The following is a 72,089-nucleotide window of genomic DNA, read 5'->3' as shown; positions in this document are numbered from 1 at the left end:
ATGTCTAAAGCTCGGCCCCCACTTCGTCCTGCATCCAAGGTCAGGCCCACACCTCGGGTGTATCTTTAGGCATTGAAGAGACAGCGAGCAGTCTCCAAGGGCTCGACTAGGGTTGCTCCCCTTGCTCCTCTAACTGTTATAGAGGTTAAGGAAGGTATGAAGGTGGCGGAAGCGGTTTCCCAGGAGCCTCGGGAGGCTCTCGAACCAGGGTCGTCTGCGGCGCAGGACCCTCCGAGAAGAGAGGAGGAGGAACGTCCAAGCGGGGTGGCCGCTAAGGAAGAGAGGGGGAACTTTCGTCAGTCGGTTGAGGGGATACTCCTTTGGGCGAGCAAGCAGATGCCCCAAGGAGAATTCCCTTTTTGAGCCTCCCTCTCTGGAGCAGACGCTTGCTCGGATCACGACGTCGCTCCTTGAGGTAAATCGTGGTCGTCACAGACTTGTTCGAATCTTTATTCTTGAACTGAGTTTCCCCCCTTTTTTTTGCAGTTCGCACCATGCATGCTGAGGGCCCATGCTGACTTATCCAAGGCTAACGGGCGGGCTAAAGAGGCAGAGGCTCGACTGTCGGAGGTCGTGGTTCGGGCTACTACTGCGGAGGGTCAGCTTGAGGCAACGAGGGTCGCCCTTAAGTCGGTCGTAACAGAAAGGGACCGCCTGGCCTCCTGATTGGAAGAGGCTAGAAGGGCGTTTGATCAGGCCTAGAGGGACTGCATCGCGGCCTGTGATGCGGCCAATCGGATTAGAGCAGAAACCAAGGCCGCTCTTGTCGTTGCATAGAAAGAGGCTGTAGACGGATTCCTTTCATCCCCAGCCTTCGAGGAGGAGAGGACTACTCTCTTTCGTCAAGGCTAAGCCAAGTGCATCAAGGTAATGAAGGATTCCTTCCCCGATCTTGATCTTTTTGGCTTCGACGAGGGCGAGTCGGGGTCTGGTGGCGAGGTCGCAGTTGATCCTGAGGCATACACTGATGCGTCTCCCACTTCCGCTCTTGATGTAGCTCCATCAGCTATCCCTGAGTTAGCTCCTGATGGGACGGCCGAGCCCACGCCTTAACATCGCTCAGGTGGAGCAAAATTTTCTTTCTGCTCCCCACATCTGCTTCAGGTACTTCAAGCACACCAAGCACTGAACTCAACAGTGTCTGTAGTGACGAGTGTCGTTTACCCTCGATATCCAAGCCTTTGTTGTCTGTCCTTTTGTCAATGTAATACGATCGCAAACAATGATGTATTAACGATGTAGCACTTTCATTCAATCAATGAATACATGTTCTTTTTGCAATTTGTCGTGCATTTTATATTATTCTGTCATGAATTCTCGTGAACTTATTGATAAGGGCCGAGCAATGGTTGCCCAATGGCTGAATCAGGGGTAGTAGACCTTGAGATGCTCGACGTTCTAAGGATGGGGCAATAATTGGCCCGTCAAATCTTCCAAGGGGTAGGTCCCAGGTCGGACAGTACTTACAATCACATAAGGCCCTTCCCAGTTTGGTCCCAGCGTGCCATCACCGACCTCTTTGGTATTTCGGAATATTTTTCAAAGGACCAAGTCTCCCGCTCGGAATCGCCTGATCTTGACTTGGGCGTTGTAGAACCGAGACAATTGCTGTTGGCGGATGATTGTCCGAAGCCAAGCATGTTCCCTTCGTTCGTCCAAAAGATCCGGGTTGAGCGCTAACAGCTCCTCGTTGTCTTGTTCGTCGAACGAGCTTATTCAGGCGGTTGGCAAGCCGATCTCCACAGGGTGACTGATTCCGAGCCATACACAAGGGAGAAAGGAGTTTCTCTTGTAGCAGTTCAGGCTGTGGTTCGGTAGGCCCAAAGAACCTTAGGGAGTTCTTCGACCCACGCTTCCTTGTCTCGGTCTAGCTTGGTCCGAAGGTGCTGCTTGATGATTTTGTTGACAGCTTCGACTTGCCCATTTGCCTGCGGATGATGTGGGGATGAGTACACGTTTCTGATCTCGAGGTTTTGGCACATCTCCTGATATTGCTTGTTGTCGAATTGCTTCCCATTATCTGAGATAATGGTCCAAGGTATTCCAAATTGGCAGATGATGTTCTTCCAAACAAAATCTGTAATCTTTGGCTTGATTATCTTGGCCAGGGGCTCGGCCTCCGCCCACTTGGTGAAGTAATCTACAACAACGACGGTGAACTTCGTCTGACCCTTCCCTAAGGGAAAAGGTCCAATGATATCGATACCCCATTGAGTGAAGGGCCAGGGGCTAACCATCGGTGTGAGTTCTTCAGGTGGCTGCCGAGAAATAACTGAAAATTTTTGGCACTTGTCGCAGCTTTGGACGAGCTTCTGAGCATCTTGTTAGATGATTGGCCAGTAGTAGCCTTGCCGAACAACTTTGTGAGCTAGAGACCGTCCTCCTGAGTGATTGCCGAAAATGCCTTCGTGAATCTCTCGCAGGACATAGTCGGCTTCACTTGGTCGTAGACATCACAAGAGCGGCGTGAAGAACCCTTTCTTGTATAGGATTTTGTTAAGCATAGTGTAGCGGGTGGCTCGGATCTTCAGTCACCGAGCCTCAGTGCGATCATCGGGCAGCTTGCCGGTCTCGAGATACTGAATGATAAGGTCGACCCAGGTTGGTTCCGAATCAATGGGGAGCACAGTCGTAGGGTCAGTTTCATCGACGCTCGGCTTAGCCACATACTCAATGGGAACGGACCTGGGAATTTCATCTTCATCGGTTGAGGCAAGTTTTGCCAAAAGGTTGGCTTTGGCGTTTTTGACCCTCGGTATCCGGGTGACAGAGCACTGCTGGAATCTGCCAATCAGTTCTTTTGCTTTTTGTAGGTAGGCTTTTAATTTCTCCTTTTTGGCTTGGTAGACGTCGGCTATCTGATTGACGACTGGTTGGGAGTCGCTATATACATTGAGATGAGTAACCCTTAGGCTGGCTACTAGCCAAAGTCCTAAGAGCAGAGCTTCGTATTTCACTATGTTGTTTGAGGCTTGAAATCTGAGTCTCAAGGCATATTGTATAACCGTGTGATCAGGAGTTTTCAGAACTACTACCCCTGCCCCGCTTACCTTAGAGTTGGATGAGCAGTCAACGTATAGTACCCAGAGGGGTAGGGGGAGTGGACGATTCTTTAGGCTTAGGCTGACTGGACGATTCTTCTGACTCGGGCTGCTGCGTGACTTCGACAATGAAGTCTACCACTGCCTGGCCCTTAATTGTCATTCATGGTTTGTAGTGAATGTCGAATTCATTGAGCTCGATTGCCCATTTTGTGAGCCGCCCTGAAGCTTCCGGTTTCTGGAGTATCTGTCGTAGCGGTTGATCGGTCATAACGATTATTGAATGAGCCTGAAAGTAGAGCCGTAGGCGTCGGGATGAGACGACCAATGCTAGGGCCACTTTTTCCTGAGTCGGATATATCGTCTCTGCCGGGACAAGAGCTTTGCTGATGTAATAAATGGGGAATTGTTTCCCCTCAAGCTCACAAATTAAAATAGACTATCTGCCGACCCTTCAACTATTTGAAGAAGGGAAGGCATTTGTTAGTAGCTTGGGACACGAAGCGATTGAGCGTCGCTATCCTCCCGATCAGCCTTTGGATGTCCTTGATCGTCTTGGGGGATTTTATGTTGAGTAAGGCTTTGATCTTCTCGAGATTGGCTTCGATCCCTCTTTGGCTGACCAAGAAGCCAAGAAACTTGCCCGAACCTATGCCAAACGCGCATTTGCTTGGGTTCAGTTTCATTTGGTATTCTCAAAGGATGAGGAACATCTCCTCAAGATCAGCAACATGATCGGCTGCCTTAATGCTTTTGACGAGCATATCGTCGATATACACTTCCGTTGTCCATCCTATCTGGTGGGCGAACATCTTGTTGACCAACCTTTGGTAGGTCGCTCTGGCATTCTTTAATCCAAATGGCATTACTCGGTAACAATAAAGGCCTTTGTCAGTGACAAAGGTGATTTTTGATTTATCAGAAGGGTGCATTACAATTTGATTGTAACCTGAATAAGCATTCATAAAACTGAGCAATTCATGCCCCACAGTGTTATGGACCAACTGATCGATCTTAGGAAGAGGGAAACTGTCATTTGGGCAGGCTTTGTTTAGGTCGGTATAATCAATACAAACTTGTCATTTTCCATTTGTCTTTTTTACTAGTACAACATTGGCTACCCATTCAGGGTATCATATCTTCTCGATAAACCTGGCCTTAAGGAGTTTTCCCACCTCTTCCTCTATTACGGCATACCTCTCGGGACCGAGGGTACGCTGCTTCTGTCGGATTGGTTTATAGGTCGGGTCGATATTGAGGCGATGAGTCATGACAGAAGGATTGATGCCCGGCATGTCTTCATGAGACCATGCGAAGGCGTCCGCGTATTGGCATAGCAATGCTTTATCTTCTCCTTCAACGACGACGTCAAAGATGAGCTAATTCGGACAGTCTTGGAGTGTCTAACTCGTGCAACGGAACCTAGATGAGGTCTTCTACCGGTCGGCCGCATTCAGGGGACTCGTCACACAGATCGAGGGAGTCGATTATTGATACTTCAGGCTGTGGCATAACACCGCCGAGCGTCGTGCTGATCTTCCTTGACAATCCCGACCCCTGTCTCGGTCGAAAATTTCATCGAGAGATGATACGTGGAGATTATGGCTCAGAGGAAGCACAGCAAAGGTCGGCCGAGTATTGCATTGTAGACTGAAAATTTGGTTAACTATAAGGAAGTTAATCATGGCCGTTGCTTGGTTCGGCACTTCTCCAATGGTGAGGGGGAGCTGAATGATTCCTTCAAGGAGGACTTGCCCGCTTGAGAAGCTGATACACATCTACGGACGAGCCTATGTCAACAAGGACCCTGAAGACTCTGCAGTTTGCTATAGTGATGCTAATGACCAGAGCATCCTCTTCGGTGAACGTCACTTTATATTTTTTGCACTTCCTCTCCTTTAAAGGTCGAGCCAGAACCATGATCTCGGACTCAAGCCGAGTAATGCTCTTCGCATGGTTTTTCCGAGCATAATTTGAGTCGCCTTCGCCCTGGTGGCCACCGACAATGGTTTGGATTTCTTCCATGGGTCGGTTGTCACCCGAGCATTCTTCCGTAGTCCTGGCTCTTTGGTCCACATGTTCGCTAAGGTGGCCTTTTCAGATGAGCCTCTCGATTTCTTGCTTCAGGTTATAGCAGTCACTTGTATTATGCCCGTCATCACGATAGAAATGGCAGTATTTTTTTTGCTTCGTCAATTGGGGTTACCACGGAGTTTATCTGGCCAATTGATGAATCCTTCACTCTTAATCTCCATGAGCGCTTGCTCTTGTGGCTTATTGAGCGGGGTGTGAGTTGAGAACTTGTTGTTGGGTCGTTTCCCCGACTTACGCTCGTCTCGAGGCCGATCGTCCTTCCACTTCTTATCAATGGGCAAGTCGGGTTCTTTTTTGGCCAACTATTTCACAGGGGTTTTCGCGTTCTGAGCGGCCTCTCGCAAGATCTGAGTTTCATTGGCATTGATGTATTTCTCCTACCGGGCCATGAACTCGGCCAAGGTGGATGGAGGATTCTTATCTAAGGATAAAAGGAATGGCTTGTCTCTTACCCTTTGCATGATGTATTTAAGGGTTGTCTTGTCCGAATGCTTCCGAACCTAGAGTGCTTCGAGATTGAAGCGCTTGATATAGTCCTTGAGGAGTTCTCCCTCCTTCTGGACTATGTTATTCAGATGTGCTGACGTCTTGAGCCTTTTCTTTCCTCCAATAAAGTTGGCGATGAAAGCGTCGATGAGCTCGGTGAATGCGCTAATGGACCTCGGCTTCAACTGTTTAAACCAAAGCCAAGCAACGTTAGTCAAGGTAAGGTAGAAGGCTCATCACATTATGGCATCTGAGGCATCATGTAGTTCTATATAAGTCCGAAAGGACTCTATGTGCTCCTTTGGGTCGGCCTTGCCAGTGTAGGACACGATCTGAGGAAGGAGAAACCGTTCTGGTATCCGTGCCTACATTATCTCGTCCACAAATGGGTATTCCTTCTCCTCTAGTCCTGCCTGACTACCCAGATGATTTTGCTTCAGGTCAGCAACCTGCCTCTGTAGGTTTTGGATCTCGACCTTCCACAGTTCTTCACTGTTGGTCGTTCCCTCGGGTTGAGGCCTATTACGCCTCATTCGATCTATTTCATGTCGCAGATCGGAAGTTGGTGGTGAAACTACCACAGAAACATGAGAAGGAGCAGGCTCGGCTGGGTCTTGATGTTGACTCGGCTGAGGAGTAGCTTGTGGAATAGATGGCTGAGGGTCAATGAATTTTCGAGCCACATTCGACCGACCATCCCCCAGGATTGGCGCCTGTGTCCGCTGGGGTTGCATTTGCTCTAGCATTTATCTCATGTCGTTAATATTATTTTTGATCTCTTGAACTTCTTTTTCTAGTTGCCCATTCCCTTGGTTCCGCTGAGTGCGCCTGGTTGAGCCAGAGGTCGCCTGGCGGGCTGCAGAGCTTTGGCGATTCTCCTATCGTTCTGGCTGTCCCTGGGCCCCATTTGTCTCCTGGGGACCGGTGACTGGAACCTCGTCGGGTTCGGCCTGAGCATTCTTTCTTGTTCTCACCATGGCAGATTATTCAATGCCTTTAATAGAGCAGGGATAACGACTTTTTATATCATTCCCACAGACGACGCCAAACTGTTGATGTTGTTTTCAGCTCACCCCCTTATTAGCACTCGAAGACCTACGCAAGGAGGAAACAAAGGAGACCCTGGCTTGACCAGGGAATCCTCCAATGCTAAAGTCAGAATCTAGGTCTAAGAGTAATGGTGTTAGGGTGAGAATGTGTGCATACCTTTCGCTTATCGGCATCTTCATTTATAGAGGTGAGGTGCTCCAGAGAGCTTTCCTATCTGAAGTAGATGTCTATCTTATGTGATTTCGTAATCCATGATATCCCTAGATTCTCGGGGATTCTGGTTTATCTCCCGAAGATCATGGGTGGAGATGTGGAGTTTCAATATGTAACTTCCAAAAAGGGAGCAATGAAGCTCGATCAATCCTTATCCTTTGAACACTGTCGTATAAGGGTAGATCATGCAATGAATCTCCATCCGCTTTATTGGCCGACCCAAGTTATGGGTCGGACTAGGGCTTGGACGGAACTAAGGCTTGACCAACTGAATGGGTCGGCTTCAACTTTCCTCTAAAAGGTCCTCGTGAGGACTTGAAGGTGTATTATCCTCTCTTGGAGGTCTTACTTTGTGGCTCAGGACATGTAAGCCACGGTCGGGCTCGGCGCCTTGCGATTCGAGCTATGTCTCTCCATCTAGTGTTTAGGGGCATGGGCTTTATTCAGACTCGGTACCCAACGAGTCTGAGCCATTGCTTCACTGCTCAGTCCGACCTTCAAGCTGACTTAAGGACTTGTTATATTTTTCCCCCAACACCTACCATCAAAATCTTTATAGGGTACACAAAATTTAGATCAGGCTAGTGTTTTTGTTTTCAATTATCTCAGTTAGAATGACCCTGTGAACGGATTGGATGGCATATAAACATCATGGTGGGCCCTAGAACGGTCTCAGCAATAGGCATTTACATCCCTACTATTTCCTGTAGTGTGGCCTACTTGACTTTTGAATCTGTCCTACTTTTTGAATTGTGTCCTTTCATGAGCTGGACAAACTGATAGACCGAGTGGATTTCTCAATGACGTCATGGTAAGCTCTACATTGCTTCCGACCACAAGAACTTCCCGTGAGCATGGGACACAAGTAGAGGTGGGCATCGAGTTGAGTCAGACTGGATTTGGTCCAACTCGAATCGATCCGAAACTTTCAATGCACTGACCGAACTCGATCCGATCTGGGACCGAGTCCGAGTCCTTTGACTCGATCCGATCCATTGCACTACTGACCTGACCCGAACCAAGTCCGACTCGGTCAGGGAAACCGAGTCGAATCGAATTGGGTACGATTTGGATAAAATCTTTTTTTTTACAGTGTGGTCCACTTGATCTTTACATCTGTCTTATTTTTTTGCTAACGCCTTAAGACAAGCCCGCCAAATGGATGGACGGTTTGGATATAACATATACCTCATGATGGGACCCATAGAACTTGCTAATGTCAATACAGCAGCGTAGTACACTTGCCGGTCTGTTCACGTACTTGAGAGGGGTTATGGCCTTACGGGTTACCCTCCCATTAAAACATTCATAATCATTTTTTGGGCCCACTAAGGTGTGGTTCAAAAATCTAGACCATCCATTATGTGTGTCCCACTTGCATGAGGGGTCATACCAAGTTTCAGATGCATCCAATTTTTAGGTGGGTCCCACCGATTTATATGTTTAGGAATGTCTTCACATGATTTTAGATGATATGACCCACCTGAGTTCCGTATACGGCTGATTTTTGAGATATCCCATAATCTAAAGGGGACCCATCAAATGCACGGTGTTGATGTTAGACACGCATTATGGTGGGGCCCACACAGCTCTACCGCATGGAACCATTTCCCTTGTCCTTCTTTTCTTAGGCACCGAGCAGTCCGGCAGAGCTCGGTGCTTGATGCACCTCGAGCCACGGGCTGAGGCATGAGAGGATGGATTGGTTACTCCCCTTGCCACCAGCCCTGTGGACCCCACCATGATGTATTTATTTCATCCATGTCGTCCATCTATTTTTCTAGATCATCTTATGGTATTAAACCAAAAATGAGATATATCCCTATCTCAACTGGATAACATTATAGGAAACAATGTTGAATGAACATTGTGCAGATCGGATCGAATCAGATCGGATTGGATTTAATCGGATCGGATTGGCCACTGATCCGAGCTCAACTCAATGTACGGTCAGATTTGAGTGGGCCTACTCGATCCGACCCGATCCTGGCCTTCGATTTGGATCGGGTTAGGTCGGATTTGTCAGATCAGGTCGGATTCGTCTGATCATGTTGGATTCGTTGGATCGAGTCGAATTCTGCCCAGCTCTAGACACAGGCAAGTGGCTGTCCTAAGAAATATATCAAATCGTTACCAGAAGCGTCAAATAAGCAAGGGTTTTGATCGAGGAAGTGGATTGCATCTTGCCACCAGCCAGGACAGACTAGGTCCGGGCAAGAGATACGAGGGCCTACCATGATATATGGAACCTGGATAGACTAGGTCCGGGCATGAGATCTGTGGGGCCCACCATGATATAGATCTTATCCACATTGTCCATATTTATTTTACTACATCATTTTAGGATATAAACCCAAAACTGAGGTAGTTCCAAGGTTAAGTAGGCTTGAAGACTGCAGAGCATTCATTGCAGGTCCACTTGAATGGAGTATATCAAAGAAAAATATACATTAATCACAAGATCCTAAAATGGACGGCCCTAAGTTACTTAGTCAGGGCTCTAATTGGGTGAGTGCGATTTTTGGCCTATGCTCCTTTCCCAAGAGGGATACATGTATAGTGAATAATCCGCCACTACAACATAAAATGGTACCGTCCAGTTTGAACCAAAAGAAGATCAACAGTAAATTGGCCATAACTTTTTATCCGAGTATTATTATGGAACACATAACCTATTAATCTTTAGTGTAATGGACCATTTGAGGTCAACCGACCCAGTTAGTGAGTCGTGTCAGTTCGTCTTATAATATAAAACAGGCAATTTTAGCTCAAAAACAAGATTCAATAAAAAAAAATTTTTAAATAATTCTGCTTTTTGTGATATTTTTTATTTTTAGAGTTTTAAATTTCCATATCTATTTTTTTATTTTTAGAGATTTTTTATAATCATACTTGCAACACTTCTAACAAAAGTTTATCTAGAATTTTTATTGTTAAAAATTAGGCTTTAGAGGAGTTTTGTTAGAATTAGGATTCTTATTAAGATTAGAATTGTATTATTTTTGGTAATTATGAATTTTTGTTTATTTTTCCTTTGTCAATAATAAATTGAGAAAAATAAATGATTAGATAATAGATATTATTTAATAAAATATTTGAGTTTTATCTCAAGAAATTATATCGTGGATTGAAGAAATGATCTTGTGAATTCAAGGTTCGTATCATGTAAAGGAGACGATGTTCTTCCTCTTCACTTTCTCATGCCATTTCTTGCGTCAGTTAGTATCAGAGTGAGGCTTTTCCTTGTTTTGATGGATAACATCATCGTTTGAAGCTTTTTAGTGGGAGAATTGGCGAGCCATTCAAGGATTGTAGGCATCAATTGACCATTTCATGAGAACTTTAAGATAGACTTATGTTCGTAATAATAAGCAACATGATATTTGCAATAGAGCTTTTCTATCATCATGTTCATGGTGTGACACTAGTGGTGAATCACAATCTACTACTCTGATCGTTAGAAAATTATACATATTAAGGGAGGAAATATATATATATATATATATATATATATATATATATATATATATATATATATATATAGCAGTATGACATCTTTCAAACGAGGTACATTGTGAAACAAAGGGTTTGTGATATTGTAATGACCCTGGAAATTTTGTGCTAATCTTTTCTTAAGTAGTTGTTTTTAGGGTAATTAGCGCTATACTTGATTGCTTGTGAAATCTACATCAATCACTTTAAATTGTATTTGCATGACTCAAAACTTTTAGATTAGTTAGCGCTATGTTACTCTGAAATCTGGGATCCATCGCTAAATCCAGTTGTTCTGGGGAATTTTTGGAAGTTTTGGATCGGACCTTGACGATGATCTTGGGCTGTTGCGATCACCATGTTGGGCTTGACCATCACCTCGAAAATCAAGTCCATGTGATGTTCTGGGTCGATTTGTTTGAGTTCGGAGTGAAGAGTGTGAGAACGGTTGGATATTTATTAAGCTTTTATGAAATCTGAGTCGTGTCGCTTGTGCGACGATTTTAAGCTATCTGACCATTGGATTCTGACCCAATTTCACCCTCTAATCAGGAAAGGTGGCCCAGGCATATCCTTATGCTTGTGGACCTGATCGAGATTCAGTGACCGTTGAATTGAGTGTGGTCCGCCACGGCTGATCTGAAGAGCCGGTCGGTACGAAAACTCAGCTTGACCTAGATCCATGGTCAGTGAGCTTAAGTCCGACCTTTCGTGGCATTTGGCCCACCAGAAGTGCTTCGTTGGATCGTAAGAGGTAGGTTTTGGTTATACCCTAAGTATCCCTTGGCCCTGGGGTTATTTTCATCAAAGTTAGGCCTATTTATAGTCCTTAAACCCTAGCTCTCTTTTCCATACGAATTTTCTCTAACCCTACCTAAGAAAGAGAGAGGAAAAGAGAGAAAGTGAGAGAGAAGTTGGTGAATCATCTTGGATTCTTTCCTGTTCTTCTTCATCCTTGAACCTTCACTTTGAATTATTATTCTGACGATTCTGAGTTCATCTTGGGATAAGTTAACCTAACCCTAATCTGTGTTAGAGCTTAGAATAGTCTTGGTGTTGTTGTATCTCATTTCTATCCTTGTTTTAGGGTAATCTATCGCCGTTGACGAAGACATCTCGTCTGAAATCAGTTCGGTGTTCTTTTCTGGCTTAAGGTGCAGACTATAAGTGTATAGGTTATGGTTTTCAAGGCTTTTAATGCTAGTTAATGATTTATTCTTGTTATGGATGAGATTTTGCATGCCAAATGTCATGTTTATGTTGCGTTCCTGATATGCATGTGTTATATTGAGATTTGTGTATTCTACGTGTATGTATAAAGTACCGTATACGTATAAAATATGCACTTGTGTTTGCCATGATTATTTGTCATGTATGTATGCTAGATGTATGTATGACAACTCCTTGATAAAAGGAATTGTTCAAATGTGTGTATTTCAACATACGTCATATATGTTGTTTTATGTATTCTAAGTGTTTGTAGAAATGTCTGAATGATCTAAGGTGTGATTTTTCAACCTAGTATGGGCGTTGAGAAGCGATTCTCAACTCTCCCACTAGTATGTATGTTTTCCTTTATGCAAGTTACATTCCTTGTTATTTAATTTCAAGCATTTCTTATGCTTACATTTATGTTAAGTTGATATTCTTCAAATGCTTAAGTACCACATGATTTAAGTTGTTGTTCCATTACTGTTCTACATTAAATACGAATATCTATTGTAGTGTAATGTGTGTGGGACTATGCATTAGTCCAGAAAATCGGTAATCGACCTTAAGATCGTGGCTGAGGTTGCTTTCGCAACGTAGGACGTATTAGACTAACCCGAGTCGTATTAGAGTTGTCGGTAGTGGTTTGGCCACACGGAGTGTTTGCGCACTCTATGTCGTTCAACTCAACGTGCGCTCGTGCTAGTTGAGTTCGTCAAGTAACCCGATTGCCCGATGTATGTTCACCATGTATGGATGCTACTGCTTGAATCTAGGGTACCGAACTTACCAATGAAATCCTATTAACCATGGTACCTTGATCTGCTAAGACTCATGAGCCGGACATGATGGTATGGGACACCGTGGCCAAGCTGTCGGCCTACGCTGGGGTGACGAGCCTCCCCGTAGTGACCAGTGAGCAACTAAACTCGTGAGCCGATTATGGTGGTATGGGACACTATATTTGTGCTGTCGGCCTACGTTGATTGGTGACGAGCCCTTTGTAGTGACCTCGAGCATGCCCGGATACCGCATTGAGGTGACGAGCCTTGGTGTAGTAGTGAAGGTATGATAGGCGTGCATTGATTGGTGATGAGCCCTTTGCTACGACCTCAAACCATATGATCGTATGAGATGTCTAGGATTGACGACCCTAGAATGGATCACTGTTTGGATGGTAATATGAGGAAGGTATCTTAGCTTCCCAATCCGGCTGTATGAAAAGAACTAATAACAACTTGGTAATCATATCCATGCACCGCATTTGCATGTGCTTTGTAGATATGGCGCACTTTGAGGTGGTGTCATGCGTAACGTAAGATGAAGACGCTGAGGATGTACGCGTGAGGGCATGCATCATTCTGCATGCATCCTTGCATTAACAAGAGTACTTAGGACTTGTTTAATTGTTCTGCTTTATCATTACTACTTGATTGAACTGATAATATGTTAACCAGTGCCTTATTGTTCCACTGAGTTGATCACTCACTCCCACGTTCTAGGGCGGTGTTAAACACCCACCAGACTCTGTCTTAGGTTCTGATGTTACAGATGTTGAGGCGACTTCTGAGGCAGAGCGGGAGATGGATGATGATGAGGCTGCTTTCTCTTATATGCAGTTTTCAGACGGGTTCTAGCGAGCCTTGTTCTGATGCGCGGGATGCTGGGATTATTTTTGGAAATTAAACGATGTAACTTGATACTTGTAATTTTGATAAGTAATACTTTCATTACGACTTGGTTTGTATATGTACTTCAGGGATTTGCACTTGTACACATATATTTTTATTAGTCTTCCGCTTGCTTTCTTCACTTATCCCTGAATTATATCTGTGTTTTGGCTTAATCTATTCCATGTTTTATGCACTAATACAGACAACATACATCCATCATTAAATATGCTGCATAAGTGATGTTTTGGAACTCGGGAGCTGAGTTATGCTCGACCCGCGAATTTCAGGGCGTTACAGCTATGCTCATAGATGTCAAGAGTAGCGAAAATTTTATGTTGAATACTATGGTCGAAAAGCTACAATTGAAGACAAAAAGAAATACCCCTCCATGTATATGATTAGATGGAATAAGGAGATAAGCGAAACAAATATAATTGAACAATATCTTATAATTCCTTTCTCCATTGTTAAATATTATAAAGATAAAGTAATGTGTGACGCAGTTGATATGGGCGTTTATCACATATTAATTGGTCAGCCATGGTAGTACCAGGTTAATGCTACACATAAAGTCTAGGATAATATATTTATTTTTGTTAAAGATGGTATAAAGAGATTATTCTCATTCTTTTAGGAATGAAGAACAAACCCAAGACTTCTAAAGTGGATGGGCGGTCTCTTAAAAATGGGCAAGATTTTGTCAAACAATCTAAAGGGATGGGAAAGATAAATATAGTAGTTAAAAAGGAAAAGGATGTGGAGCTGTAACATCTCGGATTTTTTTTCCAAATTAGCAATGGACGTCCTTGGATGTAGAACTGCCCTACGACCTTATTCTGTTGTAATTATGGCGTAATTTAGTTAAGTATTAATAGCTTCGATCACTTTCTATACAAACTACAAAGGCCCAAGTACCACCTTAGGCAGAAATCAAATAAGACCAAATCCTTTAGAAACTAAACGAGAATTAATTTAGCGCTAAACTAGATTCTCTGTGCAATGGGCCCTAATCACTTTAAATACAAACTGCAAGACCCAAAACGAGTAGAATCGATACCGGTACAATACCCTAAAACTTAGGATCAATTTTTAAACCCAGTTGCTCTCGGGAGCACCTTGAAACTTCGTATCGGACCTGTACCGCACTTCGAAAGTTCGGTTACTACGAAACCATACGGTTAGGACCACCTCACTGGAGTTGACATCCACCTTGGAAATCAAGTCCTAATGATACCCAGAAACGCACAACTTGAGTCCGGAGCAAAATGTGTGAGAAATGCGAATATCTTTAGAAAACGAACTGAAACTTAAGTGAATTAAGTCGGTTCACTTGCAGGCTAAATTTGAGGATTCTGACCATCAGAATCTGACCCAACTACACCCTCAGATCAGAAAAAATTTCCAACACATGTCAGTACACCTGTGGCCCTGATCGAGTATTGGTGACCGTTGAACTGAAACTAGTTCGCCACGGTCGATCTGTAAATCCGATCGGACCGAAAACTTAGCTTGACCTAGATCTAATGTCAGGGAGCTTAAGTCCGACCGCACGCAGAAAAGGGCCTCCAGAAGTGCTCCGTTGGACTAAAATATCCATTATTTGGCTATAACCTAAGTATACCATGGCCCTGGGGCCATTGACATCGATTCTGGGCTTATAAATAGCCCTTAAAACCCCTCACTCCCAATCCATACGAATTTCTTAGAAACCCTAGGTGAGAGAAAAAGAAAAGGAGAGAAAAGAGGAAGGAAGGAGGAGAGATTCTTGAGGATTGTTGTTGGGATCTTTTCCCACAACTCCACACGTCGTTTCGCTTCTCTACTACACTACTCAACTTGTTTCAGTTCCGATTTGAGTAACAAATCCTAACTCTAATCTCGTTTTAAAAATCCAAATAGAGATATCGATGAAATAGCTAATCTATTTCGTGATTCAGGTAGCCGTTATGCCGTAGACAAAGACGTAGTGTTCAAACTGAGCTAGGTACGGGTTTACCGGCAAAAGGTGTGGACTATAAACATTTAGGTTATAGTTTTCAAGGCTTTCAATGCCAGTAATGATTTATGACTGACTTGATTGCTATCTCATATGCTTAGATACGATGTTTCCCGTATATTACACATATATGTAAACTATGTTGATTTTAATGCATTCTAAGTGTTTGTTGAAATATTTGAATGAGTATGGAATTATGATTTGTGTTTGCCGTGATTTATGTTTGAGGTTATATGATGGTTGTACGTGTGGCAATTCCTATGTGGAAGGATTTGCTACGATATGTGTTTTAACTAATTTATTTCACGTATGTAATATGTGTAGTCTAAGTGTTTATTAAAATGCCTGAATGAGAAAATGCTTGTTGAAATGTCTTTAATTAGGGTGTTGAGATATGATTCTCAATTCCCTTATCTATAGTTACAATTCCCTTCATATAACATATATTACTACTACGTGTTTTATGGATGAATGTCTATGTATGTTAACATGTACTCCAGGTGCTCGTTTAAATGCTTATATGAGATTTATATTTGAATTTGTTGCTACATACTGTTTTGACTAGCACATATGAATGCCTATTGTATTTGAAGTGTGATTGGGGCTACAATGTAGTCCAGGCAATCGGTAATGGTTTACGATGGGTGGCTGAATTGATTTAGCCACGATGGATACGTTCGACGAATCCGAGTCGTACGTCGTTTGACGGCAGTGGTTAGGCCCCGCGGAATGCTTATGCACTCCATGTCGATCAAGTCAACGTGCACTCGTACTAGTCGAGCTCGTCAAGTAACCCGATTGACTCAATGTATGTTCACCATGTATGGACACTACTGCTTGAATTTAAGGTACCAAACTCACCAGTGGAAACCCCTTTAACCTTGGTACCTCAATCTGCTAAGACTCATGAGCCGGGCATGGTGGTATGGGACACCGTGGTCAAGCTGTCGGCCTACACTGGGGTGACGAGCCTCCCCGTAGTGACCAGTGAGCAACCCAAACTCGTGAGCCGAATACGGTGGTATGGGGCACTATATTCGAGTTGTCGGCCTACTCTTCCGCAGCCTGGCTGTGGTCTCCAGTCGGGTTGGTGACGAGCCTTCGAAAATATACTGCTAGTTGGTAGGGTGTGGGTGGTAGTGACCTCGAGTGTACTCTAAGACTGCGTTGAGGTGATGAGTCTTTCCGTAGCAACTAGAGTATGAACTAGGCCTACACTGATAAGGTGACGAGTCCTTCGTAGCGACCTAGAACCGTATCATCGTATGAGATTTATTAGGACTGACGACTCTAGAATGGATCATCGTTTGAGAATTGATATAAGGGAGGTATCTTAGCTTCCCAATCCTGCTGTATAAAAAGGACTAATGAGAACTTGGTAATCACGCTCATGCACCGCACTGCATATATCGTTTGGCGTTGAGTAGAGAGCACGAGGAAGTGACTGACATGCGTGACCGTTAAATGAAGATCGCAAAGGGAGTGCAGGCGAGGGCATGCATCATTTATATATACTATTCTTGCATTAATCAGAGGACTTAGGAATATTTGATTGTATTGTTTTATCATTACTGCTTGACTGAATTGAAAACATATTAACCTCTGCTTTATTGTTCCACTGAATTGATCACTCACTCCCACATTACGGGACGGTGTTTTAAACACCCACCAAATCCTGTTTTAGTTTCAGATGATGGCGATGCATATGAGGCGGAGCCAGACTTTTATGATGATGAGGAGGGTTTCTCCTATATGCAGCTATCTGGCGGGTCTATATAAACCATGTTCTGATCGACGGAGTTACAAGGATGCTGATTAGATGCCATTACACTTGTTATCTTGTACTTTTGGAACACCATGTATATTCATTTTGTCCATTTTTGGAGTATACATGTATATATTTAACCTGGTAACATATTCACACTTCGGAGACTTGCGACAGTTTAAATATTTGATATATCTATCACAGTCTTCCGCTTGCGAAATTTAACTGTCTCTGGAGTATGATATGTTGTTTTGGTATAATCTCACTCATGTTTAATATACTAATATGAACAATATTCAATCATCATTATCTATGTTACATAAGTGATGCGTTGGAACTCGAGAGCTGAGCTTCTACTTGACCCCTGATTTTCAGGGCGTTACAAGATAGTATCAAAGCATGATTTGGATTAAATTGAACCTGGGTTATGGTAACACGATGCACTCTGACGCACTTTGATTTAGGAAGGGGGCGATGAAATTTAGAAACCACATTAGAATCCCAAGTTTCGCCATCAGGCAAGACTGAATACTATAATTTAGTCCATAACATATCTTCGATCACGTGAATCAACCTAAGTCGCCTCTAGGCTGTCAATTGACGAGTTTGAATCGTTAGTTGACAAATTCTAAACCTAAAAATAGATGTCCTTAGGTAATAAATTGATCATAAAACCTTATTAACTTTCCAGAACTCAATCCCAAAGCGTAAAGTCCCTTTTTAACCATTTTCTTTCGAAATCTCACCTTTTATCATCCTATCCTTCAAAGTTTTCTAAGAACATTCATAATACACACCAATCCTAAGGTATAAATGATGAAAAACAATATTGAAACTAAAACTTACCATAAATAGTAAATAAATGGATAAAATGGGTTTTTGACCCTTAACCTTTTGGAATCTAACAAAAGAAATAGGTTAGTTGGATAGATTAGCGGCTCCTACCCCAAATTCATATATTCCATATCAAATAAACACATTTCGGTTTACAAATTGGACCCGAAAATGCCTCACACGGACACGGGGGCCAAACGACACAAATCGGGGGGACCCGAGGTGGGTCCCGCATGTATTCGGCACCCCCCCGGGGGGGGGACCTCGCCCCACTGGTGACTCCTCGCTGGAAGGTCCAGAGACCGGCGAGGACCTCGTTGGTTCGGCGAGGCCTCGCCAAATTGTGGGCCTGGCAGGGCCGCAGTGGGCCAGCGGCCCGTTTTCGGCAAAAAAATTCTGCAATATACATCTGACTTTGAAAAATCATATCTCCCTCGTTATAACTCCTATTTAGGTGATTCAAAATCTAGATTGAAGCTTGATAAATCTAGTTTCATATAAAAATAAGTAAAAATATAATAAAAATTTTAATATAGATAAATACAGGTCGTTGTGATAACTGCCCCAAACAGATTAGCGTGGACAGCTGCTGCTTCTCGAATTTTTAGAATTTTTCTACAAGATGAAATCTAATGAAATTTGACGGAAATGAAGTAAAATTGATGAAGAACTACTAAAAAAATAATAAAAATAATATGCAAATTAAAAGTACTAGAAAAAGGACATAGAATTACCCTAGGACGACATTGAGTGTTGGTACTCCTAGATTTCGAAAAATCTGACAGTATAGGAAATCTACTGATGTAATAACCTAAACCCTAGGACCTCCTTAGATAGTATGTGCATATGTGTAGTACTCAAGCACAGTTAAATTCAAGTTCGGGCAACTCAATTTCAACCAGACGACTTTTGACCCTAAGCAATAAAACATCTTCTTGTATTAGAAATGATATGAAATCATCTAGCGTATGAGCATAGACTTTGGATTACAACTATTGGAGTACAGCTACTCCCAAGTTAAGACTAGGATACTGGTTACACTAAGGAATGTAAAAGACTAATTATGCTAAGGTAATTGAAATATAGACTTAGTTAGTTGTCATGATTAAGTTAGAGTGAGACTTCGTTCCTTCGTTGAATTCCCTTAATACTTATAGGCTTCTTTAATAACTCTTAGGAAGCTTGCTTTGATTCGAAACTAGTCACACTCTGAGAACAACTCATCGGATTGAACGTTAAGTCAAATCAACACACCCCTTAGAATTGCCTTCTCAAGGACTTGATACACTCGGGAACACGGAGTAGAGGAACATATATGAGAGAAGTATTTACGGTTTAAATCGAATTTTCAATCTTGATAATTGCCTATGAACTCAATGCTCTGATCAAACAGAAAGTCGGGATCAACTAGGATTAAGAACTGATACGATAAACTTTTTGTCATAGTTAGACAGAAGGTCCATGTATCCGATTCAGACCCACTACACAACTTTCCTTCCGTGTTGGCCCAACCACTTACAACCACAAGTTTCAGACTTCGTTTTTGAGAGGTATTGAGAATATATAGCCAATAAAGATTTTTCCTTTTAGGCCCAAGAAATTTCTTAAATGGGCAACAGACGGTTAGGAATTAGATCCCGAATCACAGACCATTCTGGCCTACATATGAACTTAAAAGGATAGTCCACCCATTAACCTGTTTTGTCCAACTTCCTTATGTACTACCAATGTATAGGTTATCTTATGGTATTAAACTGGACATGATTAAAGAGGGTAAATCATGACCGTAGCAAAAGTTTCTTCTTGGGTAGAATTAGACATCTTGCCACAAACTCACACCCGCCCCTGGAATCAACCACAACACCCATCATTTTAGCTTCTTTTTAAAACCATAGGTATTAGCACACATCATCGATGGAAGGAAGACCAATGTATTGGGAGATCATATCCCATTTCATGTCAAGGATAGGTCCTAAATTACATCTTGTTCCGACATACGGATTAAGATATAGATCTTTGAGCCTTGAGGGTGAAAATAAATTTTAAGGGGGGTAGAACATTATAAGCCCAATCTAGTTAGGTCAGTTAATGCTTCCATTTAATCAAAATGGCGCAGCGGAAGCGTGATTGACCCTTGCCCTACTGGCTCAGGATCGAAGGAAATTGATCCAGGTTAGACGAAAGGATAGGTCACTAAATAGGAGCTGAACCTTCGTATTAAAGAATAGGCTTAACAATAGTTACGAGTTAAGTTATAATAAACAAAGTTAGTATATCCGCAAATGTTAATAGAAACCTTAGCCAATTCTATACTATTAGAAACCTCCTTAGGATGATCTATTACGATATTGATTTACCCCTTCCTTGGACATAGATTAAAACGAGGACTCTCTTAGACCAAGACCTAGAGGGCAACCTTAGAAATAGAAAATTTGGACCTTTCAGTGCTGGGCATTCCCTAAGCTTTTAAAGTGATCGGACTACGGAGTTACTGAAATATACAACTGCAAAACATTCGCGGCTTGACCCAATTCTCAATCCTGGGCGACTACCAATGGACTCACTGCTTGATCGAGCAGAAGACCAGGAGCCACCAGGACTAGGAAGGGATACGATGAGCCTTCTACCCTGGTCAGGTAGATGATCGATGTATCAGGATCAAGCCCATTATAACTGTCTCTCCGTGTTGGTCAAACATTGAAAAAAAGGCTATCTTACTCAAAATAGATAGGAATCATCATCAAAACTCCAAATAGGGAAAGAAATCCATTGTAGCAAACCATCAGGATATAAGTAAGAGATAAAGAAATTAGTTTTTAAGGGGGGTAGAGACTAAAATGTACCAGACTAGCATGGACAATGTACACCCTACCACGCATATAAACTTGAAATAAATAAACCGTAGGCAAATGAAATAATCAAATCGTTATTTATTCCTCTTAGGCAATTTCGGGGACGAAAATTGGTTTTTAAGGGGTAGATTGTAACATCCTGAATTTTTTTCCAACTTGGCAATGGACGTCCTTGGACGTAGAACTGCCCTAGGACCTTATTCTGTTGTAATTATGGCATAATTTAGTTAAGTATGAATAGCTTCGATCACTTTCTATACAAACTACAAAGGCCCAAGTACCACCTCAGGCAGAAATCAAATAGGACCAAATCCTTTAGAAACTAAACAAGAATTAATTTAGTGCTAAACTAGATTCTCTGTACAATGGGCCCTAATCATTTTAAATACAAACTGCAAGACCCAAAACGAGTAGAATCGATACCGATACAATACCCTAAAACTTAGGATCAATCTCTAAACCCAGTTGCTCTCGGAAGCATCTTGAAACTTCATATCGGACCTGGACCGCACGTCAAAAGTCCGGTTGCGAAACCATACGGTTAGGACCGCCTCACTGGACTTGACATCCACCTCGGAAATCAAGTCCTAATGATACCCGAAAATGCACAACTTGAGTTCGGAGTGAAGTGTGTGAGAAATGCGAATATCTTTAGTAAATGAACTATACTTAAGTGAATTGAGTCGGTTCACTTGCAGGCCAAATCTGAGGATTTTGACCATCAGAATCTGACCCAACTACATTCTCAGATCAGAAAAAATTCTCAACACATGTCAGTACACCTGTGGCCCTGATCAAGTACCGATGATCGTTGAACTGAAACTGGTCCGCCACGGTCGATCTGTAAATCCGATCGGACTGAAAACTTAACTTGACCTAGATCCAATGTCAGGGAGCTTAAGTCCGACCGCACGCAGAAAAGGGGCCTGCAGAAGTGCTTCGTTGGACTAAAATAGCCATTATTTGGCTATAATCTAAGTATACCATGACCTTGGGGCCATTGACATAGATTATGGGCTTATAAATCGCCCTTAAACCCCCTCACTCCCAATTTATACGAATTTCTTAGAAACCCTAGGTGAGAGAGAAAGAAAAGGAGAGAAAAGAGGAAGGAAGGAGGAGAGATTCTTGAGGATTGTTGTTGAGATCTTTTTTTACAACTCCACACGCCGTTTCGCTTCTCTACTACGCTACTGAACTTGTTTCGGTTCCAATTTGGGTAAGAAATCCTAATCCTAATCTCATTTTAAAAATCCAAATAAAGATATCGATGAAATAACTAATCTATTTCGTGATTCAGGTAGCCGTTGTGCCGTAGACAAAGACGTAGTGTTCAAACTGAGCTCGATACAGGTTTACCGGCAAAAGGTGCGAACTATAAATGTTTATGTTATAGTTTTCAAGGCTTTCAATGTCAGTAATGATTTATGACTGACTTAATTGCTATCTTATATGCTTAGATACGTTGTTTCCCATATATTACACATATATGTAAACTATGTTGATTTTAATGCATTCCAAGTGTTTGTTGAAATGTGTGAATGAGTATGGAATTATGATTTGTGTTTGACATGATTTATGTTTGAGGCTACATGATGGTTGTACGTGTGACAATTCCTATGTGGAAGGATTTGCTACGATATGATTTTAACTAATTTATTTCAAGTATGTAATATGTGTAGTCTAAGTGTTTGTTAAAATGCCTGAATGAGAAAATGCTTGTTGAAATGTCTTTAATTAGGGTGTTGAGATATGATTCTCAATTCCCTTATCTATAGTTACAATTTCCTTCATATAACCTCTCTTACTACTACGTGTTTTATGGATGAATGTCTATGTATGTTAACATGTACTCCAGGTGCTCGTTTAAATGCTTATATGAGATTTATATTTGAATTTATTGCTACATACTGTTTTGACTAGCACATATGAATGCCTATTGTATTTGAAGTGTGATTGGGGCTACAATGTAGTCCAGGCAATCGATAATGATTTACGATGGGTGGCTGAATTGATTTAGTCACGATGGATACGTTCGACGAATCCGAGTCGTACGTTGTTTGACGGCAGTGGTTAGGCCATGCGGAATGCTTACGCACTCCATGTCGATCAAGTCAACGTATGCTCGTACTAGTCGAGCTTGTCAAGTAACCAGATTGACTCAATGCATGTTCACCATGTATGGACGCTACTGCTTAAATCTAAGGTACCAAACTCACCAGTGGAAACCCCTTTAGCCTTGGTACCTCGATCCGCTAAGACTCATGAACCGGGCATGGTGGTATGGGACACCGTGGTCGAACTGTCGGCCTACGCTGGGGTGACGAGCCTCCCCGTAGTGACCAGTGAGCAACCCAAACTTGTGAGCCGAATACGGTGGTATGAGACACTGTATTCGAGCTGTCGGCCTACTCTTGCGTAGCCTGGCTGTGGTCCCCAGTCGGGTTGGTGACGAGCCTTCGAAAATAGACTGCCAGTTGGTAGGGTGTGGGTGATAGTGACCTCAAGTGTACTCTGAGACTGCATTGAGGTGACGAGTCTTTCCATAGCAACCAGAGTACAAACTAGGCCTACACTGATAATGTGACAAGTCCTTTGTAGCAACCTAGAACTATAACATCGTATGAGATTTACTAGGACTGACGACCCTAGAATGGATCATCGTTTGTGAATTGATATAAGGGAGGTACCTTAGCTTCCCAATCCTGCTGTATGAAAAAGACTAATAAGAACTTGGTAATCACGCTCATGCACCGCACTGCATGTGCCGTTTGGCGTTGAGTAGAGAGCACGAGGAAGTGACTGACATGCGCGACCGTTAGATGAAGATCGCAGAGGGAGTGCAGGCGAGGGCATGCATCATTTATACATACCATTCTTGCATTAATTAGAGTACTTAGGGATGTTTGATTGTATTGTTTTATCATTACTGCTTGACTGAATTGAGAACATGTTAACCTTTGCTTTATTGTTCCACTGAGTTGATCACTCACTCTCACATTACGGGACGGTGTTTTAAACACCCACTAGACCCTGTTTTAGTTTCAGATGATGGCAATGTGTATGAGGTGGAGCCGGACTTTTATGATGATGAGGGTTTCTCCTATATGCAGCCATCAGGCGGGTCTATGTAGACCATGTTCTGATCGACAGGGTTAAAGGGATGCTAATTAGATGCCATTACACTTGTTATTTTATACTTTTAGAACACCATGTATATTCATTTTGTCCATTTTTGGAGTATACATGTATATATTTAACCTGGTAATATATTCACACTCTGGAGACTTGCGACAGTTTACATATTTGATATATCTATCACAGTCTTTCGCTTGTGAAATTTAACTATCTCTGGAGTATGATATGTTGTTTTGGTATAATCCTACTCATGTTTAATGTACTAATATGAACAACATTCAATCATCATTATCTATGTTACATAAGTAATACGTTGGAACTTGGGAGCTGAGCTTCTGCTCGACGCCCGATTTTCATGGCGTTACAGGAGCCCATGAACATCTTGGAGGATTTGAAACTAATGTTACATGAGTTTAAGGAAATTATGATAGATGAACTTACTAAGGAGCTACCTTCCATGTGAGATATACAAAACCATATTGATATTGTCCTAAGGACAAGCCTGCCCAATTGTCTACATTATCAGAAAGAATGCGAAAACTTATAGATGAACAAGATTTCGTCAAATAATTTAAAGGGATGGGAAAGATAAATAAATTAGTTGAAAATGAATAGCATGTGGAGCCCATGAACATCTTAAAGGATCTAAAACTAATGTTACATGAGTTTAAGGCAATTATGCTAGATGAACTTACTAAGGAGTTACCTCCCATGTGAGATATACAAAACCATATTGATATTGTCCCAAGAATAAGCTTGCCTAATTGTCTACATTATTAGAAAGAATGTGAGAACTTACAAGTACAAGCGGAAGAACTGATCCATAGAAGTCAAGTCAACGAGAGCACGGGTACCTATGATGTGTCAACTCAAGAGCTTAATACAAAGTACAAGTAAATGCCTAATAAACACTGACACTAAAAGTTATCTGCGTATCATGAGCAAGTCTTTTGAGTAGCTTGATAATGAGTTTTTTTCAAGTGAAGAGAGTCTAATGTAAGACGTGGGACATATACATTCTTAGTATGGTTGGACCAAAAGAAGGTGAATTATAAATTGACCATAACTTTTGATCCAAGGTGCAAATGGGTGGGCCTGCAGGATTTGACTATTTACACAATCTTGAGACCTTCGCACAAAGCTGAAAATGGATAATCTACATCCAAAGGTCCACCTAACTACTATTGAGCAGAGAGGATTTGATCACTCCTTCTAATTCTATAGTTAAGATAGCACCCGGATTATCATGAATGGCTTTGATTGTCCAAAAGTGGGCCATATGGACAAATTGAGGATAAACTCTCCTCCTTCTTTTATCTTTTTTTGGGAATTTTTTGAGAGGAATTGCATGAAGGATACGTCCCATATACACACACACACACATATATATATATATATATATATATATATATATATATATATATATATATATATAAGAGTAGCATTATTGGCACATTTTTACCGCAGCAAACACGTACGGCCGGGGTATGCAGGCGATTTTCGCGATTTAAAGAAAGGAGCGCCCCCAATGTTAATATCCGCCGCTACTACAGTGAGACTTGCTAGCTGCCGACAGGTTCGAGTAGCGTGACTCGCTACTGAAGTGACTTCACCAAGTTCTGTAGGCCACACCATGATGTATGTTTTATATCTACACCGTCCATCCATTTGGAGAGGTCATATTAGGGCATGATCCAAAAAATGAATCAGATCCAAAGCTCAAGAGGACCTCACCACAAAAAACAGTGGGGAGAGTAACTCCCACCGTTAAAAAGTTCTAAGGGCCACGGAAGTTTTCCATCAAGCTAATATTTGTGTTTTTCCTTCTTTCATGTCTGCTTTAACGCGTGAACAGGTGGGATCTCAAATAAACATTATGGTGGACCTTCGGAAGGTTTCGACGGTGGGTGTCACTCTCATCACTGTTTTCTGTGGTGGGGTCCACCACAGCCTTCGATCTGCCTCGTTCTTTGGACCATGCTCTAAAATGATCTCTCCAAATGTATGGACGGTGTTGATACAACACATACATCATGGTGGGGCCCACAGAAGTTGGTGACGTCACTTCAGTAGCCAGTCTCGCTACTCAACCTGTCAGTATCCAATCCGCGTCCGACCTTCTTTAGCTCCACTCGCCCTCTCTTCATTCAACACTGTTTCCTGTAATGTGGTCCACTTGAGATTGAGATATAGATAATTTTTTCTTTTATACCATTAAATGATCTATAAAAATAGATGGACGGCATGGATGAAACACATACATAATGGTGGGGCCCACAGAGCACGACCACCAGCCAATGGCTGGTGGCAGGGGGAGTAGCCAATCCGTTTCCTCTCTTCACAGCCCCACCATCCGTACGACCGCATCTCCTTACCCGTCATCACCTTCAAACCATCTCAGCAACCGCCCTTTTCACTTCCCAACCTTCACTCCCCAACCATCCTTTCATCACCACTCCCAGAAAACCCCACGACCGACGGCTGAATATCACAGCCGCTCACTTCAACATCTCATTCCCACCGCTCATCTCTCCTTACGATCATTGGGGAATGTGGACCTCGCTCTTCACAGCTGGTTCATTCGGCCTCTGGTACTACTTCCCACTCATCGATCCTGCCTTGATTCATTTCTCCTTTCTTCTTTTTATTTTGAGATTTTGATTCAAAGATGTTTGTTTTGAAATGGGATGGGAAGGCCGGAGAAGACGAAAGTGCGGAGCGCACTGAGAGGGGCCCTGGTCAGCACTCTGGTGGCGCTCGCCATGACCAACCTCAGCATCATTGCTAGTGAGGTCCCGGTGTATTCTGTTGTCTTGGAGTATCTGCTGCCCGTTGCCGTTCATTTGCTGCTCTTCAGAGCAGATCTGCGTTGCATCCTACAGTCCATTGGGACGCTGCTTTTGGTCTTCTTGCTTGGATCAGGTAACTCTTATTAGCCAATAGTAGGGCTTTTGATAGTGCTTTACTTTGGAAATCTACCAAAATTGTATATGCCAGCGTGGTCCCACCATGAAGATCGCCTCGTGCAGACATTAGGTCGGTACACTTCTCAGGTGGGGCACACATGTACATCAATTTTAGACCGTTGTCAGATCTGATCTAAATCTCAAGTGTTTCTGTATGTGGTGGCCCACTTGTTTGGTGGACTGATATGATTTTTTTGTCAGGTGATCTTCACCGTTCGGTCCACTGTATACGCAGTGTTGAATGTTCTAGACATGACTCATTTGCACATGAACTTGGTTCAGGAGTAAAACCATAAGTAGATTCTAAGAGGATAAGGTCTTTTATTAGACGTTTCTTTTATAATTAGAATTAAGGAGATGGAAATGATTAAAAAGGGTAAGTAAAAATAATGATAGAAGAAGGGTAAAAGATGGGATTGAAGAACGTTTCAATGTCATTACCTTTAAGGTTGCCCCATACTATTATATCAGTTTGCAAGAGGGTTAAAAGCAAACCCGCCTCCAAGATACAACAAGTCCAACCTCTCGATCTGAGAATTGTGTTCTTAGATTTGCAAAATCAAAGTGGGTGTCTACCAAACACAACAACCTCAAATATTCCTAAGACTAAAAGAAATTACTAAGTTGTGTTATTCAGACTAGGATTACAGAATAGCAGAAAACCGATGCTTGGTCTAAGAAAGCAGGAGAGAGAGAGAGAGAGAGAGAGAGAGAGAGAGAGAGAGAGAGAGAGAGAGAGAGAGAGAGAGAGAGAGAGAGAGAGAGAGAGAGAGAGAGAGAGAGAGAGAGAGAGAGAGAGAGAGAGAGAGAGAGAGAGAGAGAGAGAGAGAGAGAGAGAGAGAGAGAGAGAGAGAGAGAGAGAGAGAGAGAGAGAGAGAGAGAGAGTGCTTCAAGTATTGTAAACTTAAAAATTACATTATGTAGTTCTTTAATGTAGCTCTACAGTTAACAAATTGAAAATTACTATCCTGCAGTGACCGCGCATCACTGCCTGGATTATTCATCTATTTTGGGTGGAATCCATCCAACTTAGAGCTGTTTTTCAATTATGAGTTCTGAAAATTTAAATCTTCTACAGTTACCCCTTTGAAAATTTGGAGGAGTTTCGCATTGCTGATGTGTGTTCTGCAGTAACCGCAGTTTTCAGCAAAAATTAGAAGGATTTATAACCACGACCCTTTTCTAAATGCTACAAATATGATATACAGAAACATGTATAACACTGAAACATCATACCACTTAATTCCACCAGTTGTAGCTATAGCAATTTTCAAATTTTGAGCAGTAAATACAGGAACTCCCTCAAGCCTTCTTCTATGTTCTGTGGGATCATCTTAAGAAGATTCTTTGCTGCTTTGACCTGAAAAAGAAGAAAATCATTCCATATAAATGGTACCATATAACAAGAGAAGCTTTGTTTCTTACCTGTTTTCCGCTAGGAACAAATTGAAAAATGTGAGGCCTTTCTTGCATAACAAATGGTAAACATTGTTGAGACTAGACCAAGGAAAATGATCATATAGTGATAGTCAACACAAATGAGTACATAAAGATGATGCAAGCAGATATATCATGTAATTAGCAATTTGACAATTGAAATAAAATTGTTTATGGAACACAAAGTCTCATTTTCTAAAAGACTCTAATTGTCCAAAAGAAAATAAATAGTCCTGCAAATCTGCACCATTCAAATGCCGATTGATACTGCAGTAGAATTATAAAACATATGCAACTTTGTTAGATTATTTGTACTACAGGGAAGGTGGAAGAGAGCCAATCATCTGCAAAAAACTTATTCTACTCACAATTATAGAGTCATTCTAAACCTCCTTGAGTTGTGTATGTCTTATGGTTAGTTTACAATATTCTTGGAAATGTGACATCATTTTGTTGTTCATGGCTAAACCAAGAAATCTCGCATCAAAACCTTTTTCATGAGTCTCATGATCTTGCTCTTTAAACTGTAGAACACAGATATATGTAGATATAGACAACCTACAATATTGGATCATTCGGAAAAACTGGAGTACCCAACTCAGATGCTTGGATATTTGCATAAGGTATCTGCTACACAGAGATGTGGAATTCTAATTCAAATGGGGTTTTGAATTCCTGACAGTTTTGTTGAACCATTGTTTCTTTTTTCTTTTCTTTTCGTTTCTTTTCTTTTTCTTCTTCTTCTTCTTCTTCTTTTCTCTCTCTCTCTCTCTTTTTTTTTTCCTTCTTTTTTTGACAAGATTGCTCACTCTATTCATAAACTGTATCTGCTAATGAGTCACCTTATATGATTTTTTTAATGTACTTAGATAATGCATGGTTTGTTTTAAGATTAAAATATGTAAGTGGTTGTTTTAAGTTATCAAGTTTGAAGAAAAAAGTCAAACTTGTGTACTAGTTGCTATTTTCTATGGATTGTTTTGTTTTGTTCATCATCTCCTCACTTTATGTAATGGACTAAGGGAGCTGTTGGTTTTATCCTATATGAATTTTCCTTTTTTGAATTTTAAGCATGAACTCTTGCAAAAATTGTAACGGCCGTTACGACCGTTTCGACCCCGTAACACGTAAAGGTTATGACTGTTATCTTTATGTAACGGCCGTTACATAACCGATTTTGAATACCTTGCTCACCATCGCTTTCCCTGCTTCTCATGGAGAGCTTGATCGACCTCGTGAATAGGATCAAGAGGGCCTATACGGTCCTCGGCGACTACGGTGGCAACAACGCCCTGCTAACTCTTTGGGAAGCCCTTCCGTTCGTTGCCGTCGTCGTGTACAGGTTTGTCTCTCAATCTGTTTCCATATACTTCAGCTTCATTTTTGTTGATTTATTTGGTTTATACTTTGATTTTATTTCACTTGATTGCAGAATTCTGGAAAATCATCGGTTTTGGAGAGCATCGTTGGGTGGGATTTTCTTCCTAGCGGATCTGGTTGGAGTTTTGAATTTTTTATTTTTCTGATTTTATTTTATTTTTTTATTTTTGGAATTTTTTCTACGGTAGATCTTGTGGCATTCTTGAAGGGATTGTCACATGTTGACCATTGGTTCTGCAGCTGCACGAGACGGACAAAGGACAGACGGAGCATGTTGAGTTTCTTCACTTGCCAAAGAGGAGATTTTCAGGTTTCAGTAAATGTTGTTTTTCAATTGTTTCGTAAATTCAATGTTTGATTTATGGGTCTCTTTTGCCCCGGCATCTCCCCTACATTGTCGCTGCTTCTTGATTTTATTTTAATCCTGAATTCTCTCAATTCTGACTCAACAAGCACACACATACAACAACAAACATTGCAAGTAGGCAGAGGAATTGCAGAGGCAAAATAATTACTCTCTACTGCCATTGATCCGGATCGTTTTTTATGAAATAAGGTATTTCCACCAAGCTCTTTTTTAAAAAAAATTTTTAAAAATAGTTATTTAATAAGTAGGTTGATTAGATTGTTGAATGAATACATGGATATGAAAAACTAACATTGAATCATGAGGGAATGGAAAACTACAGATTTCATCAGTTACTCTTCTCTACTTTCTAGTCCATGTTTTGTTTTTGTGCGAAATTTATATATATATATATATATATATATATATATATATATATATATATATATATATATATATATCTGTGTGTGTGTGTGTGTGTATTTGAAGGTATTCAACTTGAATATGTTCTCAAGAGCAAATTGGGTTAACTTTTATACATAAGTATGTCCCTCATTATGGGATCTTTTGTTGCAAACTTCTCTGGAAAGTAGAAATCAGCTATTGTTTCTAGCTCTTGATGCATTGATGATCTAAAAAAAATCTATTCTTTTTTTATGGGATGTGATTGTAGGATGTGCATTTCCAATATATTAACTGTAAGTTGCAACTATCTTTGTTATCTACTAAAAAAATTCAGTAAAATGATTCTTATTCAATGTATAGAATGTGATATTTCTAACAAAAAACAATTGAGTCAGGAACTTATAATGCATGTTGCATCTTTAAAAATAAGTCTGTCCGCAAACATCTTAGGATAGAGAATGTTAAAAATTCACCCTACAACAAAAGCAAGGTACTTGTAAGTTGTAACATTATGGTTAAGTTGGATTTCTGCCACCAATAACGATCCAGCCTCCGGTGATGGTAAACAATCTCAAACTTCAATTTTCTTTTTATTTTCTTTTCCCAAAAAATCCAATTAGATTATTGTTTCATGTACTTGAAGCATTACCAACATCCCGGGACCAACTTCTTAGCCAAAGCAAGAGCAGTGGTGGATGGCCTAATCTTGTGCCGGGATCGAGGTCTCACCAGAGTTGAAGTGGAGAGCGACTCATCTTCGGTGGTGGCCTTATTTTCCTTGAATGGTCAAGCTCCCTGGAACAACTATTACTGGAAGAAGCGATTTGATTTAATTCGGAGTAACACTGATGTGTCGCTTTCCCACATCCCGAGGGAGGTCAACAAAGTGGCTGACAGCCTGGCCCGCCTAGGCAGTTCCAATCAAACAGACATGGTCTTTACATCTGTCTCTGAGCTTCCAGCTGCATCTCGAGGAGAAATTGTCCTAGACAGGACGGGCCTGAGGACGATTAAGGAAACCGAACTGGGTTTCTTCGAGCCCAGGGCACGGGCAATTTTTTGTATTTTATTGTTGTTCGGCCTTTTTTTTTTTTTTTTTGTTGTTGTTTTTGTTCTCCGGGCCTTGCATGCTATGTACAGATTGCCACTCCAAATATATGAAATAGCATTTTTTTGAAAAAAAAAAAAAAACACTACTTATTAACTTAAGCATCAGAAACAAAAAATGAATGAGAATGCATTATTAACATTATATTTGAGTATTGGTGCAACTCTTGTGACAGTGTGCTAGCAGTTTGTAGTGCTAAATCCTTTGTTTTAAAAGTAGTCCATGGGGATCCATATTTGCTGATGAGCACAGGACTTGCATGTCATCGTAATGCTGGTTGTGCATTGCCTTTATTCTGTTTTACAAAAGAGTTACCAATGGTGCACTTGATGTTTTTAGGATTTGGCCCACGAGGGAGAAGAAGTATCTTTTCCATCATAGTTATTGCTAAGTTTGTAATAAAAACTTTCTTTGTTTTGTAACAATTGATGATGAAGCTGCACGACAGTAGGTGTGTTGTCAGCTCTGCATATTTTACCTGTTCCCTGTTCTGCATAGCCTTTGGTTTGCTCATTTAAAATGTGGTTCTATATTTTGGTTTCGTAGGTTAGTTTGAGAAAAGTGTTCACAATCAACAATTAATTTGATTTTGGGAGAAGAAAACACCCTTTTGAGTAATTCTTAACTGATTCGCCTGAAGCTGGTGCTTCCCTGATGCACCATAACCATTGCATGGTTACCACACACCACGCTGTCATAAAGATTAAGCTTTCCACTAAAGTTGAAATACCACTTTCTCACGTAAAGTAACCTGGAGCATTTCTAGAAAGTCTGAAAAACAACGAATCTCCTTTAAACTCTCCCAAAGTTTAGTATTCACCTACTTAGGATAAATCTCCCACATTCCTACATAAGGGTATCAAAAGCAAACATTTACCATATTTGTATTTTTCTAAAATCAGCTTAAATATCATTTCCAAACACAGGTTTGGGGAAATACAAAACAAGCTATCTTTACAAAAGTCCTGGAATATGGGTGTCCGATCGTTATGGCCTAACCGGAAAAGAACAATATGTAAATCCAGAAAAAGGGACTCTGTAAGTCCTTGTAAGCATATGACAGGAGTAAAAGTATATTCTGTCAACTAAAATTTTGAATGAGATGATGTTTATGTTCTATATTTGTATGTGGACCAACACGGCAAATTTTTTTGACAACATACCATGAAACAAAACCGCTCCATCAACCAAACTGTAGTAGTAAAATATCGATTTTTTCCTCCCTTGTATTTGTCTTTTTAATGCTTTTCTAATCCAGGGAACTTCGAAGAACGTATTGGAAATTGGATATCCAAGAGATGACACTGGATATGAAAATTCACCTCAATCAGAGTATATTGACCTCCCCCAATACAGGCGAGCAACACATGTGTTCGCAGAAACCATTACTCACCAACAGCTTTGATTCTGTTCACTCGTCTTTACTTCCTAGCTTTGCCACACTACTGACAAGTTGTTCAAAGAAAATTTGAAAGGTATGATATGCAAACAAGAAGTGTTGTAGTCCTGGCATATTGCTGTGTAGATTTTCTTTTGTACACTGTTCAAAAAACTTGTGGCCTGACTGAAAGCTTGGCAGAGTTGACCTGTTCAAAAAGCTGGCAAAACATTCCAAGTTGATGATTTGGAGTATTAGTAGTTTCAACCCAGCAAATTTCTGGCTAGTTGAAACTAAAGTGAAACTTTCAGTTTCTTATGGGAATTGCCGGCATTTTGTTTGGTATCATCTTTTTGTTGATTCCGTTAACTCTTTTACTGCTTCCAACGCAAGGAAAACCCAATTGAAATTGGTGAACTTTTGGCTTGTATTATTGGTTTCTTCTGGCTTGTAATGGAAAGGTCCCCTTCATGGTTACACTTGTAATCTGTTTTCTCTTTCTGTACCAATTTCTTCTGACCGAGGTTTACGAATGTTGCAGAGGCATCCGAACCAATGGAAACAGATTTCATGTCCCAAATCATGGTATTGTTTTTTCTCTTGACCATTCAATTTCTTTGGTACAATGTTCCTGCTACTCCAATATATGTTTATTTATTTATTTTGTTCTTTTTGGTAGCAGAGATACTTGTTGGATTCTTTTGATTAACTGTCTCAAAGTATTTGTTAGAGTCAGAACCTACATCGAGTAATTTGATTACGCACTGGATTGTAGAGATATATGGACCGCAAAGATGATAAGCCCAACCGTGCCATCTATGTTCAACAAGCTAATGCATGAAGTGGCTTGATGAGAGCTTTAACAGTTTGGTTGTCTCCATTTCGTTTGACATTGTGGCCAATCTAGGAGTGGACCACATAAAGGGTTTTTATTTATTTTTATGTATTTAAGACCATTTTCAACTTATTGTTGTAAATATTATATATTTTTATCGTAAAGGAATACAATTTTTGTTTAATATTCATTTTTAATTGTACCGTAACATTTTTTAGGTTTCAAATATTAAAAAAATACATGTTCCAATCAAAAAATATATGAAAAAATTACTGGCTTTTGTCGTGGGTTGCACGGCTTTTAACAGCTCTTTTGAATCCTTTGCCGGTACTTCTCAAACCTTTGTTATGCTTTGGAAGATGTTTATCGGCACTTGGACAAACTTTTACTGACGTTTTTAATGTTCCTAGGCACTTTTTCAGTGATTACTGTTGGCCAGCAACGGTACTTCAGAAGACTTTTACCGGTGCTTGGACAGACTTTTGCTGGTGCTTTTTCAGCTTTTCCAGGCACTTTTTCAGTGATTGCCAGTGGCCCGGAAAAAGGAGACTGGGCGTCGGAAAAATCTATTTGGTTACGATGGCCAGAAAAAGTGCCGGTAAATGATGATGAGCACTGGTAAAGTCTTTGCCAATGCACCCTTTTTTCAGCGCTTGTCTGAGTACTGATAAAGCTTTTCGCAATGTTATTTTTGACCTTTACCGGCTATTTTGACTGCCGATAAAAGTCATTTTTCTTGTAGTGAATTTAAAAATCAATTTCAAACGCCAAAGAAAAAATGCAAAGAAGGATTTAGAAGTAATGGCAAGATGCACCATAAAAATTAGTGAAGAAAACCATGATGGTCCACTCATCCATTAGTGTTACTGTTGAACTGAGTGAACGGCCAGTGGTCCAACTCAATTGTATGTCCCGCCTAGTGTTGGGTTATTCAAACTTTTTCTTCAAGTGATCCTAGTGGTATAGGCACTAGTTTTACAAGTATGATGTCTCAGTGATGTGACAGAGGTGCTTTTGTCATTTTAAGATATTAATATGTGTAGCCCTGCCAAAGGCAAATGCATATATCCCGCACTCACACCAAAACATACAAGACTTCTGCCTATTACATGCAACGGGTAAAACACTTGTATTCTATCTCGATCACCGAATTTCTTGTGTGACATGCGCTTGGTGCAAACGACCTCATAAACAACTCCTGTAGTCTAGGCTCTTAGTAATAATGTAAAATCATGCCTAAATTTTCTAAGTTAACAATGTGTGGTCTTGTTTTGGATCAAGATGACTATTGGATTATCTATTCATCCTAATTAGACTAATTTGATGAATGGATTGGATAGAATATACACGCCATTTAGGCCACACACAACCTATGGTTGGCATCCCCTCTTGCATTATTTCTTGTGTTTAGGCCCAACTCAGTTGTGGATGGAGATGAATTTTGGTCTTATGCCCTAAAATTTCAGGCATACCTAATTTAGGACTGGATGTCAGGCACACAAAATAGTAGGCTTAGAGCTCAATTGTTGTTCAAGCTGTGCTGTTGGCCCACCTTAAAGGCATGCATGAAAATCATGCATATCCATTCATCAGGTTGGCAACACTGTAGAAAACTATATATTATAAAAAAATTACTCAATAATACAAGTGTGTCCCACCTGATGATCTTTAGGTTGGGACCTACCTTTGAAAAGTGCCCATGATTTGCAAATGGTCTCATTTGCTAAGCCCTCGTGTCTGTGCAATAAGCTTGTGTATAGCAACACATGTTGCAACATGGGATATAAGTGTGAGATCCAATCCATCCATTAGGTTGGTCTAACCTTTTACATGTTTTCCTAAAATAAATCTGGTCCACTAAGCATGTGGCCCCTTAAAAGTAGATCAACCTGATTCTTGGGCTAGGGAATGAATATGGTGATACTTTTCTGATGGATGGATTGGATTTTGGCTTCATAGTTCCATGTTGGCATTATGGCATGTACATGTGCTTTGCTGCACATGCATATGGGCTTAGCAAAGCTCTCGAAAGTTCATGGATGTGAGATTGTAAATGGGATAGAAAAAGTATGATATGTAACCCACTATTAAATTTGGGTATATATTTGATACATCAATCAACACTTCCTTTTCCCTTATGCTAGCTAACAGGTCTGTAGAGTTAAGCATTTGGACACAAGCATCCAGAATGAAAAATAAGCTAAAGCTATATAACTTATCTCTTTGATATAGGATACATTTTTTTCCTGTTTATTCTTCTTCACAAAAAGGTGGGAGCACACCATCTGTAATTTTATTGATATGGAAAACAACCATTTACAATCCTTTAGAAAAAAAAAAAAAAAAAAAAAAACACAAAAGCAAAAACAAAAAATCCAAGCAAAGGCAATGCTAAACCAAACAAAATCAGCCACCTCAAACCAACAGCGTACTTACATAAACATTTCTTGGAGAAGCTAGGAGCCATGAATAACCATAACTTAAATCCACTTATGGTCAACGCTTTAGAGCAAATATTTCAGTGGAAACAAAAAATCAATGAAAGCATCTTATCTATTAATTTATTATGTTCTTTCCTTCCCTTTGCCCATAATGTTAGTCCAGAAAAGAACTCCTGTTCCTACTCCATATCTGACTCTAAATCCAATCCACATGAATTTTCGGTCCAACCATGAATTTGCATCTTCAAAGGTTGGTTGGCATTACTGATGGTGGTGCAATGCATTTTCTCGATAGTGGATGTTCACATAATCCCGAATTTTTTTGGAATGATTCATTTATAAATGTAAAAACCTATTTAATTTGTGATATGCTTCTCATAAGATGATTTTGTGAAAGGTTCAATACTGATGGGAATGTTAGCTTTGTTAGCTGCCAAGAAATCTCTCCTAAAATATTGATCTAATCCATCCATATGTGGGACTTCTTTTTATATTTATTTATTGCCAAACCATGGATGGATGGTTAGGATTTTCTGATAAAATTGATTCTTTAGAACAGTAAGTAATAGATGATGGGCCTAACAGATGAATGACTTACCACTGAATAAGCCTACTTTCCCATAAATTATGTTGATTGTCCACTTAATAGTTATTGTTCAGATGGTATGAATCATCTTATTGGTGGGATTTTTACATGGTGGCCTAAAAAATGTGTTTTGGATGTAATGGATGGCCCATATTGCTTGGTTAGATTGGCCAAGTGTCCCATCACAAGTACAATACTGTATGTTATCGTGCCTTTAGAGCAGATGATGATTTCCACACTTTATTTTGACATTACAAAAGTCCAACTCAAAAATCACCACATGATAACAAGTGATTACTCTACATTCCACGTACATAGATGTGGGAAGATGAAAGAACTTTGTATGTGATTGATCGGAAAACACAAAATATAAAAATATACATAAAACACCACTCTTCTTCGTCTGAATGTTTTCTTAGCCCACATTTGTCTAGACCATTGGGGAAAAAAAGAACACTGGCTAGGCTACATTAGTTAGATCATCCAGCTCATAGATTAAGTTATCTTGTTGCTGAGGTGGGCCAAAATTTGAAAACAAAGAGACAGATGAGACATTCTTTTTTTTTTTTTGCAGAAATGTGGGAGCACACCACATGTAAATTTCTTTATTTGAAAATGTTCTGTACAACCATTCAGGAAGGTGCAAATGCAATAGACAACTACAACACATATCATAAAAGACCAAGCAAAATACACAAATTTACAAAAAGGAGAAAACAACTAAAACTTTTTCTTTTAGCCACAAACTATACAAACATACTTACCCTAGCTCCAATCCTATTACCATCGTTGCTATTTAGAAAACACCATGGAAGGAAAAATCAAAGAAAGCATTCCATCAACAAATATATAGAATTCCCTTCTTCTCTTCCTCCAAAGTGCTAGAGTCCAGAAAAGCATCCCTACACCTACTCCATATCCAACTCCAAATCCTAACCACATTAATTCCCAATCATATTTCCTTTCAGATTGCAATGTTGACAGAGCGGGCGATGGTGCACTCTTTGCTCTTTGCATGTTCGCTTTTGTTTGATAGTGGAGGTCCACATAATCCTAAGTTTCCTTTGAATGATTCATTATTAAATGTAAGAAACTGTTGACTTTGTGGTATTGTTCCCACAAGGAGGTTTTGTGAAAGATTCAACACCTCAAGAAATATTAGCTCTGCTAATTGCCAAGGGATCTCTCCTGACAATTTATTTTGTGAGAGATCTAATGACTCGAGATCCCTTAATTTCTCAAATGATGTTGGAATTCGACCCGTTAAATAGTTGTTGGACATATTGAGCACATGTAGCGACTTCAGATCCCCAATTGATTCTGGGATATCCCCTTGAAATTTGTTCTCTAAGAGATCCACTACGGTGAAGGTAGTAAGGATCTTTACTAGTTCCATCTGTAGCCCTTTGTTGACTAGAGACACTTTGTTTTGATAATATATGGAATCTTCTATCATTTTGCCAAGGACCAAAGATTGGGATTTGTCCTCCCCCATCATTGCCTTCCAGATCTTGAACATATTTGATGGCAAATTACCCTCGAAGCTATTGGAAGAGAGATCGATGATTTGTAATAGTGGGAATGGGTTATTTGTAAAAGGATGCCCAATGGTGCCATGAAATTGGTTAGATCTCAAGACAAGAATGCGCAAGTAGGAAAAAGCTTCCATCCATAAGGGGAAGGTATCATGTATGTGATTGTTTCCAAGGTTTAATACCTCCAAAACTTTGCAGTTGGCCAAAGACTTTGGCACTCGGCTTTCTAATTGATTTTTACTGAGATCAAGTGTTTGTATGTTACATCCCTCTTTAAATGTTTGAAGTAATGTTCCATTGAAAGCATTTCCTTGAAGATTCAACACAATAAGGGCATCACTAATCTCACTGAAACACGGTGGAATTTGACCAATGAAGCGAGTGTAAGATAAATCAAGGACCACCAGGGATGTTGCATTACAAATTGATAGAGGGATTTCTCCACTGAGGCTATTGTTTGAAATTGACAAGAAAATGATGGAAGGCGATGGGATTGGAAGTGAGCCTTCAAGAAATGTTAGCTTTGTTAGCTTCTAAGGGAACTCCCCTGACAATTTATTTTGTTAGAGATCTAATGTAACGTCATGGATTTTCACTGTTTTAGATTTGTCAAAAATCCTTATTTTTTTAATTTTTTTTTTATAACTAGCCATGTCATCACTTACGGACCATTGACGCTCGAGGTGTGCTTACACGCGGTTGGTACCGATAAAGAACCGTATAAAGAAGATTGATCAACCGTAGAAAACCAATGAACCCAACCGATCATTTAAACACCAAGTTTATCCCCATGATATGTTCACATAGGGTCCAAATCTAACCGACCCACCACTGATTAAAAACAGCCCTTGGACCGCAGTACGTGCATCATACTCAACTTAGAGATGAAACAAATACATTTAGGGGGACCTAGTGGATCCCACGAAGCGAAAACACAAACCCCAGGGGGGTGGCCACAGTTAAATCGGCGGCACACTGCCGAAGGCTCCAGAGGAGCGTGGCGGCACCGCCACGACGGCGGCGCGCAGCCGCCGACCGGACATGTGGGTCCCTCCCACGTGCGAGGGTCCCCTCTACCCGACCCTACACACCCTTAAACCCCCTTTTACCCCTTTTCAACTCATTTTCACTCCCCAAAACCCTCCTTTACTCTCAAATCTACCCGAAGCCGAGTCAGATAAGGCCCGAATCTTGACTAATAGACCAAATCAACCTCGTTACTCTGTTAGCCTAAAACCGACGGTTTAGAGTAATCATAACCAAATCTCCACTTTCACTAATTATAAATAGGCCACACTATGAACATAGTTAATCCAAACCCTAATCATTGCCCATGAGAAATCTTGATACCTAATTCATTCCAGAAATAGTCCGATTTTTCGAACAAGCTCTATACCTCTCGTTAGTGGGCCACTAGTTCCGAAATTATAAAATAATGTCTTACTGGGCTTGACGCCCATCGCGGGTGGCGAACCAAGAAAGTGCCTAAAACGGCTCAACTTGGGCCGGAAGCTAAGTGCTTGCAACGTGCGAATCCTTTAGGCCAAAATTTGAAACTTAAGTGAAATAGACATTCTGCTCATTCGTAAAGTTGTGGCTTTCCGACCGTTAGATCCCAACCAAACTCGAGGCATGAGTTAATGATATTTCCCTGCTCATATCCTTATAGCCGCATCTTTGATCGACCATCGGTGACCATTAAACAGACTTCCAATCATATCCGTTGATTGATACATCCAAATGGCGGGCCGATCATATCCATGCGTAGATCATCATTAGGGCTAACTATCCTACGGTGTATAACGACATGTATACCCCATAATGGGCCCTAGAGGTTAGAAACATTCTCCCATAGGGCCTGTAGAATAAAAACTTAACCCTTGAGGCCATTTGTGCAACATCTAGCACTATATAAGGGCCTCTTTTGGGCACCCCCTCTCCCCATACGAATTTGCATTTTTCAAAGGAGAGAGAAAGAGGAAGAGAAAGAAGAGAAGAAGAGAGAGTAGGAGTGGGGGAGGCTTTTGGTGCTTCCTTTCATCGGTCTCCTCCAACCAAGGCCCTAGCCTCGATCATTTTCCTTCATCGAATCCACCCTACTTGCGATTGGGAGGTAAGAAACAAATTTTACTTCCTAACCGAGGTTTTTCTAAAATGAATGGCATAAATCTCATGTAGTTCTTGGTGTTTATATAGGAATTTGTGATTTTCCCCAAATCCTTAACCCTAGGAGCTCAAAATCGGATATTCCTTCTTAAGGTGCGGACCATTATTTCTAGGTTTCCATTTATCGACCCTTGAGGGTCTCAATTAATGATTAAATGCTTGTAGATGAATTTGTGTATGTTAATATGTTGACATTTTGATTTTTTTTCCTATAATATATGTTATTGGTTGCATATGGATGTTTACGTATTTAATAAAATGTCTAGGTGATTGAATGTGTTGTTTCATGGATGCTCATATGCTTGATTGAATGCCCAACTAAATGTGTTATTTTGTTGATGCCCACATGTTTGATAAAATGCCTAAGTAGATTTGTTGTTCCATTGATGCTCACATGTTTGATGAAATGCTTGGATGATGGAATGTATTGCTTTTTCGATGCTCATGTGCTTGATTTAATACCTAATTGATTGCATTACTTTATGCATGCTCACATGTTTGATTGAATGCCTTAGTGAATGTAGTATCCTATGTATGCTTACATGTTCGATGAAATGCTTATATGTAGTATCCTATATATGCTTATATGTTCGATGAAATGCTTATATGGTTGTCGTTGAATCTATGTTGACGGCATGACGAATTGTTAAGTTTGTAGTAATGCTTAGGTTGCTTACAACGTTGGGTTAGTCGGTAAATCGCACAAATCAACGGGTGGCCCGAGTTAGGGCAGCCACTCTAGGCTTGTTCAATCGACCTGGGTTGAACACGGACGACCGACAGTAGTTGGACTGCACGGGCTGCTTGCACCTAATGCCGGTTGTGTTGTGGTTCTCCCAGGTTAATCAAATTAGTCCACTAGCCGACTGATCATGTATGTTCACAATGTATGACACGACTAAATGGAATCTAGGATACCCCGTTCCCAATGGATGTGTCCATTCATAACCGTTAGTGCGATACGATCCCACTAAGACTCATGAGCCAGGCATGGTGGTATGGGACACCGTGTCCGAGCTGTCAGCCTACGCTGGGGTAACGAGCCTCCCCGTAGTGACCAGTAAGCAACTAAGACTTATGAGTCGGGCATGGTATTATGGGACACCGTGTCCGAGCTGTCGGCCTATGCTGGGGTGACGAGCCTCCCCATAGTGACCAGTGAGGACTGGTGATAGACCATTATTCGAACGGCTCTCGTCAAATTACCAGGTCGATGGTTCTGTGCCAGAGTATCGTTCAAACGACCGGGCGTGAATGGAATTGGGTGACGAGCCATTTCCTTTGTATTGATTTGGTTTAATGTGATAAGCCCACACCTCTGTAACACCCCAGCCACTGTTCACCTGAGTTGTGGTCCAAGCGTGGGTTGTCATTCGGGTCCATGTGTGGGATCAGTCGGGCTTCGAAAATAGCGCTCCAGTCGGTCGGGGCAGCGTGCTGTGGGTTGTTACAACCTCAGAACTGAGTGATCATACTCGGTTTGGGTGACGACCCATACCGTGTTGATCCTTATACGTTTAGGTACCATATCGTATCTTTGAAATTATTGATTTGTGATATAAACGAGTGATACCCAAATTTGGATAAAAAGACATTGGTAAGGAGCCACCATGTGCTGCAACGAGCCACGTGATCCAAATAAGGACTTGTAATATAATGTCGGTGTCCTAGCTTCGCCAATATGCTGGATGAATTGAACTTAATAATTACTCGGCTAACATGATCATTCATCACATTGCATTAGCTTAGAATGTGGTGAACAGGCGTGGTTGTCGCGTGATGAGGAAGTGTTGTCATTTGCGAAACAGGTGGTCGGAGTCGCGTGTGAGGGAGTGTTGTTTGGAAAGGGCATGCATCATGTCATATCTTCATATGCACATTTAACAAGAGTATTTAGGAAATGTTTGATTTCTTATTTTATCATTACCTACATTGATTGTGTCGATAGCATGTGTAACTTAGAACTAATGGAACCACTGAGTTAGCTACTCACTCCCACCTGGGATGGTGTTTTAAAACACCAACCAGACATATCATTGATGCAGGTGCTAGATAAACCTCAAACAGGTAGGCTTATATCGGGTCGTGCCAATGCCGTCATGTTTTGGAGAATTGGGATAAACTGAAAGCTTTACACTTTAATAATCTTGGGTATGTATATTGTGGCTTGTATAATCCCATTTTGGGCGATCATCACAATTGAAATTGTATTTTTTTCTTAGCCCTATATTTCTGAATCTATTGTTATTTCTACCTCGCTTTGGATCCGCTAATTCGAATTGCGCTACTTTGATTATCTGTGTGAAATGAATTTGAATTTGAATTTGAATAAGGACACACGTGCATTTTCATTTGGTTAACACCTGGGAACTCGGGATCGGAGTCTATGTACTCGGGTGCCGATTTTCGAGGCGTTACAACTAATGACTCCAAATCTCTTAGATTCTTAAAAGACAATTTACTTGTCTTTTAATTGCTCTAAATGAGGATTCTATATGGAATGGTCTCTTGATTGAATACAAGCCAATATCTAGTTATGTTTAAATCTGTGTTTATATTTCTCAGTTCTATGTATGTAACTTGGGAAAATTGTGCAGACATAGGTGTTGGGTGTTACATATTGATTGAAGTGTTTGAGCCCAATTTTCAATGGCCATTATATATATATATATATATATATAGTTGAGGAAAGGTGGACGGGCCACTAAGTTCATTGAAATAAAGGAAAACTATACACCCATTCGGACAGGCCTCGACAAAAAGGAACCGGACCTTGCCTATCATATAAGCAAAAACAAGACCACCAAACCAAAAGACGCAAAACCAGGGGCGTTAGGAAGACCTGACGGACCCTAGTCCCACCTTATCAAGGAGCACCAACCCTCAAATCTCCTGGGGCAGCGACGAGGAGCAGGCGAAGTAGGAGGAGGATTGAGAAGTACTCCCAAGATTAGCTAATCCGTCCGCCGGGGTATTGCCTTCTCTAAGGACGTGCTGAAAACTAAGCCGCCCGAGGTTCCCTAATTTTGCAATCCTCGAGCTCCAATTCCGCCATCTCCAAGAAGGGTTGGAGGAATGGTTGAGAATGTCCACAACTAATCTGGAATCCGATTCCACAACTATACTAGATAGCCCCTTAACAAAATAGAGGACGAGACCATCCCAGATCGCTCTGAATTCAGCTAGATTGTTGGAACCGGCACCGTAACCCACTGCGAAGGCAAAGATCACATTCCTGCTTTCCGACTTGCAGATCCCCCCTCCTCCTGACGGACCAGGATTGCCTCTCGAGGATCCATCCACATTAAGTTTGGCCCATCCGGACGGTGGACGGGTCCACCGGACAATTCGAGTTGGGCATTTGGGAGGGGCGGAGTGGGCGATCCTAAAAGCTTGGAGGGTCAGCACGTTCGTTTGCTTGGCAAGCGTGGCCAAGGAGAGAGACTTACCAATTTGAAGCAGCCATCAGCGAACCCAGCCAACAACTGCGGCTGAAGAGATGCTACGGTCCTCGAATCTGGTCTTGTTCCTAGCCTTCCAAATTTCCCATAACACCAAGGGACCAGGTTGCGGATAGACGTAAGTCACCCACCAGCTGCATTCGACAGCCACCATTGGTTTATTTTGGCTTCAATTGAAGTAGCTTGCAACGATGACACCCCGAAGACACTACCGAAATGAGCCCATGTGTGGATCGCGAGAGCACTATGCATGAAAAGGTGGGACAGTGTCTCAACATCAGGCCTACGATGAGGGTCAACGTCACAGCAATTGCACTTAGAGACAAGAGGGATTCCCCTGGCCTGGACACTCACGTCCAGAGGGATGGCCCTATGCAGAAGACGCCAGACGAAAACATAGATTTTGGGGGGCAATTTGCTGTGCCAGATTCTACTCGACCAAAGACGCTAAGGGCCAATCGATCTGCACAAGGCCCAAGCAGACTTGACCGAGAATTGGCCTGAGGGGTCGAGAGGCCAGAACATGTATCCAACTCATCAGAAATTGCAAATCCACCCTGGAAGATAGTGTCCTCAACTTCCTGGGGAAGAATAGCAAGCACCGAGGACGGAGGGAGGGGACCGGCAGGCCTAGGGAAATCCTTCACTTGTAAGTTCAGGAGAGGGCTTGGAATGGGCTAACTGGTGAGCCTAACGAGCGGCCTTAGGCCCGTCCAGTTATCCTCCCGAAGGCTACAACTTCCACGACCCACTGCCCGCTGAATCTTGTCGTCCAATGCTTGAAAGGTTGCCTTGATTTTCTTCCAAAGAGGGGAGGGAGGGGCCGCGGCACCCTGCCCTGCAATTGGAGATATGTCCCTGCCGTATTTAGCCATCATTAGCTCTACCCAAGGCGAGTTATGGCTGCCGCTCTTCACAACCCAGGCTAGCTTCATGCGGAAAGCTTCCATAACCTCTTTGAGGGCACAAATCCCAAGCCCACCTTCGTACCGAGGCTTCGAAATTGTCTACCAACCGACCCAATGAAGCTTCTTGATACCATTAGCCCATCCCCAAAGAAAATCAGCAAACATCATCTCATGGGTTCTAATAAGAGAGAGCGGCACTTGAGTAGCACATCACACATGAATTGGGATGTTGCTAAGCACGTCTAATCAGCGTAGCCTGGCCTTCTTGAGATAGTAGTCTAGATTTCCACCTGCCAATGCGCCCTTTGACCTTGTCCAGGAGGAAACGAAAGTCGCCCGCCTTAACTCTGCCTCGGTAAAGGGGCATGCCGAGATAAGTGATAGGAAACGTGGCCTTTGAAATCCCCAATAACCGCTCAATACTTCTAACTCTGCCTGCCGAGAGCTTCTTAGAACATAGGAAGGAGCTCTTGTTGAAGTTGATTTTCTGCCCTGACGAGATTTGGAGATCATGAAGGAAGTTCTTAGCAGCCTGAATGGATGAGCGACTATCGTTGAGCAAAAGGAAACTATCGTCCGTAAAGAGGAGGTGAGAAGGGGACGGGCAACCCCTACGGAGTTTGAAAGGGTGACATGCCCCCGACTGCACGAGATCCTTGAAACCCCGGCTAAGGACTTCAGCCGCAATCACGAAAAGCCTAAGAGAAATTGGGTCGCCTTGCGGAAGCCCTCTAGAAGGAGGAAGGTAACCTGCAGCCTCCCCATTGATCAGAACAAAGAACCAATTATTGCTCCAACAAGACTCCAAAAGAGCAATGCTAGCATCATTGAAACCAAAACACTTGAGAACCCCCTTAAGGAAATTCCAGTCAACCCTATCATAAGCCTTCTCTAAATCAAGCTTCAACATTAAGTTTCTGCCTCGAACCTTCCTATTAAGGTCCTGAGCCAATTCCTGGGCAAGCGCAACATTCTCAGCAATTGAGCGGCTAGAAACGAACGCCCCTTGCTCCGACGAAATAATATTCGGAAGGAGAAGATTGAGCCTTGCAGCAAGCACCTTTGAGAACACTTTGTAGACCACATTGCGAAGACTTATGGGTCTGAAGTCACCAAAAGTAGCAGCCGTTGCTCCTTTTGGGACGAGACAAATAAGAGACGAGTAGAAGGCCCGAGGCAGGGGCCCTCCCTGAAACCAGAACAAAGCAGCCTTGTGGAGATCCGCCCCCATGATGGACCAGCACGACCCAAGGAAAGCGGCCAGGAAACCGTCCGGCCCAGGGGCCCCAACTTTTGGCATAGACGAGAGAGCTTGCTGGACTTCCCGAATAGAGGGAGGGACTAAAAGGCTGGCTTTATCTTGAGCAGAGATCAGGCCAAGAATGATCGAAGAGAAGTCAGAGAGGAGGAGGGACTGGTCAGTCTGAAACGCCGATTGGAAAAACTTAATCGCTTCTAATTTGATCACCGCTGGGTCAGAAACTTGCTGGCCCTGATTGTCCAGGATGTAGCTGATGTCGGCTTGTCTAATTTTATCTTTAGTTAGCGCATGGAAGAACTTAGTGTTCCTATCTCCCTCCTCGAGCCACGAAATACGGGACTTTTGCTTTCAAAATACCTCTTCAAGGAGCTCCGCTTAGGCCAATTGAAGGCACGCTTGATCCAGATCTTGCCCCAGGTCTGCTCTTGGGTCATTCTGCCACCGGGCGTCAAGCGTTTCCAGCCTGATCGCTGCCTGCTGGACCATTGCAAAGACGTTGCCAAACACATTCTTGTTCCAAGCTTTAAGGGCTTGCTTCACTCGCCTAAGCTTGAGCTGAATGTTGATCATGGGCTGCAGCGAGAGATCCTCTTCCCACGCTTGACGAACAACCTCCTGAAAACCTTCATGGAAGGTCCACATTCGCTGGAACCTAAAAGGTTCAGGACTTGTTTGGGGATGGCTGGGAAAATCTAACCGCAGCAGGGCGTGGTCGGAACTGGCTCTCGGGAGATGATCCACCCTGAATTGCTGGAACTAGCTCAACCAATCTGCATTAATGAGAGCCCTGTCAAGCCTAGCCCATCTTCTCGAGTTTCTGGACTGGTTGTTGGACCAAGTGAACCCGTTCCCTTAGAATCCCGCATCGCAAAGGTTAGCCCTGTTCATAGCATCAGAAAAATTCTGAGGAACTTGACCGGTCCTGGGTACAGTAACCCCTCTGTTCCTGGGGAGAGGTAACCGCGTTGAAATCTCCACAGACTGCCCACAGGCCATTGATGTTCCTGCTAGCAGAGGTCAGATCCTCCCACAGCGATCTTCTAAGAAACCTGCTACATTTAGCATATACCACTAAAAAAACTACAGGGATGAGGAGGTTAGGGATGCTAACCTTCAAGGACATCATCTGAGATGATGCAGACATCACGGAGGTGTTTGGATGGGTATTGGCGAATACCCAGATTTTACCTCCCTCCCCTGAATTAGAGAAAGAACAATGATATATACCAAAACACAAGGGCCACAAATGATTTCAACATTTTAAAGAAGTTGCCTTTGAACAAGAAATGGATTCCAGAGTTGAGAGAGCATCTTTGTGTGTTGGAATGATTTTTGCATCTGTAATGCTTCTTAGCTCCTTCAGTATAACTTTTTACCCATAAAAAAGATAAATGAACATAAAATTACAGATTTGTAGATATAGTTGTGCTTTTGGTATAAAAGACATGGTATTGGTTCCATTCCATATGATATTCTAGAATATACTTAACAGTAATGCTTATACGCATCAATAGGTGATACATTATATATGTGAGGATGCTATAGTTGTTGTTGTTATTATTATTAGTATTATTATATACATAAGTTTTAAATGTGCTATCATCTGTTATATTATTCTGGTAGTCTTTGGCTTTTGTTTTCTAGGATTTGGAAGGTTATCTTAAAAGAGTACATGGTGTAAGATTGTGTTCATTAGTTTTAATTGGCTTTGTCATAGAAGCATCAACAGTTATATGCAAACTACTTACATTTGATACCAGAAATTCTTACAAAAATATGCATTTTGGGTATGCTGCCTTGTGTCCCTCATGATCTGTGTAAATCAAATAGAAGGAGGCTTCGGCATTAGAAGCTTTGAGGATATTACGCGTGCTTTCAGAATTAAAATGGGCTGGCAGCTGCTTCAGGGCACGTCTCTTTTGGCTAACTTCTTCTCAGCAAAATATTTTCAGAAGCTAATAATCTCAATTGGGCTGAACCGATCGGTAACTTCTCCCAGCTGGAAGGAGATTTTTAGAGTATTACACTTTACGCTTGAACACTCCAGATGGCTCCTTGGAGAGGGTAAAATCAATTTCTGGACCCAGAATTGGACGGGCAGTGGGTTGCTCGCAGGTGCGGCTGTGAGACGCATCCTGCAACACCTGCTGACAGCTTCGATAAGGGACTTCTTTCCCTACACTAGAGATCTGTCTAAAATCCACCACTTCATTTCTCCAGCGGCTATGCAGACTGTTTCAGCCATCCCTATCGCTCTAACTAACAGGGCAGATCGGCTGATCCGGGACCTCTCCACATCAAGTAAATTTTCCATTAAATCTGCATGGAATGGAATTAGACTGCAACTGCCCAATCTCAGGTGGAATAAGTGGATTTGGTGCAATGCTCTCCCCCCGAAAATGGGAATCTTTGCTTGGAAAACCGCCCACGGGGTAGTCCCGGTGGACTTGGCGGTCCAGCGAGTTGGCATTGTTTTAGCGTCCAAATGTGAATGCTGTAGGACGCCCTCCATTGATCGGACGGCCCTTCCCTCTGTACCCATTGCTGCTCAACGTGGGACTGGGCACTCCCTCACCGGTCAGCAAGCCTGTCAGCAAAGCAGAGGCCAACAGTCACCTCTTTACTCTGCCCATGAACAGGGGAACATGGAGGATTTGGACCACCTTTTCAGTCTCGGCAACATTGCAGGTAGCGTGTGGTCTCACTTTAGCAAGTTCTTTAATATCGACTCTCCTCCCAATCAGTCCACTCTTCAGAGAATTCGGTTGTGGACCTCCAGCGCCAGCAAGAAAACTAGAATCTCCTTCCTCACCGATCTCGCCCCTTGCATCATCATTTGGGAGATATGGATCAGCCGAAACAAAGCTTGTTTTGAAGGCCATGCCACGTCAGCCTATCAGATCATTTCCAATGTTTCTCGCTGGCTCAGAGAAATCGGATCTACCATCCCTATTCCAGACAGGAATTCTATGGCGGATTCTATCATTCTCCAGTCCCTCAGGATCTCTAATGCCAAATTGCCTCCCGCTGGCAAACCCATCATAGTCAGATGGATAAGACCTCCTCATGGCTGGCTGAAATTGAATGTGGATGGTTTCTCTAGGGGGAACCCAGGGGAGAGTGGTGGAGGGGGAGTATGTAGGGACCTCCATGGGAAGATCATCTTTGCGTTCCACAGATACTACGGGCATTCCACGAACACGACTGCCGAGGTCCAGGCCATGTTAGATGGAATAACGATCTGCTCTCATCTGGGCCTATCTAACATCATAGTTGAAACAGATTCTAAAATCATAGTGAATGCGGCTGTCGAGCCACAGGCCCACTCCTCTTGGAAGATCTGGTATAAGTTGGGAGCAATCCAGCAATTCCGTCGGACTCTCAATCTCACTTTCAACCATATTCTTCATGAAGGGAACTCGGTGGCTGACGCCCTGGCAAGACTGGCCAGCGATGGCTGCCCAAACAGAATATTTGGATCCCATTCTGATCTCCCGCGGCTAGTTCGCGTTGCCCTTGCTATGGACAGGGCTGGCATAGGGGCCATTAGGTGTGCTTGAGCAGGGCTTGCCGTTGCGTGTATAGTGGTAGTGGTGACCTCGGTTGGGCGGAGGTGTTTTTTTTTTTTTTCTTCCTTGTGATTTCTAGTGGTTCCTTTTGTAGAGCTTGTGGCTATATGATAGGTGGGTCCCATATCCTTTTTGTTGGGTCCCACCCGAAAAGCTGTACATCCTCGTGATTAATGAAAATTTCATGGCATGCGTCCACTTTCTTTAAAAAAAATAAAAATCAAATATAAGTAGCTTGCATATACATAAATAGGTCATAAATTATATGCAAGGGTGCTGCGTCAATTATTATTATAATTATGCATAATAGCTTGTAAATAATTTCAAGGGTGCTGTTGTCTGTCATATTATTGAGGTTGTCTTTGGCTTTTATTTTCTCAGATTTGGATGCTTTAAATATCTTCAAGGAATACATATTATGTATTAGTTTGGGATCACTAGCTTTAATTGGTTTTATCATAAAAACATTAGCGGTTAAATTCAAGCTACTTACATTTGGTACTGTGAATACATACCATTATATGCATCTTAGTTTTTTGGTCTTGTGTTCCCCGTGATCTTTGCTGCATTGACACACGGCACTAGAAAAAAAAATCTATGCACTAAGGTCATGTTGATTTTGAAATGCAAATGTATGGTCAGTGTAGACTTCCCTTACTCTTCCTGAAAATGCAAGGTTAACTTGTGTCCTTGAGCCTACAGTCATCTTTCAGCCAAGCTAGCCACCTCTACTCCTTAGGACCAGCATGGGGATGCTATTTGTTCATTTTCTTAGAATAATTAAGGTTGTTACTTATGCCTCTGGCTGTAAGACGAGAAATGAACAACACAGGAGATGTAGGACATCATTTTTCCTTTTCTTTTTGGAAATCCAAGCTTTGTATTTTCCAGGCAATTGTATTTGTTTCTTTTTGTGCTGATGCACGGATATGAAGGTGGGTAATCAGGCATCCGTTACTCCTAACAAGGGAAAGGAAAGTCTTTCTACTATATTATCTATCTTCCAAAGTATCGAGTATTCTGAAAATGTAGTTGGTGGAATGAAATCTATGGTAGGGGTTCCATTTCTTAAGTTTAAAGTTTTCTGCTATTTCCTCGGTTAACTCTACATCTAGGTTTAAATAATATCATGTCTCTTGTCAAACCATGATCCTGAGTGATTTTATGACTTGATCTTATGAATTTTACAGAACTCACATGCAATATGTGATCTTGGGTTGGCAATCACCAAGCATTTACTTCGTAATGAGGCACACTTTACGGAGTTAGTCACATCAGTTCTGCTACCCCTAGTATTGTACAAGCCACTCGAGAAGAAAGGTGATGACTCCGGGGTGAGTACCCCTATCTGTTAAATTTATTTAGCTTATCTATATTGTTAACGGGATGACCACTCTGCAAAAGGGAAATTTACTGATTGCATGTGGTATGTTTGGTTGGGTATGCAAAACCGCATGTTCTTGTCATACGTTACTTATCTGATGCAATGTTTTAGTTTTATGTATTACATTATGTGCCATTTCTTGTTACTATATTCTTTACTTCCTATTTTTCTTATCTATTAGCTGATGGTAGCATTCAAGCATATTGACCGGCCAGATAATTTCCCAGGTCTTATCCATGGTTGACGGAGGAATAGATAGTGATCACTTGACTGGATCAAATTAAATCTATTTATTGTAAGGATGTAATTGAGAGGGGGAAGAAAACAAAATATCAAGTACATACAAAAAGATATATATATATACACACACACACACACACACACACATATATATATATATATATATATATATATATATACATACATATATCCTGGTAATCTGAATCACTTGGAATTAAACATACATTTTTATCAGTGAATTAAACACGCAAATGAACACAACAGCAGAAAAAGGCTTCACTAGATGCGTTCTTTTCGCCTGCTTTATTTGTGTAATATTCTATATCCTATATGTTTGTTTAGGCCTTTGGTACAGATTAATCAAGTGCTTGTGAACTAGAGTTTCAAAAAAAATAAAAATAAAATTTGTTACTGAACTAGAGCTATTTGGCTATCTTATAATCATATTCTCAACCAAGATTTGGGGTGACAAGTTATCATCGCCTACAAGACCGTCTGCCAGAGTCTGCTCATGCATTTGTACCTCATGCCTTGAAGGTCACAATCATAGATGTCTCGTAAACACATTATTTGGGATGAATGCTATCCGTCATGCTATTGCTCTCTATCGTGGGAACCTCTTGGACACATCTAGGCAAGTCTCATAACAATTTACTTGGTGTGGTACTTGTTCTGTTAGAAATACAAAGATTCCATATAGACTCAAGAGTCTATATCTTTGATCTTTCTTGTAATCATTGATTTAAATATTGGTGTTGATGCATGTAATCCCACCCTTGGTATACGGAAACATATCATTATTGCAGGGCAAATATCTCTTGTATTGTGAAATGCCATATTGTTTGAGGGAAGCATTGGGAAGTGATGTACTTAGCCAATAAAACTAAAGGATATGTTGAAAGAGGAAAGAGACATTGATTACACACTAAGAACTCACAATATCACAAAAAACAATTGTGCACAACAAGTATCCTTTATATAGAGTCCTAAATTGTGTGGTGTCTGACAAAAGTGATGCAATTACATCCAAAATGAGTTCATATAATTCACAAATCATACAAGTATGAAAACAGATTAAAAAAAGAGTATAAAATGGATGTTTGAGGTTTTTTTTGCCCTTTTTTTTTTTTTCCGAATTTCCGGTGGAGGAATGTACCACAGTATATCATCGATAAGTATTGTAGTATTGATGATATGGGGAAATTTCATCGAGAGTTTTGGCAAAATATCGTAATGTATCGATATATTGCAATATATCAGCAATTCATTGCGATATTTTGTGCAACATAGGGGAATTTAAATAACTCCCACTATATGCCGTATTGGGAACATGTGATGTGAATAGTATAGGCCGATAGTATTGCTATTTAAATCACTGCTTGTAATAAAGATGGATTTGGTATCCTTCAAAAAAGAAGAAGAAGAAGAAGAAGAAGTAGAAGGATTTTGGAGTTCTAATTGTTCCCTTATCAGTGAAAATGTTGTTTAATTGGGAACTAGATCTCTTTCTTGAGGCCCCCTTTGTCAACTCGAAGGGAAGTGGTGGTAGAAGAACCGAAATGGAAAAAAAAGAATATCCTTCCCCAAGCGTGTATTTTATGCATATGAGTAGGGAAAAAGAGGACGCTCTGTGATAGCCGATAGGGTCTCTAAACCATGTCATCAGTTTATTTATTTCAAACTGGAAAGAAATCCTTTAACACAGAAGACATCCTTGATAACGTTGATTGGTCTTGAATCAAAGATGGAATTGAGAGTTTGAATTGTGCACTCTGTGAGTGCAATGTTGTTGTATTGGGAAGTAGACTACCTTCCCAAGGTTACCTTTTAGACTCAATGGGTCGAAGTGGAAGAAGAACCAAACTAGGAAGAGAATATTTCCCCAAGCATATCGCATATGCCTGAGTTGTACAAAAGAGATGGATACACTGTTTGATAGGGACTGTAAACTGTGCAACAAGTGTATTTATAACAAAGTGGGAAAGAACCTTTAACACAGACTGTGCAGCTTCTTTTCTCTCTTAATTCGTTTAGGCCACCAAATGCCTATCTCACCTCAATTAGGAAACTCATGCTGCACATTTATAGTTCTCAATCAAGGGTGTCTTGAGTGGAACCCATGTCCAGTTGGCTTGTAAACTTTAATATCTTCAGCTCTTCATAGAGGATCTATAGTTAAAACACGTATGGACATCCCTGTTTGTATGCAAAACCTAGTGACATCCATTTCTTATCATCCACCAGTTAAGATTATATGATCTCATTTTGTGGCGTCAGACCCCTTGATCTTGATGGTTGCAACACAAAATCCATGGATCTGATGGCCTTGGGACTACCTTGTCCTAGATTGGACAGCTAGACTCCAACAAGGATCTTACATTGTACTTGTAACAGGGGATATCTTTCGCTTGAAGGCATGGAATTTGTAGTGATCATTTCATTGCTGATATTAATGGTATAATTTAGTGTTAGGGAAAAGTGTCTTTCAAGCCATGTACTTTTAACTGGTACTTGACAACAGTAATGGGTCTAAGTCTTCAAGGTATGACTTCCACATACTCCTTGATTATTCTTATGTTTCTACTGGCTCTTGTATATCCACCATGACAGTTATGGGAATTCATCAATTCAAATGTTGATACCATAACCTACGGATGTGTGAGATTTCCTAGTAGCTTAATTTAGCACTATTTGGATATGTGAATTGACTTATGAGCAGAATGTTTTGCTCAATGTTGTTTAAATCCTACAGTTTTCTATTCGGATCCTATCATCTAATTGAAATCTCATTGAATATGATACAAGAGTCAAGTTAGAAAGCTTGAAATGGCGTATTGTTTCATGGTCGTTAATGGTTTTAAAGTTACTTTTATCTTATAGATAGATTGAAGCATATTGAAATGTAATTGCAGTTAAAATATGTAACTGTCTTCTCTTCATGTCTGATTCATTTGCATGCCTATAGAGTCATTACCAGATAGATATGCTGTAGTCATCTATTAATTGGCTAAACTTTTGATAGAACATCATAATTTGGTTATTTTGGCCATATCTTACTTTTCCCATTCCTTCCTTTCAGGCCAACGAAGAGAAGTCATGGTTGGCGGATGACAAAGTCTTGACTTATTTTGAATCACTCAAGTTTGAAAACGCAGAAACAGTACGTCCTACAGATTGTTGATGACTTCCGTTATGCTAAATTTTGTTCTCTATTCAATTCTTTTTCTTTTGTTCTAACTCCGTTGGGTGTCCTTACTGTGATGCAATTTCAGGTTCATACTGACGTTGGCAAAGATGAGAAGGGTTTAGAAGATAGTGACATAGAGGGGGCTGAATTGCCTTTAGGGAAGATGATGAAATGTCTGAAATCTCAGAGAACGAAGAAAAAGAAAGTAGAGAGAAAACATTCAACTGTTGAGGGAAATAATGCAAAAAATGATGTTGATATTTTGGGAACTTCAAGGAAAATAAAATTAGATAATCAGGAAAGAGCCACGAACTTGCAATATGCCAAGTTGAGCAATGGTCACGAGCACTTTATAACTGGAGAAACAGCTAATCAAAATGGCAAAAAGAAATCTTCTGAATCACGTAAAAAGAAAAAAAGAAAAACCAGTGGTGTATTTTCTACACCAGTTCCAACATGCAAGAGATCGCCTTTTGGTAAGGACACTCGTAGGCAGTCTTGTTCGAGGAATTCTGTTAAGGGCCTCGGCAAAGCTTCAAGAGCAAGTTCAAATAGCATTGGAACTTCTGAAATCTCAGAGAATGAAGAAAAAGAAAGTAGTGAGAAAACATTCAACTGTTGAGGGAAGTAATGCAAAAAATGATGTTGATATTTTGGGAACTTCAAGGAAAATAAAATTAGATAATCAGGAAAGAGCCACGAACTTGCAATATGGCAAGTTGAGCAATGGTCACGAGCACTTTATAACTGGAGAAACAGCTACAAAATGGCAAAAAGAAATCTTCTGAATCACGGAAAAAGAAAGAGAAAAACCAGTGATGTATTTTCTACACCAGTTCCAACATGCAAGAGATCACCTTTTGGTAAGAACACTCGTAGGCAGTCTTGTTCGAGGAATTCTGTTAAGGGCCTTGGCAAAGCTTCAAGAGCAAGTTCAAATAGCATTGGAATTTCCTCCATGCAATCTCTTGAAATGGCTGAAGTGCTCCAGGATTGGTCAGAAGTAAAATTATCCAAGGAGAAAAGCAAGGTAGAGCCCACAGAGTCAGACTTTTTGCTATCACTATTGCCAATAACTAAAAGCTCGTCAAGACGTAAAAAAGAAAGGCATTGTGCGACATTTGAATGACATGGGTTATTCAGAAACTCTCAGCCATGAGCCAGAGGTGTGCTTTTTCCTAAGATGACTTTTCAAAATGACAATTTGCTTCCCAAATTTTGCCATATCTGGGTTTTGTTGGTGTGAATAGCAATTTGGTTTGGACCCATGTGTGTAGGAGTCCTCTTTGCTGGTAGAAAATGATGAAAGGAACTCGGTTGGTAATTTCAAGAGCCCCATGGGTGCTAACAAAAAGCGTAAAAGACGAAGTATTGCCAGATTGGCAAAGGTAACTTCTTTCGTTTCTTGTCTTTATAATCAATTTGCAGTGGTTCTGTCCCATTTTGTCTCCATAATGAAGTAGAGGACCCTGGTAAAATTTGTAACCCCACCCCCCCTCCTCTTCTCCTTTTCCTTTTTATAATGTGATGACTCCCTATGGTTTCAACACAGTGTAATACAATATGCCTTTCCTGGCTCATTTTGGTTGTAGTTTAGTTTTTCCCTGCTGTTTTGTTTTTGGACTTAAGTGGTTGCCATTCACTAAAAAAAAAGATCATTCCACAATGTTATTCTTTGGTTTTCTGTGTAGTGTTCAACAAAGAGATCTGAAAAACACGACTTGGAATTGGTTGGATGCAGATTTAAAGTTTGGTGGCCAATAGATAAACAGTCAGTGTTTTGTTTGACATTATGATTTTGTGGAACTTACAACATATAAGCATTTCCTTTAAAAAGAAAAAAAGATATGTAGTGCGCGTTGGCTGTAACGTACAATAGTTGTCCGTATTGGAGAACCTTGGGTAACAACATTTAATCAATCACATCTTTATGTGTTGGTTGGAGATGTCTTTCTTTTCCACCTTTTATTCTTGGACCAAATTCTGTTACTAGTTAAAGATAACTGCTCTCAATTCCCAAGACAGAAACTGCGCTACTGCCAAATCATGGTTGAAATAATAGTAGGACCTTGTTGCCACTTCAATCATGTTGGGCCGGAAAAGGCTGTAAAGCAGAAGATTGCTCAGTGTGGGGCCGTCTTCCTTGTTGCCTAAACTGAGGGCGTTAAATATGCTTGGGTAGCCGTGTAAAGCACAACCTGGGGGGACACTCGAACATGCCCTGAATCATTATAATCTTGAACTCCTGGTTCTTTTAGTTGGGATGACTTGATTTTATTTTATTTTGTTTTTTGTTTTTTTTTTTTTTTTTTGTTGTTGTTGTTGTTGTTGTTTTGTGTGTGTGTGTGTGTGTGTGTGTAGGGATAGCTCAACTTCATGGCTTCTTAGCATGGAAGTAAATTTTTTTGAGATAACAGGAGGCTGAGTTGTTAGGATGGACTTGTTTAACACCGTATTTGTTGTAAACTCTACTATTCTTACCTGCAGGTTTTATGAAGGTGTTGTGCAATCTTATAACCCAGGAAAGAAGAAACGTGTGGTAAACTATGAGACTTGTGTACTTCTCTTAATTATCCCTGTCCAAACTGTCCCCTTTCTTGAAGACTTGCTGAATGATATTTGCTTCAAAGATACTATATGACGATGGAGATGTGGAAGTTCTCCAGTTAGATAAGGAGCAGTGGGAGGTTATTAGTGAAGGTTCTGAGCCTAACAAGGTATTGACCTATCTATTATAGAGCAATCTTTTCTTCTTTGGCTAAATTGCAATTTTTTAGCACGGAATATAATGTGTTCAACCTTTTTCCAGCTACTTAAATCATCGAATGTTTCCCCATCCAAAGGAATGTAAGTATCACTGTCAAAAGCTTTTCTTTCCATGATTCAGTTTTGTATCATTTTAGTTAATTAAAATACAGTTTGGGCAGTATATGGTTGATAAGATGCACAGATTAGGAGTTTTGAACCACAACATTATAGAAACTGATATGAGGGTCCTGAATGGATCTGCTGTGTGGGATGCTTTGCCGATTTTAAACTCGTCCGAAAAGCTTCTACCTTTCTTCTGGTTCAAACTAATTTGCCTGCTCTTACTTCCTAGGAGTTCATACTCGCAATATTTTGGAAATGCCGCTACATTGCTCCTGCACCCAAATCCACCACTTTTTTTTTTTTTTTTTTAAAAAACTGCATGTATTTCACAAACCCAGGATTACAGCCTAAACATTTCGGAAGGGGCCAAGAAAACAGAACCCCGCCTATCATATCTATACAATTACCGAGTTGTTACCCTGACACAACCAAGCCCCACTCTGTCTAAAAGGAGATTGCCCCTGACCACCCTGGGGAGGGAGTGGATGTCGTGGAAGAGGAGGTCGGACTGGTTCTTGCTCCCTGTTTTGGCCAGCCCATCCACCGGGCTGTTTGCTTCTCTGGGGATGAGAGAGGCCCGGAGCGGGATCCTACCACTGAGGTTCTTGATCCTCTTCATCCAGTAAGTCCACTTCCAAGCAAAGGAGGACTTCCTGGAAATACAATACATAGTCCATTGCGAGTCCGATTCGAGCAGAACATTGCTCAGCCAAAAGGAGATACATAACCTTAGCCCGTCAAACACGGCCCGAAGCTCGGCCAAATTATTAGACGCATTTCCGTACCCGCAGCAAAAAGCAAAAATCAGATTTCCGTAGCTGTCCCTGCAAACGCCCCCACCACCTGCAGGCCCAGGATTTGACAGGGCTGAATCATCGACATTTAGTTTAACAAAACCGGGCGGAGGCCTGGCCCATCTGACAATCTCAACTAGCAGGGGGTTATAGCCTGGAGAACGGCTAGCCACTGGGGTTGGAGGGGCAAGAGAACGAACCAGGGAGAGCCTACGGGTAGAGGAGCCAACGTGGAACTCCAGGCTTCTGTTGATATTTCTGATTACATACGGAGGATGGATCGGACGATCGTCAAACCTGGCCCAATTCCTGGCTTTCCACACTTCCCAGAGAGCGAAGACGAGGGCTAAACGGAGGGCCGTCGGGACTCGGGTGAAAGGGAAAGGCCTCATCCACCACTAGTGGAGCCAATCCATAATGGATAGGTGGGCTGCAAGCGAGACCCTGAAGAAATTAGAGATCCATCTCCAAATCTGATTGGCCAACTCATCAAAAAGGAAAAGGTGTGAAAGACATTCAGGAGAAGGCCTGGAGCCGAGAGAATCAGGACAGCACATGCACTTCGAAACAAGCGGAACTCCTCTCCTCTGGATATCCACGTCAACAGGCAGAGCTTTATGGAGAGATCTCCAAAGGAAGAGCGAGATTTTGGGAGGAATATTTAGGTGCCAGACCCATCTGGCCCACTCCCTTTTCTGCCCTTGGGACTTGACAACATCCCAAGCAGACCAAACCGAGAAGGAACCTTTTGGGCCTAGGGGCCAAATCGGGGAGTCTGCCGCTGATGAGGTGCAGAAACCTTCCCGTGAAATGTGACCCATGATTACTGCGGGGAGCTTGAGAGGGGCATCCTGTCTAAGCCCATCCGCGTCCAGAAAATCAGCTACCCGAAGCCCGCTATGGGCTGATGGAATGACAAGAGAGTCCAAGGAGCGCAAGGGCCCCAGCCCGGACCAATTACAGTCCCACATGCTCATGGATCCCAACCCCACTTCCCACTGGACAACCCTATCGATAGTCGGGAAGTGACTCACCATGCGCTTCCAAAGAGGGGAGGCACCAGCAGCAGAGCTGAAGGAAACATCAGAAGGGCCGCCGAACCGATATTTCGATATGACAAAATCCGCCTAAAGGGAGCTCCCCTTGCCGTATTTAATAAATGATGCCATTTTTAGATGGAGGGCACCCATCACATCCTTGAAACCCCTTATTCCGAGGCCCCCCTCCACCTTTGGAGACGTGATGACTCCCCAATTCTTCCAGTGCAGCTTCCTCCTGCCATCCTTCCAACCCCAAAAAAATTTCGCAGAATTCTCCAGATTCTGCAGCACTGTTTTCGGCATAACAATGGCTGCCAGAGAGTGGACCGGGATCCCAGTCAGGACTGAGGAGATGAGCGTGAGTCTCCCAACCTGGGAGAGTAGCTTAGCATTCCAGCCGTGAACCTTAGATGTCACTTTGTCTTGCAGGGGGCTTGAAGAGACTACATAGCACCCTCCCTTTGGCCATAGGGACTCCTAGATAGGAAAAACTGGCTGAAGATTTTTGAAGCCCAATGATCCCCTCAATATGCCTAATCCTGACAGAGGATAACTTAGGCGAGCAATGAAAGCAGCTTTTCCCCATATTGATATGCTAACTTGATAGCGCTTGGAAATTGGAGAGGAACGACCGGACCTGGACTAGCGATCGGTGGGACCCATTCGTGAATAAAAGAGTGTCATCGGCATAGAGCAAATGGGAGACCTGCTGGCACCCTTGCTTCAACTTGAAAGGCGAGCACAGACCACCAGAGACCAGCTTGGGGAATCCCCTGCTAAGAACTTCGGCTCGAGGATGAATAGGCTGGGAGAGAGAGGGTCTCCTTGCCTCAGCCCTCTAGAAGAATGGAAGAAACTGCAGGATCCGCCATTAATAAGAACAGAAAACCAACAAGCGATCCAGCAGGATTCCACCATCCGAACCCAGGAGGAGCAGAAACCAAACTTTTTCAGGACTCATTTCAGGAAGCCCCATTCAATTCTGTCGTAGGCCTTTTCCATGTCGATCTTCAAGACAAGGTTCCCCCCATGAACCTTTCTGTCGATGTCTCTAAAGAGTTCTTGGCAAAGAGCTATATTTTTGGTGATGGACTGACTTCTTACAAAGGCCCCTTGTTCGGAAGAAATTAGCTTTGGGAGCAACGAGCTGAGTCGAACCACAATCACCTTAGCGAAGATCTTATATATTACGTTGCAAAGGCTGATCGGCCTGAAGTCGGCGAAGGATTTGGGCCCTGGAGCTTTAGGGACCAAGCAGATCAGTGTGGATAGGAAAGCCCGGGGCAAGTAGCCCCCTTGAAAAAAATCCAGCACTGCATTATGAATATCGGCCTCTATCGTATCCAAGTAGCCAATGAAAAAAGCTACAGACATCCCGTCCGGCCCCGGGGCTCCATCTCTAGGGAGAGCAAAAACCGCATCTTTGACTTCGTCAACGGAAGGGTGCCGCATGAGATTTGCGTTGTCTTGAGCGGAAACCAAGGAAGGGATGCTATCTAGCAGCCCCCCAGGGTCTAATGGAGGCCCAGGAGCAGAATCCGAGGAAAGAAGGCCTTTGAAAAAGGCCACGGCTTCCGACTTAATCACTTCAGGATCCGAAGTGGATACTCCTAACTCGAGCTGAACTTTTTGGAGATGGGCTTTTCTAACTCTGTCTTTAGCCGAAAGATGAAACAATTTTGTGTTCCTGTCGCCTTCAAGCAGCCAGTTATTGCGGGCCTTCTGTTTTTAGAAGATTTCTTCAACCAGTTCCAAGTTTGCTAGCTTCAGTCTAGCCCACGTTAGCAGAGGAGGATTGGGCGAGAGCCTCTAACGCGTTCAACTCCTGTTCTGCTGCTTTGAGGTTGTGGAACACGTTGCCAAAAACGTCTCTGTTCCAGATTTTTAGCCGGAACCTGATCGCCTTGATTTTCAGGAATATGTTCAAGATGGGCTGGTCAAACAATTTCGGCCCCCAAGCGTCTGCTATGAGCTGAGAGAAGGATGAATCCATCATCCACATCCTCTGAAACTGGAAGGGCCTCGGCGTGGAGGGAGCAGGGAGCGGGAAGGATAACATTAGTGGAGAGTGATCGGAGTTCATCCTAGGTAGATGAGTGACTTGGAAACCAGAGAAGGACTGAATCCAGCCCGCATTGCAAAGAATCCTATCCAGTCTCGCCCACAACCTCACACCACCCGCACGGTTATTGCACCAAGTGAACTTATTACCATTGAAACTTGTGTCCAGCAGCCCCGCTTTGTCAATAGCCCCTCTGAATTCGTCGGAGCTGCCTTGATCTTGAGTTCTATAACGCAGCCTCTCCGAGGCGTCGAGCACCATGGTGAAGTCTCCACAAACAGGCCACGGCCCAATGGGGCCAGCAGCAAGGGATTCTAAAGCATCCCAAAGAAATCTCCTGCTATACCTGGAACACTTTGCATAGACAAAGGTGATAACGTAGATTACATGTGGATTAGATAGGGAGACTTGAATGGAAACCATCTGATTTGTCACTCCATGGAGCGATACAGACGCACCTAGATTGTGGAAAATCCAGATTTTCCCCCCTTCATTAGCGTTAGAAAAGGAGGAATGAAAGCCAAGTTTTAGACCGATCGCAACCCGCTTCCTGTCCGAAGCCAGGGGTTCAAGAATCCCGACGATCGAGGGATGGTGGTCCCGGATACTTTTGATAGTACGGATCGTGGCCACATTGGCCATACCCCGGGCATTCTACGTAAGGATGCTATTCATCAGATAAATTCCCTGAGAAAACAACCCTCTTCCTTCGTCTTATAAGCCTAGCCTTCCAAGCATCAGTCTCTGTGCTTGAGTCAGCTCTGGCCTCAACTGCTTCAGCACTCTGGCCACCATTTCCACCCTGGGAGAGGTTTGGAGAGCGGATGGGCTGGAAACTTGAGAGAAAAGACCTGCTCGACCCGCCCCGCATGGGGTCCGAATCCCCATCTGAGAGTGAGAGTCCCCCATCTGATGAGAGGCTATTACCCTGTGGTAGCCTGTTGCTCCTATTTTCAAATCTATTGAGTGCCGAATTCGTGCCTGTTAACAGCCCTGATATCCCCTTCACTGTGAGGGAGCTGGTAAGGGGACAAATCACCTGCAAGGTCTAATTGATTATACACAGCAGTGCAACCATGAGTTAAGGCCCTTCAGAGGCTGAGATATACTATTTTCCCCTAGAAGAATCTTAGGGGTGTGAAGAGGAAAGGAACCAGTTGCGAAGCCCATCATAGCAGTCCTTGAAACCAGAGGGCTGGCAGGGGTGAGGGAGAAAGGTTCCTCAATCACATGATCCGCCCGAGAGCTGGGAGTGCATATAACAGTGTCACCCACAGTAGATATAGGAACGGGAGTGTATAACTGCCTAAGGGATGGAGAACGAACCTGAGAGGCCGAGAGAGGCCCAGCAGCATTTCCCCCTGCTGGAACTGGATGGACCATATCGTCTATGGAGAGGGGTGATCTTGCAGAAGGCAAGGGCAGGCTTCTCACAGTTGAAGGCCGAGGGTTTGCTGGAGGCCGTGGATCGAGTGGGTCACCCGCGCCAGGGTCGACTGATTGGCGATGAGGGTCATCGTTTAGGCTGCCATGGTCGTGAATCCCTGCTACGAGGAGGCCATAACCATTGTGGGGAGAGGCATGCGGGAGAGCAAGGACCAGGTTGTTTACATCTTCACCACAGTCTGAGGAATTATCTCCCTCACATCTAGGCTGGGCATTAACACAAACACCTGCTGTGCAGTCGTCTGGGCCTGTCTCCGTCCCACCAAAAGCATTATTCACCCACTCCTTTGTGCTCCGGGGAGTCATAGAATGCTGGAGGGTAGAGCCGACATTCCTCTTAGGAGGGGGGTCCCGCACAGAGTCCTCAAGATGGGCCCACACTCGGAATAGATCGCCATCAACTTGCAGCATCTGAGAGAGATTGAGTGGTGCACCTGGCGAGCAGAACCTTGACCCTGGTAAATTTCTGGAAAATGCCATATCTGGAGCATGTGTCGATACGGATAACATCCTCGAAGGCGTGACTCAGGTCCAAGATGACAGATTTGAACCAAGCATGAGCTGGGATCCCAAATAGACGGATCCAAACTTCTTCTCGCTCGTGGTATATCTTCGTCAACCATGGGATAACCTCCACGAGGCCCAGCTTTTCCCAGAAGGGGCAGTCCGACACGAAATTAGCCAGCTCCGGTTTTGATTTGAAGACGATCAGGAATCGAAAGTTCAAAATCCTGGCCACGTCAATGGTGGAGGCTCTGAATCTTGAATCCCTAAATCCGTCAATCAGATGCAAGATTGATATGTGTTTTCCCCCTGTGTCACCAACTAATCCCAGGTCCAATTCTTGCTATTTTTGAGCCACCAATTTCGGGTTACCTAGGATGAAATCACTCCCAGGGCAGGGGCCCCCTGCCTGAGGTAAGGGCTTCTCCCACCCTCTCTGGGAGATGCGTGGGGGAAGGTTAGCCTTGTGGGCCAGGGCAGGGGAAATGGGGTTTCCTTTGGTGTTGGGGACGTTTGATGCAGCCACCTTGGGAAGGGGTTTTGGCCGCACCTCCTTGACTGATACCTCCCTGCCGTCTATCTTTTGTCCGTCCAGGACGCCCATGGCCGCCCTTGCATCGTCCTCATACATGAAACGAACAAATCGATATCCCCTCGATTTGCTGGTACCAGGGAAACCAGGGAGGAAGATTCCCTACCGTAGCGTTGGAAGATCTTGAAGAGGTCTTCAATGGAGCAACGGAAAGGGAGATTTCCGACGAACAGGCTCTTCCGATCCCCGATGTCTGGCTTTGCCCTTCTCCTCGACGGCGGGCGACCCCTCTATCGCCCGACCATGAACCCTAGACTTCTTAGCTTCTCTCACCTTCAGGATACACACCTGAAACTCCAAATGCTGCTTTCTCTTCCACTTTATGCAACTAACTAGTGCCAAGCCCGTTGTCATTGTAGTGGGCAGAATGATGTGATTTCATACCCTGACTGACCTATGTGAATATTTTGGTTTTTGAGCAATGAGATGACTACTGGTGATGGTAGGATTATGAATCTTACTCTCGTCGCAGATGCCAATTGACTGGTCTGCGCTTGTTCTGGGTTGTTCATCTGCTGGGACCCATGGTCCCCATGTATGTGTCATGGCCCAATGGCTAGGTCAGAGTGCTCATTTGGTAGGCCAACAGATTAAATAATTGACACTTACGATCATTATCTGGCATATGTGTGTCACACCTAATGGCCTGGTGAGCCATTTTATCTGTTCACACCAGTTTCAAGGTGGGGGTCCATGTGATGAATGGCCTGATGTACAGGTGGCAAATTGGCATATGTTGGGGACTAGGACTAAAAAATCCAGTCACAAGTAGCCATACCAGGCAGGGTATTTGGTTTCGAGAATGCAATTTCCATTATACATTGTTGTTGCTACAGGTCAGCCAAGGAGGAAAAAAGTAGGACGCATGGTGCCTCAAGACGAAATAAGAATCCTTATAAGAAGTATGGAATTCGTATGTTGTGGGTATTTACCTATCTTTCTTGCTTAGTGAATTCTGAAAATTTGTGACATGCTTTCACCTTCTAGATTCAGGAGGAAAACAACTATAAAGAAAAATGTAAAGAATAGCCATTTTGGAATGTCAGAAACCAACATTGGTGCTAATGCTAGCAATTACGCTGAAGGAAGAGCTAAACCACCACCACTTTAAAATAATGGTTTTTTTTGTTCCCTAAGGTGCAAAATGCCCACAAATGATATTTCTCCATTGGTTACGACCAGAGTTCTCCAAATTTAAACTGAGTCCCTTCCCTTGCAACCCAGAGTTCACGCGGTTTCATGATGTTTGTTTGCTCTTCCACCCTCACGGAAATGAAATAGACTCTGCTTTCATTTAGGATAAACTTAAAACATTGTTTCTCCCTTAAAAAATTAATAGTGGCCAACCTCATTTTGTGGAAGGAATTATGGTTTAAATACTACTAGTATATGGGTTTTGGATGAGTCAACTTGACTAGGTAGGATCAACCCATTTACCCTCGAGTGTCCCCAATTACCTTGGTTCGGATTCGGGTGCTTTGCTGGGACCGATGAGTTGATCTGAATCAACGAGTCTTTTAACCATGGAGAGATCTTCTCTATTCTTTTGGTTTCCATGGCCTGCTTTTTTCTTATTAATGATTTTGCAAGACAGGATCCCTTAGAAGGCTCGAAGGGGAAGGAAGAGAGGCCCAGCAGACCTAAAGAATCCAGACAGAAGAGAAATGATCTTCCGACAGAGGAGCTTGGTTTCGGAGATGAACCCTTTAATCTCTTTTGCCTTCTCACCTTGGATAGAATTGCATAGCATCCTTACTAGTTATTTCCTCATTTTGTTATTGTTTCTTCCTGCGAGTATGTGAAAGTTTGGAGCAAAAGTACCTGAGTTGGAAGGTTCTCTTTGAAAACCAATGTTGGTTTGGCTTTTTGATTGTCCCAACCATGGTCTGTCGATCTGAGCTGCTGAAGGAAGAGGATGTTTTGGTACCACAATAGATCTGTAATAAACTTAATAGTAACACAATGCTGTGAATAAGGCCATGGTATTGTTATTTTCACGGTTATTGTATGAGCATGGTTTGTAGCCATTCTTATGTTAGAGTAGTTTAACCAAATCTTATATCATAGCCAAATTACCACATCCAACAATTCTACCATCTTGATTTTGTTCCTTCAATACGGAAAGGAATATCTTGTGTGCACTTGACTGTTAATTTATGTTAACCCTTGGATTTGCTTCCCTTGGAATTTTTGACTTTGCTTCAATAGTAGGTCATTAATAATGTTAAATCATTTAATCAATTTGGGTTTCGGTTATGGTCCATCCAAGAAGCGGTTAATTAATTGGATGGTCTGAATCAGGTGCATTGGCTAGACTAGTAAGTATTGAATTTCCAGGTATAGTTCATTCATTATCAGTTGCATTTTTCTTATATTCAAGAGGACACCTTTATTTGAGATGTGTGACAATTGTCGCTTTCTGAAATGAGCCTGGTGTGAAAGGATCGTCTCCACCTTTTGGCGTCACAGTATAACTTCAGTACAAATGATGAATCATGTAGCATCCTGTGCATCAAATAATGTGTATGATCTCATGTGGGTCCATCATTTGGCCATCTCCAGCCTTTGATATTAAGCTCCCACTATAAATGTGTGGTGCACCAGTAACTTCTCACTTTTGGAGAGTTCAAAGCCTACGATTGGTGGCATGATTTCTATGTTTGATGGATTAACATCTTTAAACTTGGGAGGCTTCAGGTTGATGGCCCATCCCTTATGTGTCCAACATCATCAACAGCTTGGGCTATTAGAAATAGAAGGTAGCTGGTCCACAAATCAGTCCATAAATTTTAGAAAATAAGACGTGCATTTATTTGACAAAGGAATGGGAGGCCATATGCACTTTCCTAACTTGTAAATTAGGACATGCCATTCTCTGGGAACATTGTTACAAGAGATGAGCTGCTTGTTGGATGATTGCATCAAAGTGCTATAACTAATATGGCCTAATTTACAATACAAAAGAAGAAAAAAAGAAGAAAAGAACAGAGATTTTACTTGTGACAATGTGGCATACTTCACTGCTTAGAAAATATAGGTTGACACTCATCACTCCTTTAGCGAGCTTTTTCTGAGTGTTAAGATCCTTCACAAACGAGGAGTGTTAGCATCATTATCATTAGCTAAGCTTTATTCCAGCTACCTGGGGTTGGCTATATGAATCTGGTTTCCCTATTTGACTCCATCAAGGGCTATACCTATAGTAAGATCATAAGTCATCAATATTTTCATAACGCCTTCATGCATGTCCTTTTGGGCCTTTTACAATGAGTGTAGAAAAAAAAAAGGACTATTTGAAAGTATTGGAAAATTGTCAAGCTTAAATAAATTTTCTTTTGAATATATGTTGAGGTGACGATGACCATGCGAGTAATAGGTAATGTAATGCCATCACCAATCCTTAGGCATGGGTTGTACCATGCATCTAGGTTCAAATCGAGGTTTGGGTTTGTTGAAGTTTGGCACAGATAGGTAATGTAATGCCATCACCAATCCTTAGGCATGGGTTGTACCATGCATCTAGGTTCAAATCGAGGTTTGGGTTTGTTGAAGTTTGGCACAGACGGGTTGAAAGATGAAGAGGAACTAGAAGTAGTTTGGCACAGAGGGGTTGAAAGATGAAGAGGAATTAGAAGTTTGATAGGAGACGGGTGGAGCGTAAAGGATTTGGAGAAATTTGTTTGAAGCAATGCATAAGGGCATATTGACTAGGTGGTTATTGTTGTGAAGGCCTCGTGGAACATTTATCCAAATAAAAAGAGTTGTAAAGTGAAGGCAATTAGCCTTGTTGTGATTTGTGGATCGGCATATCTGACAATGCAGCCTGTGACAATGAGCAAAGTCCATGTAATCATTTTCCAACTATTTGGAATATTCGGGATTGGAGATTTCCATTTCTCTTTAATTTGAAGAATGCTTAGTAGTCATAGGTAGCGATGGATGTTATATCCATATGGCCCATCATTCCCTGCCTCTAACGGCCTTGTCGGTATCGCCTTTTAAAATAAGAAAGGTATCATTTTTTAATTTAGTTTGCATCAATTAGAGAAGAATGCTTAAAGACATTGAGAAGGAAGGGATGCATTGAGGAAGAAGAACCTATGAAGAGAGAAGGAATTATAGAAGTCAATGGAATGATTTTGAATAAGTTTTGGTGAATGAGATGGTCCTTGGAGATGGTTTTAAAAAAGAGAACCAGGGTTGTAGATGATTTTGGAGAGTGAGGTGAAGTTGGGGATTAATTTGGAGAGTGATGGAATCAAAATTTATGGGCTTTTTTCTAAATAGAAAAAGGAAAGGGAAGGTAAAGAAAATTGTGAGAAGATAAAAGTAAAGAGAATCTTAGGTTTTGAAGAAATAGATTTTCTTGAAATTCAAAATATGGACTTTAAAAAAAGAGTTAAAGATATTGAAAGTAAAAGATCTGAGATAGTTGGAGAAATAGAAGAACATATAAATTGTAGATCTATCTTTTATTCTTTTATAGCAAAACTTTAGGGAAGAAAAGAAGAAAGGATATTCTTTGAGGGTAGTGTGGCTTGCTAGATGATTGCTATATGTCAAAGGAGTGGTAAGGTTTTGATGATTGGTTGTTTAAATACCATGAAGTCTTGTCTTTATTATTGTAATGATTAGAGGAGGGACCTTCATTCGAGATCCGCCATTAATGGCGTCATCTTCTTCATCGCCGATCCACCGAACCCAGCAACTCAAACCGAGTCGAGTCCATCCAGACTAGCGTCCTCAGTGGGATGTTTCTGACTGGAAAAGAAAGTGAGAAAGAAACAGAAGAAGAAAGAAAGAAAGAAAGGAATGAGAGAGAGAGATGAAGGAGAGTTGGATGCAGGGCCTACTGGAGCTCCTCCTGCTACTGATGCCGTTGTAGAGGTGGTGGTTAATATTCGGGCAAGGGAGTGAGAATCAAAATTAATTTTTTTTTTTATGCATAATTTTAAAAGAAAAGGAAAGGATTGCTTGGAAATTATATTGAAGATGAAAGCAAATAGTAAAGGAGGAAAGGTTTTGATAAAATTGTTGTCCTAAAAAAATTCTATTTATTTTTAAAGAAAGTGAAAGAAAGAAATAAAGAAAGATATATGTATTTCTCTCTTTTCTCTCTTCTCTCTTCCTCTCATATATATAAAATATAAAAATATATATATAATATATATATATTAAATATATTATATATAAAGGGCTATTTGGATGCAAGCAAAGTTGTTTGTAAAGCACCTTGAATTTGCACATTGACACATGTAATCGAGATTGATGCTGGCACACATGCATGTAATTGAGATTGATGCACTGAACTTGGGATGAGCTTGCTCATGTTTATTCCACCTCTTCACAGGAATCTATCCTTACTCTTCTTTCTTTTTTTTGGTACAAATCTATCCTAGCTATATTCCGCCTTTCAAGGGCGTGATGTCCTCATTATTATTATTATTATTTTATATATCCTTATGCATAAATAGGTTTTAAACCATAGAGAAGATGCCTGCTCTGGACTGCGCATGCTGGGCACAAATTATTATTATTTTTTAACACGCGCACACACCCCACACACTCACGCCATAGTGGGATTTCACCACCCATGGGTGCTCGAACCCTTGACCAGGTGTTGAAACTCCTGAGAGTCTACCACCGGAGCAAGAGTAAGGACCCATGTTGGGCACAACTTTGCTTGCAACCATGCAACCCCTAAGTGTTCTAAGTGGTCCCATGGCCCATGAGATAAGTGAGCCAAACCAAATAGGCTATTAAACAAGGTTTCATCCAGTATCTAATTACATATTTTCCATGTGTACAATTTTTTGCAAGGTTTCACCCAGTATCTAATTACATACTCTCCACGTGTACAATTTTTTTCTTTCAATCTACATTTACAATTCTCATTTCATACATTCAACAATCACAATTTTCAATCAAAGACAAGTTTTCTATTCTCATCAATGACTCCTCGTAGTAGGACACTTGCACGGTCCAGTCGATTGCACAAGATGTTTACTAGTTCTAGCAAACATTTCATGGGCTAAAATATGAAAATCACATCAGTTGAATGATCTAATCCATCCATATGTGGGACTTCTTTATTTATTGCCAAACCATGGTTGGGATGGTTATGATTTTCTGATAAAATTGATTCTTTAGAACTGTAAGCAATAGACGATGGGCCTAACAGATGGATGACTCACTGCTGAATAGGCCTACTTTCCCATAAATTATGTTGATTGTCCACTAAATAGTTATTGTTCAGATGATATGAATCATCTTATTTGGTTGGAATTTTACATGGTGGCCGAAGAAATATGTCCTGGACGTAATGCACAAGCCCATAGTGGTTGGTTAGACTGGTCAAGTGTCCCCTTGGAAGTAGAAAACTGCATGTGATGATGATTTCCATACTTCTTTTTGGCATCACAAAAGTCCAACTCGAAAATCACCACATAGTAACATGTGATTACTCTTATACGGTTACACCCTACGTACATGGATGCTGGAAGGTGAAAGAACTGTGTGTGTGATGATCGAAAAATACAAAATATAAAATATACATGAAACACCACTTTTCTTCGTCTAAATGTTTGCTTAGCCCACATTTGTACTATTCTTTGTTGAATGTTAATTTGCTTAGCCCACATTTGTCTAGACCATCGGAAAAAAAAAAGACCAATGGCTAGGTAGGCTACATTAGTTAGATCATTCAACTCACAGATTAAGTTATCTTGTTGTTGAGGTGGGCCAAAATTTGAAAACAAAGAGATAACTTAGACATTATTTTTATTTGTTTGCAGAAAGGTGGGAGCACACCACCTATAATTTTATTGATTTGAAAATAGTTATGTACAACCATTCAAGTAGATGCAAATACAAGAAACAACTGCCACACATATCATATAGACCAAGCAAAATACACAAATTTACAAAAAGAAGAAAAGAACTAAAGCTTCTTTTTTTTTTTTTTCAAAGGCACGAACTATACAAACATATTTTCCCTAGCTCCAATCATCTCACCATCATTGCTATTTAGGAAACACCATGGAAGGAAAAATTAAGAAAAACATTCTATCAATAAATATATAGAATTCTCTCCTTCCCTTCCTCCAAAGTGCTAGGGTCCAGAAAAGCATCCCTACACCTACTCCATGTCCAACTCCAAATCCTATCCACATTAATTCCCAATCATATTTCCTTTCAGATTGCAATGTTGACAGAGCGGACGGTGGTGCACTCTCTGCATCTTCGCATTTCTTTGATAGTGGAGGTCCACACAATCCTAAGTTCTCTTTGAATGATTCGCTGTTAAATGTAAGAAACTGTTGGCTTTGTGGTATTTTTCCTACGAGAAAATTTTGTGAGAGATTCAACACTTCAAGGAATGTTAGCTCTGTTAGCTGCCAAGGGATCTCTCCAGACAATTTATTATGTGAGAGATCTAATGACTCTAGATCCCTTAGATTCTGAAACGATGTTGGAATTCCACCGGTTAAATCATTGTTGGACATATTGAGCACAAGGAGTGACTTTAGATCCCCAATTGATTCTGGGATATCCCCATGAAATTTGTTTTCCGAGAGATCCACTACAGTAAAGGCCGTAAGGATCTTTACTAGTTTCATCTGTAGCCCTTTGCTGACTATAGACACTTTGTTTTGATAGTATATGGAACTTCTGTTATCGTCTATCATTTTGCCAAGGACCAAAGATTGGGATTTGTCCTCTTCTATCATTGCCTTCCAACTCTTGAACATATTTGATGGCAAATTACCCTCAAAGCTATTGAAAGAGAGGTCGAAAATTTGTAACAGTGGAAAAGCTTGAGGATGCCCAATGGTGCCATGAAATTGGTTGGATCTCAAGACGAGAACACGCAACTGGGACAAAGCTTCCAACCATAAAGGGAAGGTGTCATGTATTTGATTTTTTCCAAGGTTTAATACCTCCAACATTTTGCAATTGGCCAAAGACTTTGGCACTTGGCCCTTCAATTGATTTTCACTGAGATCAAGCGTTTGTATGTTACATCCCTCTTTAAATGTCTGAAGTAAGGTGCCATTGAAAGCATTTCCTTGAAGATTCAACACGCTAAGGGTACCACCAATCTCACCCAAACATGGTGGAATCTGACCAATGAAGTGATTTTGAGATAAATCAAGGACTGTTAGGGATGTTGCATTGCAAATTGATCGAGGGATTTCACCACCAAGGTTATTGTTTGAAACTGAAAAGAAAAAGATGGAAGGTGGTGGGATAGGAAGTGAGCCTTCTAGCTTGTTGGAGCTAATGTCTAGAACACTTAAGTAACTCAACGAAAGATGGGGAGATGGTTCTACTCCCCACAGAA

At 41.7% G+C, this 72,089-nt stretch overlaps 3 protein-coding genes and 1 long non-coding RNA gene across 4 annotated transcripts in view; 3 read left to right on the top strand and 1 right to left on the bottom strand.

The window, feature by feature from the left end:
* The first annotated feature begins 26,511 nt into the window (after positions 1–26,511).
* LOC131255071 (sister chromatid cohesion protein PDS5 homolog A-like) lies at positions 26,512–55,058 on the top strand. Its single transcript, XM_058255768.1, has 5 exons — positions 26,512–26,554; positions 26,620–26,765; positions 50,816–50,959; positions 54,329–54,409; positions 54,522–55,058. Exons 1-5 carry the CDS (start codon positions 26,512–26,514, stop codon positions 55,056–55,058), a joined length of 951 nt encoding a protein of 316 aa, XP_058111751.1.
* LOC131255591 (uncharacterized) lies at positions 29,645–33,720 on the top strand. The gene is made up of 4 exons (XR_009176186.1): positions 29,645–29,742; positions 29,867–30,182; positions 32,744–33,483; positions 33,641–33,720. It is a non-coding gene; the product is annotated as an uncharacterized LOC131255591 (long non-coding RNA).
* LOC131255070 (sister chromatid cohesion protein PDS5 homolog A-like) lies at positions 55,012–64,856 on the top strand. Its single transcript, XM_058255767.1, has 8 exons — positions 55,012–55,602; positions 55,714–55,824; positions 56,128–56,207; positions 56,924–56,975; positions 57,067–57,153; positions 57,246–57,283; positions 64,582–64,647; positions 64,733–64,856. Exons 1-8 carry the CDS (start codon positions 55,567–55,569, stop codon positions 64,854–64,856), a joined length of 594 nt encoding a protein of 197 aa, XP_058111750.1. The 5' UTR covers positions 55,012–55,566.
* A 5,911-nt stretch (positions 64,857–70,767) lies between these two features.
* Positions 70,768–72,089, bottom strand: part of LOC131255069 (receptor-like protein 7) — a 3,520-nt gene continuing 2,198 nt past the window's right edge. Inside the window, exon 4 of the mRNA XM_058255766.1 lies at positions 70,768–72,089. This exon is cut by the window's right edge and continues 936 nt beyond it. Coding sequence (XP_058111749.1) covers positions 70,768–72,089 — 1,322 coding nt within the window.

This window comes from Magnolia sinica, chromosome 9, assembly GCF_029962835.1.
Source record: "Magnolia sinica isolate HGM2019 chromosome 9, MsV1, whole genome shotgun sequence".
In the NCBI taxonomy this organism is placed as follows: domain Eukaryota; kingdom Viridiplantae; phylum Streptophyta; class Magnoliopsida; order Magnoliales; family Magnoliaceae; genus Magnolia; species Magnolia sinica.
Note: the sequence above shows the minus strand (reverse complement) of the source record. Positions and strands in the feature narration are given on the sequence as shown.

Coding starts and splice junctions, on each gene's coding strand:
- LOC131255071 (XM_058255768.1), top strand. CDS start 26,512: ATGTTTGTTTTGAAATGGGATGGGAAGGCCGGAGAAGACGAAA. Junction 26,766..50,815: donor GGTCTTCTTGCTTGGATCAG/GTAACTCTTATT, acceptor TGAATTTTACAG/AACTCACATGCAATATGTGA. Junction 50,960..54,328: donor AGAAAGGTGATGACTCCGGG/GTGAGTACCCCT, acceptor CCTTCCTTTCAG/GCCAACGAAGAGAAGTCATG.
- LOC131255070 (XM_058255767.1), top strand. CDS start 55,567: ATGGGTTATTCAGAAACTCTCAGCCATGAGCCAGAG. Junction 56,208..56,923: donor TGGTGGCCAATAGATAAACA/GTCAGTGTTTTG, acceptor TCTTACCTGCAG/GTTTTATGAAGGTGTTGTGC. Junction 57,154..57,245: donor AAGGTTCTGAGCCTAACAAG/GTATTGACCTAT, acceptor ACCTTTTTCCAG/CTACTTAAATCATCGAATGT.